The sequence below is a fragment of the Bactrocera tryoni genome, chromosome 1 (assembly GCF_016617805.1).
Source record: "Bactrocera tryoni isolate S06 chromosome 1, CSIRO_BtryS06_freeze2, whole genome shotgun sequence".
Taxonomy (NCBI): domain Eukaryota; kingdom Metazoa; phylum Arthropoda; class Insecta; order Diptera; family Tephritidae; genus Bactrocera; species Bactrocera tryoni.
The window spans coordinates 69,748,496-69,820,584 of NC_052499.1; the positions used below are offsets into that span (position 1 = coordinate 69,748,496).

The 72,089-nt window shown below is 34.1% G+C and overlaps 1 long non-coding RNA gene across 3 annotated transcripts; it reads left to right on the forward strand.

The window, feature by feature from the left end:
* Positions 1-15,454: 15,454 nt before the first annotated feature.
* On the forward strand, positions 15,455-54,081 carry LOC120774268. Of its 3 annotated transcripts, none has more exons than XR_005705229.1 (3): positions 15,455-16,510; positions 23,806-24,595; positions 53,552-54,081. It is a non-coding gene; the product is annotated as an uncharacterized LOC120774268 (long non-coding RNA). The 3 variants fall into 3 exon arrangements; XR_005705230.1 differs by having other exon boundaries at positions 23,892-24,595; positions 53,552-54,080; XR_005705231.1 differs by having other exon boundaries at positions 23,905-24,595; positions 53,552-54,080.
* The last annotated feature ends 18,008 nt before the right edge of the window (positions 54,082-72,089 follow it).

The following is a 72,089-nucleotide window of genomic DNA, read 5'->3' on the forward strand; positions in this document are numbered from 1 at the left end:
GTTCATATTTATGACAAAGACTCCAACCAGCGCGTTTGCAACAATAATTTAACTTCGAAAAGCTTATATCACCAGCATCATCAGTATGCGAATAAACGAGTATTGTAGCAAAAGATCGAACAAATAAAAACACGCAACTAAACTGTAATATTTTCTGCCAAAAGAGATAGAGCAAAGATCATTTGTCAGGGAAAATGGAAAGAATAGTGTCAAACCCTGATAACAAAACAAACACGACCATTATACTAAAAGCTGAGCTTACAAAGCCAACACTCGAAAATCGTGTCATAAAGAGTACATGACATCGTACCTCTCCGTCATGAAAACTTGCAGTGGAAGGCGATTACCGAGCGCAGATGGTGACATGCAAGTAGGTATGTGTGGGAAATGTCCATGACGACGTATTTGCAAACATCTCTAGGAAAAAAAATATTCTTTACAACATTGTCTTGCATATATAAATGCGGCAGCAGGAGTAAGTGCATATATATTTTGTTGCTAGTGTAGCAGGAAATCATATCAGGTATACCAAAATTAAATAAAGCAAAAAAAAAAGAAAAATTTCGCCAGCCAGATGACCAAAATTTCGAGAAGCAGTGGAAAAATGTACACGAAAGCATCATAGAATATTTTAGATAAGTTTGCACAGTACTAAACCTACATATAATATAAAGTCCAACAAAACATTACTTGAAATGGTTGATTGAACTTTACGGGCACACGTTCTGGTATTTTTCGTAGAGAGGCCATACAAATCTCAATGGGATATATAGGAATAAGCAACCAAAATGCATTTATATGAACTTCTTGGAAACGCTTTTATATCTATATGGGGTATACTCCTTCTAGGCATCTGATGTCTGATGAACCACTTTATATATACTCGTACGGAAGCTCTTTCAATTGATTGTATTAAATTTTCATTCATTGCTAATTTAGGTCTCTTCTTTCTACTCTTTCTACTCCTTCCTCCTGTTTTCAGCTCCAATAGCAACGATACTTACAGATTTATGCCACCAGTATGAGAATGCAATGTGTTCTCTAACAAAATATGTATGCATGTGTTCCCTAAGGAGTGTGATAGGCATCAGTAGCTTTCGGGTGAGGCACTCCTTCAAATTGCCAAAATCTAAAACCAAATTTAGATTAAAAATAACTTCTGTGTTTTTTTATGCTGAATGAGTAGGAATTCGTATGAAAATTGCAAATTAGTTAGTGAAGTTGAAACTGCCTCAGTACAAACAGAATGTCGATTATAAACAGAAATTGAATTTGAAAATTGCGCAATAGAATATGCAATATTGTTTTCACTCCCTGTCGGAAAATGAAAGAAAGTTTTGAAAATATTTTTGATAAATGAGTCCTTGATATGATTGGAGAGAAAAAATTAAATAATATAATTCGAACTAGTTGTAAAATAGATAATATTCAATTTGTGATTTGAAGACTAGGCATAACTCTTTTGCCGTTGGTTTTCTAAGTGTACAATACGATAAAAGTATAAATACAGTCCTAAATCAATTTATTCAAGCCACAGGATGAAAGCATATCTCTAAATCATCATTAATTATTATGACTACTTTTTTTTGAATCGGCTCACCATAAAGTAAAATTGTTTGCATTTTCCTCATTCTTAGCCCTGCTAAGGCTAATGAATGATAACAGTCAGTAGCTCATATGTACGCAATAAAATCGGAAGCCATAAAACAAAATGGGAAACAAAACCAAAGTGAAAACTGCTTGTTGAGAAAACAGTGACCGAAAATAAAAACGGCAAACGACATGCATGTATTCCAATCCAATTCCAGCATGACAGCAGCGTTGCTTCAACTCAACTATTCACCACTCGAATGTATGTGGGTGCTGGTACAACCGTTTCATAGCGCCATCGCTTCGTTTTGTAATGTCCTTTCGTTTTATTTTCCAAATTTCAATTTCCATTTCTATATCGAGTATATGCTTTAGTACAAGTGTTAGTTTGCTCAGTTATGGATTTCTGGTTTTGACACTTGTGGGACACAGAGCCATCGTTCAAAATCAATACACTTCAGTGCGCAACAACACCTTGTATATTTGTTGATATGTGTAAATATTTATAGCGGCTGTGAATGGCAAAACCCAGTTTTGCGATGAAACCAAAAACAAACTGAATATGTGTTTACAAATAACTAGAGCAGAATGAGTAAATACAATTTGTGGGATTTGCTTTAAAAATTCATGCTAATTTTCATGCAAATTCTTATTGTATTTTGCATTGAGAGAACATGAGTTTAGAAAAAGCTTTTGGAGAATGCTGAATGCAAGCAATATTTAAATTACGAGAACACTGTAGATTACATATAGTAAAGTTAGTTTTGGTTTCAAATAGGGTGAAAATCAAAGCTTATGTTTTCTATAAAAACGGTCGAACAAATACGTAAGGCAAACTGATATAAAGCTATAATTTGGTAAACTTATGACACTGACTGATCACTTAGTTCTCTTTATATATTAAAAAGCGTTATAATCGGCTTCAAATAGTATTTTTGCTCAATAAAAATTAGTACAACAGATAAGGATAAATATAAGAATTCACCGTGACCTAAGTCAACTCCTTCTTCCTTGCGGAGAAGCCCCTTTATGGAATAAGGACCCACCGTGAGGAATGATTAGTGGATGCTAAGGAGCGGACGAGCTCATCAGCCAATTAATTCACGGCTATACCTTTGTGACAGAGAGCCCAGAAAGGTGTGTTCCGATAAACTGTTCAGCCGTTCTCCACACTCCTGCAGTAGTTGAGATTTGATCTCATATGTAGCAATAGCTTTAATTTCCACTTGACCATAGCTAAGTATGACAGATTATACGTTCGTTAAGACAGTTGCCTATTGGTACCCTCGGACTTTTTGGTAAACGTATTCCTTTGAATGAAGACCCAATGTCATTACACCACTTACATCCTTCATCCGCTGAGATGATATTACCTTACCTCTACCAAGCCCTTCTGCTGTCATTTGAAGCGGTGTGTGTTTGGCCACGTGAGCGATTACTAGGTAAAGTGGTGTAAGTTCAAGGCATATGCCTACGACACCCAACATGCAGATGCATTCACGTCGTTGCAGCTTCGATAGTTGGAGCCCTACTGAAGAATGCGATGTTTTTCTTTTGCATACACCTATAGCTCCAAGGGTTAGATTTCTGAGACGAGTGAAACGAGTGCCGTGTTTTCTGTCCATAAATGGCAAACTGTCAGTGTAAATTATTATTCAAAAAAGAAATGTGAATGCTTATTAATTAGTGTAAATAATTTTTATAATTTTCGAACAAATAAATAGATTAGGTCCGGCAGTACCTGCTTAGAACGGTATTCAGTATACGGCACATAAAAAATTATGTACATATATTCACACACATAAAATGTCTTTAATTATTTACTTTGCAAGTATAATAGGCATCCTAAATATTTAATTTAAATACATCGTTCAACTTTCAGACTTATTACATCAAAACAAGGCACTCATATCATCAGCATTTTCGATATAACAACCGTAAACTGTTTTTAGCACCATTTCTGAAGTTCGTGAAAAAGTTTAAGAATTCATTATTAATTTAGTTTGAGCGAAAGCTTCAAGGCACTTTGAACTAAGAGCTTCTACTAGCTTCCACTTAAAAATAAGTGAATCATGAATTAATAATAATGATATAATGAATTTTAATTTACACTTTTCACAGTTTATGGCACTTTTTAACACCTTGACAAGCCTGTAGATAGCTATTGACATAGACCATCTCACATTATTTTCTTCTTCGCTATGAAACTCAAGCTGTGAGTGCAATTAGAAAAAGTTCAGCGTAAAAAGTAATCATAAAGTACTCTTCATGTTAAAAGTTTTCAAGCAAGCGCCTACTTGTATGCCTCAATTTGTTATTTAAGTACTCTCCGCACTCACACATAACCTCAAAGTTGATGCGAAAGTGCATTACGTATTCAAGAAACTGAGAGCAAATAGAGCAGAGCTAAGAATCATTGAAAGCTTTAACTTTCTACATTCAGATGTATGGGTGTGTGTATATGGCGTGAGAAAGTGGCATGCCTTTTTGCAGGTAACACACTTTTGCACTACTTTTACTTTCGCGGCAGGATCTTATGGTTTCCGCTGTGCATACTCGGTTTACTCCTATTTATTTTTCCTTATGTTAGTTTTTAAGTTTTTGCTCTTTTTGCTTGCTTCATACTCTTTGATCTTGTTCTATACAATTTTTCACTTAATTTCGGTTGTTGTTTCCTTGCTCTGCACACCGCAAAACGCAATCAAGTGGTTCCTTCGATATTGCTATGATCAGCGGAAATGCTTTGAGCAAATAAAAAAGACATTGTTTGTTAAAGAGATTTAGTTAAGATGGGATGAGACTTTATTTAAACTATTTAGAGATGCGCGCTTATGCAAACGAAGCCTGTTATCATAAATTTGTATTCGTCTTGATCTTGGATCTTGATGTGGCTGTCACTCATTCTTGTTTATTTGTATGATAGTTTTTTGCTTGAACGCCGGAGCTATAGGCAACGTTTTTAGATCCATGCTTACTATTTATTTATTTTTTTTTGACTCTGCTATGTAGTTAATCTTCAGGAGTTATTATTTAGTTCGAAAACAAAGCCACGGTTTAAAATTCTCATTAATTATTGTATCTGCTACAATACAAACTTCATACTAACTACGTATGTTTATTAGCTTCAATATGTTGGTGGGCAGTGCGTATACGTGACGACAATGCAATCGAACACTGCCTGAACTTTAATTACATATAATTCATTATACCCTGATTAGTATATAAGTTTGCCACGAACATCACAACAAAACGTCGGAAACTCTAAAAAACAAAATATATATGTATATGATCAGCAGTACGAGCTGACTCGACTTAGCCAGGTCTCTGTATATTCTCAAACTTGTCCATGTTTTAGATATGAATCTGAAATTTTCTGCAGGTCTTTTCTTTCCCATGAAGCTTGTTATTTGTCGGAACCATTTATATCGGACTACTAATGCATATAGCTGCCAGACAAACTGAAAGATCAGAATTCAATTTTGGTGTGGATAGATATTTATTTGATAAAATATCTTCGTGAAATTTCGCATGGGTTAGGCAGTACAGTTACAGTCTACGAAGAAATTAAATACATCGAATTACTATAGTATATAGCTGTTATACAAACTGAGAGATCGGAATCGAATGCTTGCAAACAATCGTTTGAATTTTATTTGAAAAAACAGAAAGCAAAGATTGCCACAATTTACAATTTTAATTTTGAAAAACAGCGTGAACAGCCTGTGGTCAATATAAAGTATTGACGAGTATTTCGTATGTTACGCAACACTACTTATAGGGGTTAAGAACTTCAGGCAGCAATTTTATCCCGGAGTAAGTATTTGTTTACTCTCTAATTGCTCTGGTTCACTGCTGTTGCATTAGGTCTGCTACTTAACTACCATCACATTCACAGAGTATATACATATACATTTTAACATTTTTGTAAAAGTGTATGATGCCTCTACTGGTTTAAGGGCGGCTATCATAGCTGACAGCAACCAAGCAAACACAGCTTAATTAGCTAGCTGGCTCAAATACACGGCTTCCTTCGTTAAGTGGTGCTGTTAGCTAAAAAGGCACTTATTTGCATAAATTGATTTTAATTAAGAGTTTTTTTCAGGTGTTCTATCCAGGCATGTACATTCTTTTTTTACAAATAGAGTTTTCAAAAAGTTAATGTAAATTTATCTCACAAATAGAAAATGTTGAATTCTTGAAGCAATGTGTAGATAAATTGAGGTATAAATATCTTCTCATAAATAGTATCTCAAGATCTTATAATTATATGAAAAACTTTTTAATTTCACTTTCACACAAAGTATCTTTGACTAGGAAATGTGTCACTTATGTTTGCTTTCACTTTTTAATTAGCTGACTGCTTTCGTGGCTCTGTCCGCCCGGCTGCTTTATGCGAAATGTAAAGCTTAGTTGGCAGCAATATACATTTACATAAATAATTAAATAGAAGCACTCACTTTAATTACAATACGCATATTCGCACATATTTGTGCGTACAGTGAAAAGTACAGGTCAAGTGAGATAAAGCTAATTCTGATATTAACATTGTATTTTATAAGACACCTTTAACGCATGTAATCCCCTTTACTCGTCTTTCAAAAGATCTGTTCAAATATTGCTCAACCTTTTTCACGCTTTTTCAACTGAGTGGTGAAAAATTTGATGACCTGAATAACTTATCCATATACTCTTATTAAAGATATTTAGTTGGTATATAACCGGTAGGCAACATAAGCAGTAGTTATTATACCTAACGTTTAAGTAAAGTTATAATAAAAACGGATAAAACTTAGAAAATGTTGATCTTCCCTACGCGCATACTAAAATGTCAACATACTCACCGGAATCGTTTTACTAAATATTTGTATTCATATGTATACACATAGTGCAATTTTATCATAGTACTGAAGCTGTAGTAGAAAATTTCATTTTACAATATACATGTTTGCAGTTTCTTGTTATTTTTGTGCTTGAGGCGTTTCCTTGACCCGTTTACTGGTCGTTTGAAGCTATGCTGCATGCAGCACCCTCACCTACGTGAACAACAAATACAAGAAACCTAAATACCGTACTTCAAAAACGATTTGTGCATTCAAGTGTAAGGTCAAGCATGTCGTTATCTGTTACTTTAGATTGTGTATTTGCACGAGTTCGGGTATTTACGTGTACTTGACCTCTCCGCCATTGAGTTTTGTTTGTATGAGAAAAGTAGCAATGTGTGCACGATGCTCAGCCCGCCCAGCTGCACACTTCTTTTAAATTCTTGAACTAAATAAAATAGCTACAATTTAAGGATGCTTTTAAAACATATAATAATATCTTTATTGTAAGGATAACTGAAATATTTCAAACTGAAGAAAATGCACAGTGTGCTTTTCGATATTTGTTGTATGATTCGACACTATCATATTTATAATATTTTTAAGTGGAAAGACTTTTCACTTACAATTTTTAATACTCTCTAGGGGATATCATATCATTGATAACAGTTTAGAAAAATACGCAACTCTTATTACACCATTTGTCATGTTACAGTAAATTGGAACATAACTTACTCTCTGAGTCTGTTCATCTGACACTCTACCTCTCATTTAATTATCACTTAATTATTTATGGACATAATTATATTTTAAAGAGGATTATCTTGGCACTCTTTTACGCCATTTCTTTTGACACTCTCCGCTACGATGTGACCTTCATATAATACAGTTTTGTGGCGAGCAGGAAATACTTTAAAGAAATTACGAAAACGGAAACAGGAATCACGAAAAAGAATCGGCTTTTGGGAAGGGACATGAGGTTAGATTATGTTCGGTAACACTGGTTAGCTTTTACGCCATCCATAGGCAAATTGCAAGATATTAAAAATATCAGAAATACTTTCTGAAAGAAGAATTATAAAAAGAAAAAATTGAATTAAATTGTGTTGAACAACTTTATTTTCGTGTTGGTAGTGTTGGCTCTCTAAATTTATTATCCATAAATTAAATAGCAGATTATGCTAGATTAGAATAGATGGCTTATACCTCAGCATGACGGGATATCACATTTAGACTATTACGTAAAATCTGTTACGAACGCCAGGAGTTAGATATAAACTATGGTCAAAGCGTTTTGAATCTATCACGAACCATCTTAGGCGGTTTGATAGTATCTCCGCTATTTCACCTGGAGATTTAAAATTCATATATGAGATATTTATCCTTAATCTTGCAAAGGCGGGATGTTCGAGAAGGAAATGTTCAGCTGATTTTATTTCATCAGCTTCAATACAGATCGAACAATGACTTGTTAGAACTCCCACAACCACTAAACACTGGACAGCTAATTTGAAGCGAATCAAGTTGTGAACTACAAGAAGACAACAGAGCAGCCACATGTTCCCTTCATGCAGTTAATGAGACTGAAGTACCTGTCCTAGCGAGCTCATCGCCAATATCGCTGCGGTCAGTCATCCAAGCCAGTCCAATCATGTAGTAACTACATGCTAGAGGTGAGGGGTATAGAAATCCCTTCACTAGTCTTAAGCGGACAGTCAGCGAACTCAAAACTAATATCGCTGCTTCTCTATCCGCATGGATAATCACCACACTGCGCTTCGCAGCAGTAGATCTGCTGTTACCTCTATGGCAGTCACTTCCGTTTCGAAGACGATTGACTATAGAGCCAAAGTGCTAAATTAAGTAGCAGCAGTAAAACAAAAAATCTTTACGATGCTATCCGAATTAAGGTAACTACAAAATATTCTTTTGTTCTAATATTTATTATTGACTGCCCCATTAAACCTCGTGTACATAAAATTTAAAATTTCTATGTTAAGTTATTTTAATATAAGTGCATATGTAAGAAAAGGATTAATTAACGTTTTATTAACCGGCAGTAAAGCGTCTACGCTTTATCAACCGTTGGCGATTTTTTAATAGCCTCGTGCTTGCGTTTAAAAAATGTCACATGCAGTTGCACAATTTAATTTTCTGCATTATTTATTTTGCAATGACATTATGGAGCCTCCAGTGAGTGAATGTGGTAAAACAGCAGAATGACGTAACGCTCCGGCTATTGCGGATGACGTCTTCCATACCCTTTGCAACAGCTCAGCTCTCTTTTCACACTGACTTCTTAATTTAGTTAAGCTATTTGACAAACTAATAGCGAATGTCCAAGGCTATGTCGGCTTCATTTGATTCTTCACTAGCTTTAGAAATATTTTCTGGTTGTTCGCTACTCCAAAAAATTTAAAATAATTACATGCAAAACAATTTGTATAGCTTGTATTCTTAAAATTTAAATATGCACCGGAGCAAGCTGCAGTACCCCAAAATCAGTTTTATATAATAATTTCACAAAAAACGTTACATCGATTGATAAATTCAGTTGCCCATCAAATCTGCTAACAATCGAACCTTCCAAGGATCATCAACAAATCAAACTTTTCACTGGTAATACCACGTTTTTGTGCTCAAATCTCTAAAATCTCATTTACTTGAGACAAATGAGCCTTTTGCCGAAAGGAAATGTGAGTCTGAAAGCGTAGTATGGAGGTCAACATGGGTGTATAAAAATTGATATATGAGTAGCTGGCTTGTTTTTGCGTCAGTTTATGTTCATATGCCAATGTACGTTGAAAGCTTTAATCAAGAAATAGCGAATTTATTTTATTTTTCTGCATTTCAGAATTTATTCCTGTTTTCCCATTTTAAGAGTATTCTCACTTACAAAGAATGGATATTCAAAAAATGTTTTCGTATTGTTAAAAATGTACCATGATATCATGTGCTGTCACTTTACCGTTATTGCTTTCATTCCTTTCAACACCTTTTCTTCGTCACGAAGGTTGAATGAACCATTCACAGCGGCACACTGTTCGAGTGAAGAATTGAAATTCGTTTTCTTAATACATATAAATATGCGCGGCGAAGCATTTTTCATGTTTTTCTTACAACAACTTAAGACTTATTTGCATTAAAAAATCTTTATTTGGCTGCATTCTGTTTGGTGAGTATTTTTATTTCCACTTTGATGCAAACTCATATACTTGTGTATTTGTGCTGCTTTTACAGGCAGTGGAGCTGGGAATGACATACAGAATACAGCAATTAAACTATAAGAACAACTGAAACGAATTATACATATAAAATGCATACCAGTGAGCATATTTGCAGATGTCTGTTTAGCATCAACTGATTGCTTTCGAAAGTGAATTGTGTGAAATAGGAAATTGAGCAATTCTAAATTTTAAGCAAATAAGCCGTTACAAATAGATCTATAGCTAGATTAAGGTGCTATTTTCCAAGTTTTTATTTTTACTGTCGGCAAAAAACATATTCCTGTGTACACAAGACTTTTTTTCAACTTAAACCATGCCTTGTTGGTGTTACTTTTTCCATGTTTACGACATGGTATTTTTTGATGTTTTGTATTAAGCAAACCAATCTACCACTCTGAAAATAGGGGTTTCCAATAGAGAACTTTTGGTGAAACACATTTTGGTGATTACATCCATAGTGTAGAAGTTTAAGTAAGTGAGGAAATTCCTATGGTCGCCATTCACTTGGGAGTGGCCAGAAACGATTCTTTTACATATGTATGGCTCAAGCAGCTCACGACTTCTGGTCTTTGAGCAAGTATCCTCTGGGTAGACAAAAAACATCCGTTTGAAGGCAAACTTAAGTGAGAAGGCCAAACATCCCCTCCGCAGGGTTAATCTTCTGTTTTTGATATTCATTTCATTATCCATTTAACTAAATAGTATACATGTTAAATGGTAGCAAAATGTGATTTTAAGGTCCCGCAGCTTTTCACTTTAATGTACTGAAGAAAGACTAATTTAATGCAAATACCGTTAAATAACAATAAGCATGCACCAAAGTGAATTGCAAAATTCAAAAGCACAAACACAAGCGCTTAAGCACTCACCTACATATGCTAATATCTTACAAATTTAAATTTAAGTAGTCATTTCACAAGACTGTCAAGAGAGAAAAAATATAAATGCGTCCATTTCTCTGGCTACAATATTTCAAGTGTGACGGCATGCAAATTTCGGTGTCCACTATCAGCGTGTCGGTATCGCGTTATCCTTCAAATTTATTTATTTGCATTCAAAGGTAACAGCGTGTGACCAGTGTTGGAAATGTATGAACGAGATGTGGAGAGAGGGTTGTATTTCAGCTGTGCGTTCTTGACGTTTGACGCCACAGTTTTGGCTACGCGGCGCTAATAAATGTGTCACGTTGTTATGCCTGCCTTGTGCAAATGTGGCAGCACGCGTCCATACACCCACACATAGAGTCATGAGAGTCACGAACATTGATACATGAATTCTCACCGAAGTGAATATATTTGAATGCTGAATGTGGTCTTGACCGCAGCTTAAGCGAGTTCTGTTCTGCTTGGTACTTTTTAGCCTTTTAACAATTTTATTCTTTTTAGCGCAGATTTTGCCACCGAAGCAATTGACTCAAATAACTCAGCCCTCTAATTTGCTGACATGAAATATAGTAAAAGATTCCCACTCTACAAGTCTGCACAAAATGGAGGATTTAAATATTTTACTCAAGCACCTTAACGACGGCCAGTGAAAATCGTCTATTTTTCTATGACTACCTCATGGTAACACTGATAATCATGTTGATTTTGGTTGAGCAAGAACTCATGTCTCACCTTGCCATTATTAAGAGGCGCTCTTAATTTTATATACGCACTTGTATGCTGGCTCGCTTTTAATTAACGCGCTCAGTGTGCCCTTCACTTTTATTTTTCTGCTTCACGGTTTTGTGTCTCTCGGCCTCTTGCCTCTAGGCTTCTGGTGTATTTTGTGCTGGCGGGAATTTAACGGTGTGCCTTCATGATAGTTATATAGAACCGTTAGTCAGCTGGGACTAATTTGCCAGTCACTGAAATCAAGACCGCATTTTATATGCCTCACTTGGACTGTGTTATGTGATTGAATGCTGCACAACACAGTTATGACAAAATGTTTCAACTATTAAAAAAATGTGAAGAACATAATCAATGTAAATAAATTTTTGCAACAACCATAATTCCAAAGTCTTAGTCGGAGGTATTTCTAACTAACTTATTAAGATAAAAGCAAATTGTAATTTCGAAAGATACTGGTGATGAAGCTCGAAATAATAGTTTTCTAAAATATTGTGAACGGGTTATAATATTGAGCTAAGCTGGTGTTTATTTACAAAAAGAGACAATGATATATGGATGTACAGCATCATGACCACTTTCAAGTAATCAAAAGAGAGTGTGATATTTTCTGATTTTAATTTACTTGAAATTTTCTAGCTTATTTTTCATATCTTATGGAACATTTTCCTATGTTAGAGTAAGGTAGCTCTTAGCTAACAAAAAGCGACTGAATACAACCAATAAAAAGCTATGATCTCCACTCAATTTCTGCAAGCAACCATAATAAGTTATATGCCCTCCACGTAATGTGCGTAGGCAGAAGCAGCAGCAATTGCCTGCTAAAATCATTTCGTACTTAGTAATGGCAGTTAATTAAAATTCTCAAGTAATCAAATATTTATCAGTATTTAAAACAAAGTTTGTGGCATGCAAGTTTTTAACTTTTGCTTATAATGCTACCTAGCCACTGGTCTTTGGAAATGTGAAGACAAACTTTTTAACTTTAACTTTTAACTTCCTAAACGAAAACCACTAATTACATAAAAAGCCAACTGCACTCTCCTTAGGGTGTTAGCAAAAGTCCGAAAGTTTGAAACACATACTTTTTCAACCATTCTAGCATTTTCATACACGAACATTTTGTGGTAATTTTTGGCAATTAAGCTCCACAAAATTTATATTGTCACCGTACAAGTTGTTCGGAATTTCCTTTACAACTGCTTTCCCGGTTACATAATATATCTTTCTTCTGAGCTCTAGTCAAACCTATTTGCCAAAGTCGGCAATATATATGCTTATACATATATGTTCTCATATGAAGCTGCCACATAAATACCGTGTCTCGTTGTAACACGAAAACGTTAGTCAAGCTTTGCGTATGCAGTGAATGTAAACGCTACTGAGTAAACTCATCTATTTCATTCAAAACTTCTTTATTTACTTTTCACATATTCCACTGACTTCCATTCTACATATCTTTCTTTTGTATATATGCATATGCTCTACAGCTGACAGTTGTATTTGTAGTTGAGACTGGGTGTCAAGAAAAACTTCCTCCTTCAGTTCTCGCTTATTTGCTTAGCTTCTTGGCACATATATGAAGGTATGTTTTCCTACGAAATCGACCCCATGTGCAAGAAAAATAAAACACAAACGCCACAGAACCGAAAAGTAAATAAAATGTTCTTCAAGTCAATGAATAATTGCTCAAAGCATAAGGCTTCAGAAAGTTGTAGTGTTTGTGGCATGTAAATTTTATATATCTGTACTACATACAACTATTATGGGCAAAAATAGTAAGTCTTTTATATTTAAATTTCGCCTGGAAACCCATTCGTCGTAATATTTTTTTTCTAGGTTGGTATGACTGTTAGTGATACCTGTGTTAAATGCCACATCAATATAATCATTAGTGTTTAGTATACGCTTGCCGTTCTAAAGACATTTAATTCATTTGACGATTTTTAAGTGGAGTAAAATAATTCAACAAAGAAGTTCCATGGAATGAAATTGAAATTTGTAAACAAACTCTTTCTATATTGAGCCCATTGGAGTGTATAGCAATAATGTATGATTGTAGAAGCTATAAAAATGCGCAAACTTTTAGAGCAAAATTGTTAATTGAAATTTTGCTCAGTTAATGATCTATTAAATTTTATTAGTAACAGCAAGATGAAGGATTTTTTAACTTTTGTTAATTAGAACGCTGCTAACAAAGAAGCTTATTTTGTTTTTAAAAGCTCATCATAATAAAAGAGAGAAATTAGGTTGTCTTAATCATGATATTCCAATGGTTGCTTATATAGATTAAAGAAAGCTTGCAAAACTACTGTATCTCTTTTTATATTACAAAGCATTTCAGAGCTGCCATGATGATCGATTTTAATGTTAGTACTACAGGCAAACATAAAAAATAATTCAAAATTTCTAATAAATATGGCTTTTATATTAATCATTAAAACACAGATGACTTATTACTACCTTATTTATATCTGCATCTCGCATATCTATTACTTAACTCAATCTGTCAATAGCTTAATATCTGCTTTTTGAAACTATATATATGTATATATACACGAGCTTTCTACAAACGTGAAATTTTGTATCTATGTCTAAACATTTATCTTTATAGGTCAATTTTAGGAGAGTGGCCACCACATGCAAAAATATACTCATTTTGAATATTATTATAACCTGATTTATACCTCAAATTTAGAAAATGAATTATAAAAATTATAAATTATAAAATTATGTTAATGAAGTTAACTCCTAAATTAAGTATTGTAAATAAGTGGCCAATCGGTATAATATTTCATTTTTATGCCTTTTTATATATTTTATGTATATACACATGCCTCAAGCAGGTCACGACTTCCGCTCTTAGACCAAATATCGCTGGGTTGAGCGCTGAGTTTGGAATCCGCCACGTAAACAAACACATCCAATGAAAACAACAAAACAACTCCTGATGAGAGACCTCCCTTTTGTTGAGGATGGGCTATAACAACGGAATCGGTGTCTGCGCTAATAAAAACATTTCCCTGAGTTGAGCATTTATCTTGATACGCATCAAATCAAATGGAATGAGTTGATAATTACGATAGACAACGGACCCTCACTGAATGCTTTATGCTTTAAGATAACTTCCCAAACACTTTTGCGGAAAGAATCCGAGCCCTGATTCAATTGAAAGCACAAAATTTCAAGCAAACTGATTTTTTAATGGTAAAAATCACCTGAAAAACGTTTCGAGGCGTAAACAAAGCTGCAAAACACATATTGGTAGTGAAAAGAAGTTCTAGGAAATTCTTTGAAGAACGTAATGTAAGCAACCAGTACCATAAAAATAGTAACCAAATGTCAAGTCCAAACATAAGAAAGAAAAGTGAAAAAATATCTTTAACCACAATTTTGTAATGCAAAATAAAAGAATGGATTTCAATATTCTTATAAAATTGAAAATATTTTTAGTCAAATTTTATCATCTTTATGTCGCATTATATACTAATTGCAGTACATGCAATTATTTTTTGTACATTTAGCGCCTACAATAACTGAAAAAGTTTCGATTTCATAATAAATAGCTTAATAAAACCACATACCTGTTTCATTTTTCATACCAAATGAAATAATCGTTTAATATGTCCCCATTTATGGCATATCAACACACCTACATAAATTTTGTTGGTGTAAGCTTGCTTTTTGTACGACAATTAAAAGCCGAATAAAAAGAAATGAGACTAACCAACAACAGCCATACACACACACCCCCACATACGTATGTATATCTGAATAAAAAAGCAGACGCAAGTTGACGTGACATGACGTATGAGCAACATTTTGCGACGCCAGCCTTGCAGGCATTTTTTTGTAAATTTTTTAGCACTTTGGGGCCAGCGCACACGTGTCGACTTGAAGATACAAAACGACATAATGCAGTTTTGTAATTAAAGTCGAGAGGTCACCGCGCCAATTTCCTCCTTTTAATGCTCATAAAATAGTCATGCGCTCAGTTAAAGAACAGAGAGTATAGAGCTACTCTTAAATGAAGCACTTTTAATGACGCAAGAGCTACATATTGTCCGAACTGAAAGAGCACAAAAGGCGGCTCTCTCGTGCGCGCTCTTGTGTTATCCGCACTGTGCGCTGCGGATAAGAATTGCAGATGAAACATAATCTAGGAAAAAAACGTGCGACGACTTCAACTCAAATTCAGTTGTACGCAGAACAAGGCAGAGAAAACAATCGAATGCAGCGCGCGTCACAAACAAACCAACACAAACGCACGCCTGCACACATTAGTCAAAATCGCGTTTATATGAAGACGGACGTGGCGAGGTGAGGGTTTCGTGGCTCTTTGTGTGCCGGTGTACGAATAAGTGCCGGTTTGTGACAGCTACTGTGACGGGTACGCTGGAATACGAAATTTGTGAATTGCAAATTAAATAGCGCAATCGAAGGCAAAGTACATAAATAAATAAATAATTGAGTGATGTGTAAAGAAGGCCAAAGTTATCAAAGTGAAGCAGATTAATTGTGGACAGGGAACGCGTTGATAGTGGTGAAATGGGCTATTCAACGCCTAATGACCGCACTTTAAGTGGCAGAGTGGAGTAATAATTAAATATTTTGCCAAAAAACCTACAACTTGGAAGCAAGGATAATAATTAGATAAGATTGCTACGCAAAACGACAAAAAAATGAGCTAAACCCGATATATATTAATACAATCATAATCTGCTTGCACCATGTTTGCGTGTATGTGCAACGCGCACAGTTATGACGTTCCGCTACGCTTCCAGCAAAAAATGTCTTAACAGCGATTTAGTGGCACAACCCATCGCAGATCGGCATAACCGAAACAGAAGGTCGTGCTGTTTTTAGCCGCCGCAAAAGCACGCACCTCAACCACTAGGTGGTTTTACGTACCCGTTGCATGACTGTCTGCTGTGCCGTCTTCAAACGGTATGTGGATTTAGCGTCACTTACGTAAGGACTTGCGATAAAAAGTAGAAAAGCAGGTGCAGTGTGTCCCGCGTGGTCATGTTGAGGCAGCCACATTGCGACTGCTCAAATTTCGTGGCGCGTCGTAAATTCAATTTGACAGTTTTTTCGGTGCGCGGCTCGAAGTGAAATGCAATATATCTGCATGATTGTAACGGTAAACATTCACAGAGGCAATTAAAGTGACGTTCATATTGGTGTTTGTGAGTTGCTACCATTGTGATGGACTATACGCACCGCTGCTCCTGAGTGCCCACGCTCAAATAAATAAATGGTAATTTCAATGCGGCTCAGATTTATACGCATTCACTAAGTGTATCATATTTGTGCGCATAAAGAGCTCTCAAGCTCATACATATTAATAAGCGCTGCACATGCATGTGTGTATGTAAAACGAGGCTATCAGGCGAGACAAGCGTTCATGCGTGCAGCTTAATATAGTCAGTGAGCATATGTGTTTGCACGTGTATGTGTGTGTAAGTGTTACCTGTAATTGCGCTGGTGAATTGTGTACTCCAAGTGGTTGTGTGGTTGTCCCTCCGGGCACTTGAGTGTGTAATGATGTGCGCAAAGTTAATAAGAGAAGCACGCCAACAAAAAAGTATACATGATAGCCAGTGGGCTCTATGCTACCAGTAAAATAACGGTAGTGAACCGCAAACCATATCATTGACCCCACAGCAGCCTTTGGCGATCTATGTGTGGAGTGTTTGAAGTGCAGCTGTTGAGACAATAAGGCCCGACTGCGTTGCGTATACGCAGTGGAGTTTTTTGATGGTGTATATTATGAGAATGTTTTCGTGTTGTATTGCATGTTAAAATAGTTGATGGTTGTGAATTTTAACGGAAAAAAGAAGACAACTTATAAAAAAATTTTATAAAATAAGGTTATTGTGATAAATGCCATCGTTTAACTATATTTCTTGAAAAGTGTAAAATTTGGGATTTGTTGATATGCAAATTTAGAGAAATCGTCTATAAAAGCCCTAAAAATAACAACAAATACTATAATAATGTAATCAATGAAATATAATAAATACATAAAACTATATGTATTATTTCAGAAATATGCAAAATAGATTTAGTGAAACGTGGAGCTAAATATGTATAGAAATATAAAACCAACAGCGGAGTATTCTAATTTTTTTCAGTATATTTTTACTTTCACTACAGGGGTTCTTGACAAAAAGTTCGGCCCTAAATTATTTATAAAAATAAATATTTATCGGAAAAAAAAAATTTCTTGTAATTACTAAAAAATATATTCATAAAGCTCGCTTTAACATTTGAAACTAATCAGTTTAGAACTTTTCGAGTAATCTTGGTCACCCAGTTTCATAAAATCGCGTTTAAAGCTTGGCTTTATACTTCCAAGCACTTTGAAACGCCTTTTCAAATTTGAGTGTAACTTCGAAACTATTCACCGGAACTATATAAAATTGTCTGTGTATATTCTTAAATATATGTACACTAAGAAAATAAAATAAAGTAAAAACGATTTTTTTGAAAATTTTAACATTATATAGATAATCCCTTGAGTTGCTTAAACGTAAGAACAATATGAGGTAAGCGTGTTTTTGAAATTTAGACGAGTGCCAACAAACAACTTTTAATAATCTTGGAAAGAAAAGCATCAAGGAAAATAACTATTGTTCGAATACTTGCCACAAGCTTTATGTAAATGTCATTTTTTATAATATTGATATAATTTTTCAATATTGAAACTAATGAAGTGCTAAACGCTGACAAATTTCAAAAACGTTTGCAAAGGTGCGTGCACAAAAAGCACATTTACTATTATGAACTTGGATACTGTACTCGAACAGCTTTTTATACTGCTAGTATCATAGTATTGAATGTGCCTTTTTATTGCTGCTATGCTATCCCAAAATAAAAGTTTATTGCCTGCACGTGTTCACGACTTGATCTCAAGAAATAGAAAAAGCAAGAAAAAATAAATAAAAATTTATGAAGTTATGAGCAAATGCCTTAAACTCAAGTATTATAGTTTTATCGATTAGAAATTGGCGTGTTATTTACCTGATGTGGCAACCGTTGAAAGCCATTGAGTGCGTGCGCGCACCAAAATAAATAGCATTTATGTCTTATAAATAATGGAAAAAGTATGAGTGAATGTTTGCAGGAGTGCTTAGTAGTGATCTGAGCAATTAATTATATCCCGTGCAGGTATGTATGTAATACATTCACCGAAATATTGCCCATCGAACTAACTATGAATACTTTGGCTAAGTTTTCATAACGAAAGGTCAATAACCGAAGTTAAAAACATGAAATGAATACCAAAATAAATATGAAATTTTTAGTCGAGTTTGAGAAACATGCGCCATTGATAATCGATATTTTATTTTAAGTGCTTGCGATGCTCTTAATCATTTTAAAGAACCGAATCGTAGTATAGAATTTTAGAGAAATTGCTCGGGTTTTAACACGTATTTTGGGCTTATTACAAAAATATGACATAAGATGTCTGTTATTATCAATAATGAAATATTATACATATATACCGTTCTGATATATTTAAGTAAGATGGTGATCTAGTGAAGTACAAGGTGGGTTCCAAAGTAGTCAGGACTTTAAAACAAAACAAGGACAAATGGTTTTTTCGGCAAAATCAATTTATTTTCTTCAAAATAATCTCCTTCTGCTTCAATACAGCCTTTTACACGGTCCGAAAGCACGTCGTGTTTCAGCTCGTTGGCCGGTATGGCCGCCAGTATGCCGGTGCAAGCCTTCTGGGAAAGGAAGAAGTCACACGGTGCCATATCAGATGAATACGAGGAGTGGGTATCAATTTTTGAAAGCATTGAAACTACTCGTGCACTCTGCTACGGGATAGTCAATGATTGCCATAAACTTGTTTCATCAATTGAAACGTTACGGTGAAATTTTTACTAATTTTGAAACTAAATTTAATGTTGGCTCTTTGTTCGAAGCTCATTTTCGCATCGATAACACAAACATACTGACACTTTAAACGCAACAACTTCACTTTCAATCTATGAATTCTCACTAGAAAATCGACAAAGATAGCAGTTTCTAACGCACTAGTCGACATAAAGATGGCATCACCAAGGGGCGCTAGATTCAAGTCCTGTTTACTTTGGAACGCACCTTGTATATAAAGGGAAACAAATTGATTCAAAATATTTAATTCATATTTAATTTTTGAACTAATTAAAGCATGAATTAGATCACGGCTTCCCGTTTCATTAGAATCATTTCTAATAACATCTACCTCTCGGTGGAAAAAGTTATAGCCAGAAATTATATTTATAGTAAAAGTAAAATTGGCTACTACTGGTTTAATGCATAAAATATATTACCACTCGTAGCATCCCCTTTCGGAATTGAATAACTTACCAAATAATCTTACTTCATTGAACTGTCTGCTCTGGCAGCTTTAAATAAGGTATTTTCGCTATTTGTGGTACAAAATTCTTTGCTCAATCGTTATGGTTCATTTATACAGATTCTTTGGGAATTATAATTATTAATGATAATTTTGTTAATTTAAATTAATTTTGTTAGTTTAAATTAATTTCTTTTTCAATAAATATTGTTTTCACTGAAAGTTTGCACTAACAAAAGCAACAAAAATTAAGCTCCCAGCAAATTACCAAAGCATAAAAATAACATGCAAGTGGTGATGTGTAAATATAGGTTGCACTCATTTTGGTGCTCAATAATAATTACCAAATCAAGCGTAAACCGTAACCAATGGAAAAAATGCGATAGGCCAACTTAGGCACTATAATTGAGACACATTTACACACATACTTACAGTTATTTTATATTTAGGTATGTAGTCGCCATAATTCGAACTCACACTCATGGATATTTCGAGACACATTAGCAAAATTGGCAAAAGTTCATCAAAGTAAAATTAACGCAAAGAATTTGCGCAATACACGTTGGATTTGTTGCGACTGTGGGTAGCACCGTTATGTAGGACAGAATTATGTTAATTATAGAAATAGCGGTGAAAGGAAAACATGAAAAAAAGAAGATTGAAATCTTATTGCCAGAAGCTCAATATGTCACGGCAAAAGTAAATTACTTATAGATAAAGTGAAAAGTTATTCAGAGCAATCACACAATATTATATAATTTATACATGAAAAGTTTTGAAACTAAATATGCATATAAAGAACATAATCAATTATTAACATATATATACCCAAGATTAAAACACCGAACTACAAGTATGTTCATCGGAAAATGTATTATTTCCGAATTACAAATTTTTGCATCAAATCGAACAAGCCAGCAAAGTCTGATATTTTACATTTACAGCAGGACTTTGAAATAATTGTTTCAATAAATCATTTCAAAATTAATAATTATCCAAGACCATGTTTATGGACGATTTCTGGCAACTTAGGCGTGACAGTATATAAATACGTCTTTATAAAATCCAAGTGTACCTTTTAATCGCTTTTAAATGAATTAATTTTAAAATTGTGGGAAGATATCAGATGTTTTGTTCACTCACAGTAAGTACCGAATGAATTGGGGCTGTGTTAAACGATTAAAATAACTAAGTTAAAATACATATGTGTGAGCAATATATTCCATAAGGACAGTTGTAATATTCATAATAAATTGTGACAGAAAAGTAAAAGGATTGTAATTTTAGTTCCCCGAGTAAAAAAAAGGAATTTTGCTAAGTTAATTACATGGACTTCTTCAACTGATTAAAATGTTTATAAAATGAAAGATATTGTATTCGAAAGTCGCCGGGCAAGGATTAGAGAGGTGTCAAGAGAGAGGGACACGAGTCGCGATCGATTGACTTTGGTGAATATTTTGAGTACGACACAGGTTCTTGCTCGACTCAGCCCGACAGAGTGCCATTTTTTTTCGAAAAGAGTACCGTAAACAGGTCTCTTTGCACATGCTTGATTGTGTGAATTCCGATCTCACATTCATGGAGAGCTTTATAATAGCCGATGAGACATAGGCTTATGAGTTGGGCATGCAAACAATGGATGGAAAAAAACGAGCCAAAACCAAAAACTCACGCCAAAACCGCTCAGAAATCAAGGTGATGCTCATTGCCTTTTTTCCATATTCGTGGTTTGGTGCACCATGATTTTGTCAATAAGGAGTTCTATTTGGTCGTGTTGAGGCATTGCCGTGAGAACGTCTGTCGAAAACGGCCTGAATTGTGGACGAACAATTCATAGATTTTAAACGATTTTAATACACCATCGCATCGGGCCACGATTGAGACCACATTTTAAACCCAAGAGCGTAATGATTTCCTTCGATTAACTACCGCATTCACCAAAATTTACTGCAGAAGCTGAATTCCTTCCTAACAAATGCTTATGAAAAGTGTTTCATAAATATTGATGAAAAATGAAATATTTTGCGTGTTACTTACAATTTCCGGGTACTATTTTGTTTGTATAAAAGATAGTTATAGATTGATAATTATGAAGTTTGCTCAAAATGTAATCCCTATTTTTTTAGAAATTTATAGCACCTTTACTATGCCCAATTAAAGTTTATAGATTATTTGAAACAACCTAATACAAAATTAAACGTGGAGGTAAACTATTTTCTGCTAACCCTAAACTGTCAAATCTAATCAATTTTTTTTTTTAATTTTTGATTAAAAATTAATATTTAATATTCTAATTCTCATTTTGGTATTAAAAATGAAAATCTAATTTGTAATTTCGAGTTTTATGTTTGGGATAAAAAATTTATTTTTAAAATTTTATTTTTTAACTGTAGTGTGTAAGTTTGCGGATCGATGCTCTAGAATATTGTGCGAGATTTAGTTTTAAATAGTAGAACACGAAGTAATCAAACGCGAAAATGTGTTAATGCTAAAACAAATTATCTTCATATTAATGAAATGTTTATTATAAAAACGTTTGTTTTTTTTAATTTTCAATCCTGTATTTTGGACTAAACTTTGCTGCTTTTATTAGATTTGGAATTAATTTGAACTATTTTCTAAGCCTATCTCTTATCCGAAATAATTATAATAAAGATTTGTTTATATAATATTTTTTAATGCAATATTTGGAACCCTAACTTGATCATATTGGACCCTAACTGACGAAAAACTATATACATTTTCTCGTATTCTTATACAAAGGTCATGTGTTTGTTAAATAAAGGACTCGCAGCTTCATCGTCAAATACAAGTGGTATTTCGACGTATAGTGTTTCCGTTACAGATACGGGTCGTTTGGTACGATACAAAACATTAACAAAACTATCACAATCATTAACCTAAATGTGTAAATGATGCCGACACAAGCGCACTTTCTTTAGTTATACCCTGAACAGGGTATATTAAGTTTGTCACGAAGTTTGTAACACCCTGAAGGAAGGGTCGGAGACCCTATAAAGTATATATATAGATGATCAGTATGTCGAGCTGAGTCGATTTAGCCATGTCCGTCTGTCTGTCCGTCCGTCTGTCTGTCTGTCTGTATATATACGAACTAGCCCCTCAGTTTTTAAGATATCGTTTTGAAATTTTGCAAACATCATTTTCTCTTCTAGAAGCTGCTCATTTGTTGGAACTGCCGATATCGGACCACTGTAACAAAGAGCTGCCATGCAAACTGAACGATCGGAATCAAGTTCTTGTATGGAAAACTTTCACATTTGACGTGGTATCTTCACGAAATTTGGTATAGATTATTTTCTAAAGCAACAATGTAATTTCCGAAGAAATTGTTCACATCGGTTAACTATAGCATATAGCTTCCATTCAAAGTGAACACATCGTTACTAACAGAAATGAACCTGTGAAAGGTATTTAGCTTTGATAAAGCCAAAGTTAACGATTTTTTTTGTTTTTTGATGCTATCTTCATTAACCGAGTTACATGGATGCCTCGCATGAGGCAAATTTTCGATGACTTTACGACCTTCAGTAAAATCTTTATGCCTCTGAACTTATACAACTTTTCCATGTAAATCAATGTAATTTAACGACTTTTTAAATATGAATGAAATATACAATTTTATATATAAAACTAATTAATTTATTTATTAAATACTTGCTTTCAGCTTTGACATAAAATCAGCGCTAAATTGTCAAGAAAATAAAATAAAGCTATGAATACCGAAAATATGTTCTTAATAGTAAAAGGTAAATGCAAAATGAGTTTATGAAATACTTGAAAAGTGCGAAAGCGATTTGCTGCAAAATTAAAAAATTAAAATTTAAAATAGTTAACGGTGCTTATTAAACAATATCCAGCAAAAAAGATTTTGATGGACTTCGAAAAAAGGGTTAAGACTGTAAAATATAAGCTCCACGTAAAACATCGTTCGCAACTTTGAGAAAAAAAAGTTGTAAAACTTTGCTTATGATTTGAAGAGTTTAAGCTACTTAAATCTAAAAAAGTCCCTCTGAATCTACATAAAGCAAAAAAAAAAACACATTTAAAAAAATGTTTACTTAAATAATAAATTAACTATATTTATCGAAACATATCAAAAGTTAGTCTGCCTTTTTGTTTTATAATTATTAAATAACAATTAAAGCCAATATACAACAAAAATCATATCTCTAAAGTCAGTGTTCTTAAAAGTATAATAACTGTACTCAAAATAAATGTATTAACTCACTTTAATTAACTCTAAATAAATCGAAAATAAAAGCAAACTATAACAGATAAATCTTTGAATTGAAATCTCCGAGCAAATTTCTTAAAACTACTCTACCACATGCAAAGGCGTGCAATCCAAAGCAAACGACTTAACTGTGGAAATTGCATTTGCCATCAATTCGCTTAAAGTTATTACGCGTTTAATCGAGTTTAGACGTATATCAGTGTAATAATCGATTCAATCTGTGTCGAGAACAATTTATCGTCGTATGCTCCACTTTTACACGACTGTGACCGATGCGTGTGAAGCACAGTTAAAGCAAAAACAGTGACTGAAACCATACATACAAATAGTCGAAAAGGAATATTGGCAGAGTGTGCAAAAACATATATATCTGTATGTGTGTTTGATACTAGCGTTGCAAGCAAGCAGCGTATGTGTTGAGCTCATCACATAAAAGGCTATGAAAGCTTAAGTCTAACGATAAGCTGCTATCGTCTCACTAACTGAAATTGGTTTATTAATAACACCACTACACCACTACAAGCGCGTTAGCTGAAAGCGACATTATCTGCAAGCAATATCAGTAAACTGAACTCACGGGATTATAACGCTTTACTAAAGTAAATAACAGCAACAACAATCAGTTTGTTGTAAAATTACGAAAATAAAAAATAGAAAAACTAATCAAGAATAGTGCAGCAGTGAATGGCGGAAACCATTGCAGGATTGTGGTTGAATTTGACTTGCAAAAAGTGAGTACAAGTCGTAGAGTTTTAAGTACATGAACTTTTATGCATTCTTTTTTCAAGCTTTTCAAAGTAACGGCGCGCTTTTGTAACCGGCAGAAATGCAGATTTTTTTCCACGTAGATTGATGCAGCGCGACTATCACCTTTTTACTTATTTTTAGTTATTTTATATCAGCAATGATGTTTATTTTGTTGTGAATACATGAATGAGATTTTGTGAAGTCGAGCTCGCCTCATTTTTTGCAATAGAAAACCGCCTTGAAAGCTTTTTGAGTTTCATCTCCCCTTTTCCAATATTTCTTAGGCTGCAGCCGATCAGCGACCATTGTAAGCAATCTGCCAATGACCTGAGTTTGCATAAACGGGGCAGTGAAATCAAGAAAGCTACAGTGTTTAGGGTTGCCAATTTAGTGGCCAAAAATTTCTCTATCTCTAAGAAACACTTTTTTGTGTCATATATTATAATATATACTATTGATTATGACATCTAATTTGTGCTCTGTTTGAGCCTTGATTTAATTTGCCTACCCACAAAGTTGGGTGTAACAACAAATAGTGCCTGAAAAGCTAGAGAAAATACTTTCTTGGAGGGGCTTAAGACAAGGCGTCTGGAGATACAGACCAAATTCCAAAATTTTGTATTTTGTACTCTAAAAGTATTTTCAGAGTGTTTATCCAATATTTTTAGTTGTTTAGTCCAGTCATCTCAGATGGTCCATCCGTTGATTCCAATTTTCGATGACTCTTTCTAGCATTTCAAGGTCTGAATCGAAGCGGGATTGTGCGCACAAACGTTAGACTTTACATATCACCACAGGAAAATGATCCTGATGGCCAATCGACAGCCTCAAAACGTGAAATTATCTACTCATCGCAGTGTTCTCTAAATAAATCCATTGATTGATGTGCCTTGTGAGAAGTGTCGCCGTGTTGTTGAAACCAAAAGTTACTGAGATCACGAGCTTCAATTTGAGGCATCAAATAGTCGGTTATCATGGCGCAGTAACAGTCGCCATTGACGGCTACGTTCGCGCCTGCATGATTTTTGAAGAAATACGGACCGATGATTTCAACGGCCCGCAAGCTACACCAAAACGTTGTTTTCCTGGTTAAAATGGCAGCTCTTGAATCACATCAGGTAACTATTCATCTTAAATGCGGCAATTTTGCTTGCCTACATAGCCATTGAGCCAGAAAACTTCGGATATTTAGTTCTTGCACAAGCTGTATTCTGTACGCTTTCAATTAAAATCTCGACGTAAAATGCGGGAAGTCGTTCCGTACGTCGTTTCGAGTTTCTACGATTATTCAATAATGAATTCTGGGTCTTAAGATAGGTGATGTTGTTATGAATAGTATGCTCAGTAGGCCGATTATGTTGACCATAAGTTGAGCGAAGCACATTTTTTGCAGATCGTGAGTTTTTGCAATAAAGTTAAATGCTTTGTAAACGTTGTTCGGGCGTAAGACTTTCCATGATGAAATGCCAAACACTACTGAACAAAAATAACATGACAGCTTGATAAAGCTCACACGTGATCTGTCAAAGAAAGGTTCTTGAAAAAAGTACCTCTATTTGGATCACCCGATTTATTTAATATAACCTTGATGCTTTGTGGTTCTTAGAAATATGTTTCCAAAATGGTCCAACAATTGTGTTGAGATAACAAGGCCGTTGATGGGTACTATTGGCAAAAGGGATATTTTCAACCGGACTGATATTAATAAAAAAAATTCTCGTCTAAAAAAATAATTGCCAGAACCTTTCTTATTAAGAAGTGACCCACAGTGCGCAGTCCACTGTTATCAGCCGAGCAGATTGTATTAGCACTCAGACATCGGCACTTATAGAATAAACAAGCGTTATAAGCAGTACAACAACAGCAGCAAAAGTCAGCAGTATAAAGCCAAACAGCGAATTGGCCATTTTTGTGAGTCAGCGCTTTTAGTATAATCAGACAGCAGACAAATCAACGGACAGGCAGATGGACAACCGGACGAGGAGTAGTCAAGCAGTCGCAGGTTTGACTTTCTCAATTTGGAAGGGCGAATACGACGTGAAATATGGCCGAAATTGTTGCAAATGATATCCTGCCACGCCAAGCCATTTCCACTTCCCTTCCATTAGCTGGCAAACGCAAAACCAACAACAAAACAAAGCAAAAGTGTTTGTGAAATTTCAGCGCCGCGCCGTTGTTTAGTATCATATGTCCGTCAGTTTGTGTTACGCCGTGGCGCTAATCAAATTTTCTGCTGTTAGCCAGTGATGTTTGCTTAACTTTGTTTTGTTTTTTTTCGGCATGTATATTAGGGTTTTTTGTTTGGTACTCTGAAAAATAGACTCCTAGGCACCTCTAAGAAAGCATCTCCGAGCATGAGTTCTTAATTGTAACGGGAAGTTCCTCCTTCTTACAGTTTTCTATTTTTTCTTATTATCAGATAGACAAATTTATATCTTGCTTCCAACTAGTTGAAAAAATATCTTGTTCTTTAGATTTTGTGGGAAATTGAATGCTCTACAAAAAAAGTCTCCTACGATTTTTTCGTTAACCCCACCGTTTAAAAGATATTAACGGTTGAACTTTGATTATTTTTGGGAAAACTTGTATTTTTATGAATTTTATAACTCAATGAAAAAAAATCATTGAATGATGAAACTCATAGGTTTTTGAAAAGGCTTTCTTAGAGGTATCTAGGAAACTTATTTTTCAGAGTACCAAACGAAAAAAAAAATATTTTTTTAATCCACCCTAATGTACATATATGTATGTGTATTTTTCTGTTTTGCGCTAAAATTATTGTGGTTACTTTCGTGGTGGTTTGATGTTTTTTTGCGTATTTGGTTGCGGCTATTATTTCGGTTTATTGAGTTGGCAGCCATTTAATTTAACGCTTCTTGGCTGTCAAACGGTTTTGTGATTTGGTTTGTCAATAATACGTTGGAGCGCATTGAATGACAAAAGAACTATTTTGGTAAAGTGGTCTTATTTTGATTTGAGACACACTTGTCTTATTATTTAGGTATTTTGAAACACAATGTAATTGTAATTAATATATATGTGTGATATTGGTTATTTTTTCATTCCAAAGATCAACGATGGTAAAATTACTAACCTACCATCTGAACAAATTTCACCGGGACTGATATCAAAAATTTATTTTGTGGTATTTTAATAGAAATTGTATTAATTTCCATCAAAATACGCTCCTTATCTGATAAGCTGAGCTATAAGCCTTAAGTGCCTTTTTCAGCGCATTTGTTTTTTTTTTGAGGGGTTTCGGCTCATACATATAATGATATTGGCAAGATTGTTGGACAATCACCAGCAATAACGACAAGCAACTCGACATCAGTTTTGCAAAATACTCATATCTTTTTTTTTATGAGTCTAGCATCTACACGCTTTACACCTAAAAAGTTAACCAAAATAAGCATTAATAAGATATGTTGAGATCACTTACTATATATATGACGCCAACATGATGAATATTAAGCATTGTTTCTTTAAATTTTTGGTGCTTTAAAAGTTCTTTAACAGTGCTTGATGGTTCATTCGCTCGAGGCATGTTCATCACTTTGTGTTACTCAATTACTTATATTGAAGATAAAGTAGAGTCCACAAAATACGTCTGCAATTTTTTATGATTCCGTAGTCGTAATTCCAATAGAAACGCAAAATTTCAATCAAAATCGTTGTTCTACTCTTTTTTTCATCTCAAAAATCGCCGACCAAAAAGTTGTTTCAATAAAAAAAAATTGTGTTATTGTTGTTGTAACGGTTATATAGTTCCAGTAAACGTGCTGTTTCGTCGGGATCGAACCATGGGGATAGAGATGTCAGATGTGTAGGGTTAGCTGGGCATACAAAGAGGTAGTTCGAGTCATGCGGAGACTTATTGCATCCTGGACATATAATTGATATGTCGAGATCGATTCTGGATGAGTAAGAGTTTAACCAACTACAGTATCCAGAAAGAAGCTCTGCTAGGATCACTCTTGATTCTCGCGGCAACTCGAACTCGTAGTCTGCACTGGATTGTGGGTTGACTCCAAGTACACCATGCACTGAAAGGGAGTTGGTGAAGGTGTTTATGGCTCCACTGTGAATGGCATTCAATGCATATCTGAAGTTATTTGCGTCCTCAGTCTAGTCGGCGTATTGTCTTATGTCGTAGACGTAGTTGAAAAAGAACCTCTTGTTGCTTCTAGGAGGCGCTTTCGCTTCATGCAAGTAGCTACAGGAATAATTTCTACGAAAACTGGAAGCATACAGACCTCACTGTGTAGATGTTCGATAGCAGACATCAAGAGAATTGGCCCGGATTTTATCCGGCCAAGGGCTGTTTTATTCGGAGATCTATCCCCGCTTGTTTCGGATCGATACGAACTCTTTTCTTGAAATGAAAAACTGTAAAACAGTGATATATCCTCCATTTCTTATTCAAATGCTGCTCACAATAGCCGTAGGGCTATTAAAAACAACTATATAAAATACATATGAGTATACTCTTGTAATTCCGTTTTTTCAAAACTATTATTTAATATACAAACTTGCATATATCATATTTTATCAACCCAAATTAATCATTTGGAAAACATTGGCTGTTCCTAATTATTTTTTAAAATGTTTATGATGTTTTTTTAAATATACTAGGGTACTATTTAAATATTTACACGCGAGCATATCGAAAGCAAACAAATCCTCAGACATGCTATGTAAATATTTGTTGTTTTAAAAATTTCGGCGCCAACGGTCATAAATGTCCACTCATGCGAGTGAAAAACAGAAAAGCAGTGAAGATAACATAGCGTGAACTTCAGCTCGAGTAGTTCTCAAAGACTATGGAAGAGTAGATATTTGTATGTATATGAATACACATATATACATATATGGTTATATGTACTATATAAGTGTATGAGTATGCGTTAGCTCGTGTTACTTTGGATTTGACACACTTTGTTTTCATGCTATTTGTTTGCTCCATTGGCATTAGAGTGGCGTTTATGCGCTGCTGGCACGCAAAGCGATAACTCTAGCCAATACAAAAAACAAAAGAAGTACAAATAGAGCGTGAAGCTATATTTTAACAATTTTGTTGAAGCAAAGTGTACAAAACGAAAAAAAGTATTTAAATATTAATCATGCTTATTATTCGTTTTATATATGTATCTAAGTGACCTATGGCATGTTTGTTTCTACATAAGCACACAACTTGCCTAAAAAATATATACCTATATCTTTTGTTTTCAATAGAGAAATGTGCGTGATTTCATTAAACTCACACTAAGGTCTTTCATATTTTCTGAAAAAACAAATTTTTATTAAAAATTGTTCATTTTATTCATCGAAACTTTTAACACTTGATTAGTACTATATAATTATGCCAGACACGGAAAAAATATACGACCATATTTTGTTAAAAATCCCAACTGACATAGCATTACGGATTTTCTCCAGCAACTAACATCCTCAAACTCTTTTACTTAGTTCGCAAATGCTTCTCTGTTTCGCTGAGTTATTTTGACTTCACAGTCTCAATGATGTGGGATGAGGAGTTCAATAAAAAAATTTAATTAAAGAAAAGAAAATGATAGGAATATAGACCACTACATAGAAAAATATATTTAGCATATTTACGATAATTTGATTATCACGACATAAATTTTTTCTTGCTATTTCTTATAATTTTAAATTGGATTAACTCACTTTTTTAATCATCTCTCTAACCTATAGTATTAGAGGAAACATTCGCTTGTCCTTTTAAAATATTTGAATATGGCAATGAAAAAAATAAAAAATTTTACCTAACTCAACCTAACTTCAATAAGTTTCCTTTTAAATCAGTAACTCTGCTCACACTTTAATTATAATGCTAACTATTCAACTCAGCAGAGTATTTACTCTCATTTACAGTAGTTTTAATATTTTTACAGAAATTAAAAATAAACCTTAAATTTTTTCCGATTACGATTACATAATGAAGGCAATATTTCCATCATTAAGCTGAAAAATCTGCATTTGTAACCTAAATTTAGACCAATTATAGTCTTGGTGTTTGCAAAACAACCGACCTAAGCTACTTTCGCTGTCCTTATTAGTGGCTAATTAAGACACAAAGCTCAGGACAAAAATTAATAAAGCCGTCTAAAAATATGCAAAACGAAATTCGCCCGCTGTGAATGACTATTCATAGCACAGTTTTAGCAGCCAACTGTGCTACTGCCGAATTAGGTCACCACCGTGGCGATTTTGACTCAAACTTATTGTTCGCAAGTTAGATTAGCTAGCTGGTTTATCGTCAACGTTGACAGCCAAATTAGCTATGTTGGCGAACTTCTGCTGGCAAAAGAGAAACAAAGATATACATATATATGCAAATAGCTGTATATTTATATATACCATATATATAGCTGTATTTATGCTTGTAAATGCCATTGTCTTTGCTTCTCCTTGTATTTACCTCTTTCGTTTTGAATCTTTGTGGCCGCAGACTACTTTTGTTGTGAAAAGCATACCTAGGCGGATGATGAGGTAGATATAAATATGAAAATACATATTATCTAAACGCAATGCAATAACATACATTTTGACTTGTTCGCTCGTATAGGTTAAGAATTTGCCTCGCACCATCGGTTTTCACAATTGCAAAAACATACATACTTAGTGATAGTATAATATAAGACTGATATGATAGCTTTAGATAATCGGTGATATGACTATACGTTTTACAAGTTATCAAACCCGTTTTCCATTCAATAGAGAAACAATGTCGAGCAACCAGCACATTCACTGAAAAGTCTTTCCGCACCGATCGCTTCTGCCTGTCTGAATGCCCGGATATGAGACTGACACAGGAAACTCGAAATATAATACGAAAGCAAGCCGATAATAAGGGGTCAGCTTAAAAAATGCGTAAGATGTGTTAAAAGTTAAAACTATAACAACGTTTGGTGAAGAAAATGTTTTTGTAAGTCATCCTATCCGATTTCAGTAGAATGTAGAGACACTCATTACAAATACAAGTTTCTCTACAAAAAGTCATGTGCTAACAGCTAAAAGTATTACGTAAACCGAAAGACCGCATCAACTTCCAAACAGCACATGATTTTATATATTCCGAATAAAAAATTATTTATTTGTTTTTCGCTTCATTATTTGAACAAAAATATACAATATACAATATGCAAAGATGTAACCGCAAATATATTTGAGGCGAACGAAATTATGTTTTCCTATGGAAAAACCCCTCTCTACTAAGGCACTGTACTCATGCTTATACCGACCACATCGTTAGTCATTACATAAATAAGTATATATGTATGTTATGTTAGAATTGTCTGCGGTTTGCAAAACCAGCATAACAACTAACGATTCAATTCAACCCATTTCACTGCCACACTAAATAACCGCACAAAAGCACCGCACAACTGTGCCACACACAAAGATCCTTCAACTCTCCGTTCAATAGAAACCATGAATGATAGTGTGGAACTGTGTCGGCAACACCCGCAGCTAAAATGAAAGATTACGTGAAATAAACAGCCACAACAACAACAGTTGCATCTACAGCCAAATCACAACAGAAGTGCGCGCGTAACTCGGTTCTGTCTTCGCCGCTCATCTTCGGTGTGATGGATGCGAAACCTACATACATATATCCGTCCGTCACGTGCCCAACACTACCGCTATGCGAAATCATTAACTCGGTGAAAAGTTTTCTTAATTGAGTAAACTTGGGGTGTCGGCGCGCATTTGGTTTCTTGGCAAACTGCGGTTACTTTTGTTGTTTTTCTTGGTATGCTGGAAATTGTGGAATTGAAAGTTTAAGGTTTCGGAAGCGTCGCTTGGTGGATGAATTCGGGTAACGCATTACATTGGCAGGTTCTAATTAGGTATATTGGCGTTTTAAATTATTTCGTTTGATAAATTTTTGAAAATGAAGAGGAACCTTTAAAGTTAAAGGAAAAGATGTTAGACTCACAAGTTATTATACCCTGAGCAAGGTATATTCAATTTGTCTCGATGTTTGTAATACCCAAAGGGAATATCTATATATATATATACCTATGTAAATAATCTGTCAACCTGAATGATAGGTTTCTTTGGAAGTTTGAAAATTTCATGGTTAGGAAAATCAAGTGGTGGACGAATGAGTTAACGCCGAAGAGGACGATCAGGCGATTAAAGCGAAAGTTTCAACACGCTCGACGGTCCAATTATGACAGGCTGTCCGTGCTTAGATATGAATTTAGTTGTGTGATAAGTGAATTTAAGAAAATGTTGGCAAAAATTTAAGAAAAGGTGTGGAGAAGTTTTGTCAGGAAAAATAGTAACATAATAATAGTAGTAGAGTCGTATGAGGGAGGATATCACCTCTCTTTGCGTCGGTGAAACTCCGTTATCGTCCTGAAAGGAGTGTGCGAGGGTTATGTTAGGTCAGTTCTTTTATAGGTCTCAGGTGCAGGCACCTCAAGCACAAGAGCTACCTGTCGCTCCGAGTTGGGGTATACATTGGGCCTGGTTAGGTCTAAACGGTCACCAGCTGGAAGTTCATTGCGGAATACTTGGAGACCATTTATAATAAGTGCGTCTTGGGGGGATATCTTCCACGCGAGTGGAAAAGTACTAGGGGTTTTCCTCTCCTGAAGTCCCTTGACAAGATCAGGAGCAATTCGTGGTTTATCGTGGCATCAGTCTCCATCCAGTACTTGGAAAGAGTTATGGTGGGCCGGTTTCAGGAGCTAATTTAGAGTATGGGGTCGGATAGGCAGTGTGGGTTCAGGAAAGGACGCAGTATTGAGAATGCACGGTTTTCTGTTCAGAATGTTATTAGGGAAAAGAAAAAAAACTGATAAGTTTAGGTCAAAACCAACACCCTGTGGAGTAATGCGTTGAACATTTAACTTCTTTCCTACATTAACTAAAAGAACTCGCCTTTTATGTCAACCAATAATGACAACAGGTTTAATAATCATTTGCATAATTTCGAAAAAGCAGTGCACTACTTTCAAGCTGATAGTTGCAATAGCAAATTCACTTGAAATTCCACAAAAGCGAAATGCCTTCCGAGTAACGTTCTTAAGGCATTCACTCTGCAGTCCTTGCTGTGCACATAGTGAAAGGAAATGCAGCAAACGAGGAACTACTTTGCCACTTCTGCGGGTTTACGCGTCACAAAATGTGCCGCAATGCGACGCTTCCAGGCATTAACCTCGCAGGGAATTGAGGAAGCGTGCGCTGCGCCGCCAGCTGATGACTGCCTGTGCGAGCGCAAACGTATGCATGCGGAAAGCCACAGACATTTATATATACATATAAATGTTTTGGCCAACTTCGAGTCGCATCACAGCCGGCGCGCGTAAGTCTCTTTGTATGTGCGCAACGTTCGTGTCGGTGTGTGCGCTGAGGTGTCGTGAAATATGAGCACAATAAGAATGACTAAGAATAATATTATTCTTAAGAAAGTGCCCGCTGCGTTGGTGCACATCACTATTACCGCTGTTTGATTTATGTGCGACCATTTGCTGAATTACCCCACTGAATGGGCGTGCCGCATTTAGACGATATGATTGCGAGCGTGCGCGCGCTTACACTGTGTGTGTGTGTGAGTGTGTTTGCGGATTGTGAATTGCTCGCTGTCAACTTGTCAGCTCGATGATTATAAATGTTATATGTTGCTTATGAGTTATTTATGTTACGCTGCGGCAGGCAAGCTGTTATTGTTGGCGTTTCTCCTTAGCCACGATTTTTATTAGCTGCAATATTGAGCATAAAATCGTTGGGCTTGCAAGAAGGACAGGCAATAAATTTGCGAATATTGGAAATTGACTAAATGGAGTGCCAGCTGCGCTTTTCACAACTCAACAGACTTGCAAAAATATGAATAAATTTTGTCATTGTCGTTTTTGGTTAAAGAGTCGACTCAAAAGTTTAAGACATTAGAATTACTTCTGGATTTTTATTACCGAAATCTTAGATAGAAAAAACGAAAAATATACCTACAAATATGCCAAAATATGCCTCCCAGATGGAAGACTAGATAAAAATTTGTTTCGTGGAACAAAAAGAACAAAGTGTTGGAAAGTTAAATGACCTACCAATTAAAGAAAATTGTATAAAATACCACACTCTGTACAAGCTCCCAACCATGACGACGATTTAAAGCACACTTGTTGAAAATCTTCACACACATACATATCTCTCTTCCTTCAAAAGTAAAGAAATAAAGTAAAGTAGATTTAATGCTCAGGGAGATAAGAAATTGCGCATCTTACTTAGAAAGAATTTTACTACGCAACATTAACTTAATGGGCTAATAAATATAAAGCTTTAGTATATACACAACAACAATTTCATCAAGGAGCAACATTTTGTTTGCGTAATTTGCCAAAAAAAATAAAGGAAGCGCAAGTAAAGAAGGCTTCTAAGGTAATGTGAAATGGAAATGAAGAGAAGGTAAATGTTACGTGCGATAAGTATCTATAAGATAATGTTGTACTACTATACATATATGGTGCAAAAATAATCTAAAAAAAAATATTTTTGGTTTATATCAATTTTCGATGTAGGAAAACACCCATTTAAGCCAGAAAAGTGCCTTCAGGTACATAAGGTTTCTTAGCTATATTGGGTACCGAGTTTTCACCCGATTTTATTCATACTAAGCGCAAATATGCATTTTAATAATATCACTCAAATATTGGCTGATATATCCAGACTTTATAGTCACACGGAAGTTCGAAAATCTTTATATTAGATATATAGGAGCTCAGGGAAGAATTGGCCCGATTTGTAATATTCAGACGTACTATCATCAGAAAAAGATTAATTCTGAATTTCAGTTATAAATCTCACACATTAACCGATATTTTTGGTAAAAGTTTTTTAAGAAAATGGCGGCTTCCCGAAAAAGTCGATCATTCCTAAGAAATTCAAGAAAAGAATGTGTTTGTTACCGACCCTAAAAACAGCGTTTTGACAAAAATGCAATTTCGAAAGTCGATGACACTTACAGCCTTTTCGCATAGGAGTTAATTGACAAGTTGACCGCCCTTTGCTTGATTAAATATTGAGCGATTTGCCAAAAAAATAAAAAAAATTTTCCTAATAGAATTCAAATCGAATTGAAAATGGTATACTACTGCGTTGCTTGTTGATGTCAACACTGAAAATTTTTCTACTGATTGTTGTCCCGACTGTAAATTTGGTTATGTCCATTGATGAAATAGCAAATAGCTAATGAACTTTAATCGCTACAAAATATTCCAATTCAGAATATATACAAGCATAACAGCAGATCGGTATTCGAGTCTATCGTTTTTCCGGAACAAATTCAAATTTTCAGAAAATTATTTTAAAAAATGTTTGAAATTCATAAGCGGATATAACCCCGAAAAATCTTGTGGCGTTTGGAAATGGGGTGAACAAATGTTCCACATCTTCTGTGCTTAAGCATTTGAACTACAGAACATCGATCATTTTTAAAAAAAATATTGATTATATTATACAAAAAATTTAAACTAGCATATTTTTGTATTAAGAACTATGCATTGTGGAAAATCGAATTATTTATTGCCCACTACTTGATAATATCAACAACATAATCGATTAGTAAATTAAATGTTACCACTAAATGAATATTTATACGCTATTCAGCCAACTGTTATTTGATTTTATCTAAATTATTTTTCCCCTAAGCTTTTAATTAATTCATGCTCATTAAATCGAGCATTTTTCCACAAAAGTTTGTTGCATTAAATTCTTAAAATATTATCTTTAATAAAGGATAACTATACCAACCACAAAACAACCTCCATCTTTTTCGACAATAAGTCCATCAGTTTATGTGTGCGCCCATATTTACGTATTCGCATAAAAGTAAATCATGAGCAAATCTACAAATGGCAGCGCAACAATCTTAATGTGTATGTAAATAGTATAGCATGCACGCATACATTTGCATTTTTTGTTGCCAGCGATTCGTTCATTCAGCTCTCAGACACTCAATGCGCGTTACGCCATTTTGCTGCCACGCAAATATACAAAGGTATACTTGAGGCATGAATTGCCAGTAAACGAGCTTGAGCAAGTACGAATCGAGTGCAATTGAATGCGCGCAAACAAAAATACTCGCATGCGTATGTTTGTGTAACGTTACTTTGTATGCTCGGAGTCAGTCATTTACCCACACCAGAGCGTTTTTATATTCCTTCATTCAATTTGCGTGAAAACACGCAGCAAAACAAGACAATTGCGCACAAATGCAAACATATTCAGATATATTTACACATATGTACCTGAACCGCCAACCATTTGCATTGTTGCGAGAATTGACGAGACATGACGTAGTTTATACACGAAGCGTGTGGGTTTCAGGATGTTGCAAGCAACGCGTGCGGTAGCGGCGTGTGAAACGTGTTTAGCATTACAAGTGCTATAAAGAGAGTAAAACCCTCAAACGACAGCGAAGCATGCCGGGTAGCACATCGGGCTAAAGCTATTAGGGGTCTGCAGCAGTGGCTGCGGCAGAATTGTTGCCAGCAACATTGTTGTGGAATCGACAATCAGCTGAAGTTCAAGCGATTATCTAGCGGAAATATGCTTTGCATACACGTATAGCTATGCATGAGGTCTTTCCACAGCGTACAAGTGAAACACGTTGTGTTTAGAAGCTCAAAGCAAAAAAATCTTAGAATGCTGTGATATAAACGCACGTGGATGTATATCACGTATGTTATCAGATAATTGTATTTATTCCACTCTGCTTCACTTGGTTGACTGATTATTTGATGTCCACAACACAAGTTTGACATGGCGTATGAGCAATATTTTAGATTTTACAAAAAGTTGGCTAATTTTGATGGAATTTACGATTTTTTTTTGGAAAAAATTTGGTTAACTTAGTAGCACACACTTTCGTTATTCACGTTTCAAATAGTTTTTAGAAGTGAAACATTTTTTAAAAATTTTATTTAAGATGATACTCAAAACTTCAATTCAATGATTTTGTGCTATATTGATTTAAATATATCAGCAGTTTTAAAATTATTTAAAATTTTTAGTCAGAAAACGTTTGCTATGTGTGGTGGAATTGAAAGGAAATCATCTCGTTTAGCTACTCCTTTACGGTCAAACCCTTAATACCAACCAGTACTGTTAGCAGTTAGACTGTTTGCTGGAAGAAGCACCCAGCTTTGGCCAAAAGAGTTGAGGAATTGCGTTCCACAGCGACACCGCTTAGCCATGCATATCGATAATGACTCACCAGAAGACCAAAGAGTTTGTGTAGAAGGATTTTTGAATACATTCCATAGTTCGAAGCTTGACAATACTGACGACTGCATGTCATGGCGATTTTGTGAAAAAAGAGAAGTTTGTGAAAATCGACTGTTTTAGTGGTTTGCTAATAGGAAGGATGTTTCATTTAGAGGAAGATTATGAAATTACTTTATAGAACAAAATAGTGCACATATGGCATAAATCTGATCATTTTGACTATGATGAGTAAACTGTTCATTTAGTGCAAAAGAAATGGTCTTCTTTTTACTAAATATTGAAAAACAAAAATAGTCAAATAAGAAACGAATTAAGCTTTATCTATTACTAGTAACTAACAACAGACATTGAAAGATATAAAAACACACTACTTTTTACACAAATAAATACGTAAAATCGCTTTAAGTACTTAACCCCATATAAGTATGTGTTATGTAATTGAGCGTCCCACTTGACCGAGTTTAGAAGGGTTTATATATCAAAGTTCAACAATTTTACTCATCCCGGCACATATATGTAAAGAAATATTTCAGTTCAAAGGTATCCCAACATATGTATAGAACCAGCAACTGCTTAGGCACACATTTGCCTTAAAAACATATTGAAAAACCACTTTTGTGAGTTAGCCATAGTCAAAGCGTCGGCGTCTCAGCCGCAGCTGCCAACATTTATGCCGTTATAAACCACACCTCAATTACCTGCAAATTTCAATCAAATGCAAATAGGGCAAGAACACACTAGCACAGCTACAAACAAGCATACAAGCACAAGTGTGTAAATGAAGGCAAGCTACTGGTGTTTTCTTATATGTAAATAAGTCCCACGTGATGCATTGCTAGGCAGCTCATTTTGAACTTAGCTTTTTAGTCTTTTTTCTTCTCTAAACTTTTTTTCTTTTTTGCTTAATATTATTTTGTCGTTGCATGGCGCAATTTGGAGTCATCAAGTAGACCGAAAGTACCGACAAACCCCACAGCATGACTTCAAAGGCATCACAAACTCACGCATTGATGCGTTACACACAGCAGCCTTCGCACAGATACACACACAGTGCACGTCATAACTTACCGCTCAACCTATGAAGATTTATGCGATAAGGCCAAAAGCATATAAATGAATGCAAGCTACCAAAAGTGTGCTAATAGGTGAGGGGGTCTACTTCTATGCATATGTTGGGAAGTATATAGAAACAAGAAAGGAAAATTTGTGATTCTATATACTCGTACGGATATATATACCTATAAATGTGTTATAAATTCTGGTTAGTTAAAAATGACAAACTGAATTTCATTGAAATCGGTCTAGTAGCTCCTGAGATATGCTTCTTGGTCCATAAGTGGGCGAGGCCACGCCCATTTTCAATTTTTAAAAAAAGCCTGGGTGCAGCTTCCTTCTGCAATTTCTTCCGTAAAATTTAGTGTTTCTGACGTTTTTTGTTGGTCGGTTAACGCACTTTTAGTGATTTTGAACATAACCTTGTATGGGAGGTGGGCGTGGTTATTATCCGATTTCTTCCATTTTTGAACTGTATATGGAAATACCTGAAGAAAACGACTCTGTAGAGTTTGGTTGACATAGCTATAATAGTTACCCAGATATGTACAAAAAACTTAGTAGGGGGCGGGGCCACGCCCACTTTTCCAAAAAAATTACTTCCAAATATGTCCCTCCCTAATGCGATCCTTTGTGCCAAATTTCACTTTAATATCTTTATTTATGGCTTAGTTATGACACTTTATAGGTTTTCGGTTTCCGCCATTTTGTAGGCGTGGCAGTGGGCCGATTTTGCCCATCTTCGAACTTAACCTTCTTATGGAGCCAAGGAATACGTGTACCAAGTTTCATCATGATATCTCAACTTTTACTCAAGTTACAGCTTGCACGGACGAACGGACGGACAGACGGACGGACGGACAGACGGACGGACAGACGGACGGACAGACAGACATCCGGATTTCGACTCTACTCGTCGCCCTGTTCACTTTGGTATATATAACCCTATATCTGACTCTTTTAGTTTTAGGACTTACAAACAACCGTTATGTGAACAAAACTATCTATAATACTCTCGTTAGCAACATTGTTGCGAGAGTATAAAAATTTGTGATTCTATATATTCGTATATATACATGTAAATGTGTTATAAATTCTGGTTAGTTAAAAATGATAAACTGTACTCTTTAAAGCTCAAGTTGAAATTGAAAAATGTCACCAAATAACGCTTTAACTCTGTTACTAGGTCAAATTTCAGATATGTGTTTATGCATATCTATTTATATACCAGCATACATCTTCATTTGTACGTTACGTATACGCCAGGTGTGATCTAAAAGTCGTGTGTTTTCAGACAAATACAGTGCTATGAATGAAAGCACTATATTACGTAAGTAGAGTGACGACGCATTTAGGCCTTTAGGAGGTTCATTATGGAACCAACGTGACTACAATCGCCTCACTTTATTATTTTTGCTCTAAAGTTCATCAATGAAAAAGTTTTATACAAGTATGTGCAATTTTCGAGACATTGCTAAGAAGCACTCAACATCGACATCGATTGATGCGATGATTTTACTTTTTTTAACAGTCTCTTCTTTTTCTACTTCTTGGCACCCTCTACGGTAATCGTTGCTTGACATACCCAGTCTGTTGGTATGTCTACCAATAAAACAGGCTCCTTTTAGCACTCCTACTACAGGACTGACATGTCCTTTTGACTTACAGCAGTCGGCATGTGCCGAAAAAACCCATAAATTCAATAAACCGCACTGCAGGGTTTGTCCGGAAAGTAATAGGGCTGAGTCGATTAAAACAAAATAATTGAACGAATCGTTAAAATTCTTTAAACAATTTCAAACTAGGCTCCTTCTGCATCGATGCAGCGCTGCCAGAGCGATTTCCAAGCATTGAAAGCATTACGGAAGGCATTCTTCGGAAGAGCATTGAGAGCAGAGGTGCATGCTGCTTGGATGCCCTTTCATTGCCCTTTTCATGCAAGAATACACGGGAAATCACAGGAAAGACAGTGTGAGCCTTCACGCCCGAAATGACCAGTGTCTTCCTTCTATCTTATGCAAAGTGCATTGTATAACACCTTTGGGTACACATTAATCACGATCAAACATTTACATTTTATTCACTTCAACATTATTTAACCCTTGACTTGTGGTGCTTTTATGTTCTATCTTTATTTATGTTGTTAGATCCGCTTTTTAACTTCCGGAATGTGCCTTCCGCGGTGCGACGACACTTCACACATCTCTCTACATTTACTCAATTCTATTTCATCAGCCACATCCGCTGCTTATTCAAAAGACTCAGCAGCATTTCAACAGCTCCTACTGTTTATAACAACAAATTTAAGTACATTTTTACTGTAAATCCTACTTACACCCACACACGCATTAACGGTTACATGCATTGAGGCATTCGGCAATCTACAAAATCAGTTGTTGTTTGTATTGCTTTTATTACGCCTTCAAAGAAACATATCCGTACACTTTCGTATGCATCCGTTTGTTTTCCCATGACCATTCTCCTCATTTATACTCATTCGGTCATGCTGTTGTTGAGGTTATGTCAGAACTGCCTTGTAACCAGCTCAAGTGCGAGTTGATTGCGGCAAGCCTCTTGTTTTGTTGTTCGCACAACACAACAGCAAACACTCACCGCCACTTAACACACTTCAAATAAGCATTACACATAGACCCACACACTCGTGCATGTGTGGGTGCGTGTGTGTTTGTGTGAAATGTGAAATAATAAAAGCGTCAACGTCAACAAGTCAGCTAACCAACCAGCACACCGACTTTCAGTTAAGGAGCAGCTCTGGTAGCACACTTTTTCAAGAACTTTTTTGTTTTTGGTCCACAATTGTTGTTGTTGTTGTCGCCCTGCTTTTTATTTCGCTTAAAATTGTTACCAGAACTGCTGCAGCTGCTACTGTTAACCTGTTTTGTTTCTTCGTCGACTTGGTTAGTTAGTTGGAAGTTTTTGATGATTATATTCATAGTCACCTAAAAAAAAAAGAAAACGACAAAATATATGAAGTGTTGGTGGCTATTTAGTGTGCTTGAATTTGAGCAACAACACTCGCGTGAAACTTTGCCTAATTTTCATGCGCTCTCAGAGACACTGTCTGACTTGGTCAAAGTGTAATTTGATGGTGTGAGATCCTTTGTGTTGAAGTGGGTATGTGATGAGCTTTGTTGAGCTCTGAATGATTTATATTGAAAAATAATTTAATATGAAATTTATTATTATTATTTTATAAGTAAGGCAGCATGTAAAGTTTTCAAAATACTCATTTAGATTTTGTGTGGGTGCACAATTTTAAATATAATAAAAACAGAATAGTACAGATTAAAATAGTAACGGAAAGTGATAGTGCGGTAAGAAAATTTTTAACCATCTTTTAATTGGGGTACTCACACCCCGTCGTAAAGCGTCGTAAAATCGTAAAATTATAAATTTTTACACTTGTTTAAAAAAATTGTTGTTGGATTTCATACAAAAATGAGTTTACACATTTACAATTCTCAATGCTATGTTTTCGAATCGTTATAACTTATAACTTTATGAGACTTGTGAAAACCCTAAACTTATACATATGTATATTGTGTTCAAAATTTAAATATACTTATCCCTTATAATAATATTCAAAACAACCATTAGCCCAAAAATCGTTCAATGGCGAGTAGACAAATTTGACAGCAAATTTAGGTCATAATATGTTGCACCATATGAAAAGCTTACAATAGTTTTTTAAAGTTCGCAGAGTACTAAATCTTTGACCATAGTTCAAAAGACACATATCGTCACCTAAAATGCAAAATAACGTACAAACATTTTCGGAAATTTAGAGTGGCATGAATGAAACACGAAATAAAATGGAACATGAGTGAAACAAAATTTTAATATTTATATTTGATCGGAGAACCGGAAAATGTTGAGCATATGTAATATTATGTATGTAATTTGAAGTAGTGAAGCGTAATCTATAAGGCATTAAATTTTGAATTTTTTGATGATACGTTATTTTGCATTTCAGGTGACGATATATTGACGCTCTAAGTCAAAAATATTTAATTATGAAAACTAAGAAAATTGTCTGCAATAATGTATGCCAATCTCTCATTTCATCTTAGAAGCAACATTTTTAGCTTAAAGATACTCACGGCTTCTTCAAAAAAAACGAATAGTGCATCAATACAAAAAAAAAGGAAAATTCGTAGGCACCAAACCACAGCCGCATTTCATATAGCATAAGAGGCTTACCGTTTTATTTTGATCGGCGTTATTATACACTGTTGAATATGTTTAGAAAAAATTATGCAGCATCTCATAACTCCTACTCTTGTTATATAACATAAACCCAATTAGCTGTATAAAGAAAAGCTAATAGATGGCACTACTGCTCATCCTTGAGAAAATATTTTCTGAAATTAACATGTGACATTGTGACAAAAGAGCACACCGAAATAATAATTTTTACTCCCCGGATAAATTTTATTTCAAAAACTCTATTTTTCTGAGTTGGTAGCACTGTCCTTAATTACCATGCACAATATGAGCGCGATATGTCTACAAACCAGTTTTTTTTACAGCAGCTTTTTATGTCGGTACACCTCGGTAATAAATAAAATCATCGTACAAAGAATTTGTCTTAAATTTTGTATTTATAATCAAATTTCGTGTGCGAAATTGTTGCGAATGTTGGAAAAGGCTTCTCAAAAATATACGCCTTGCAATGGTACAAAGCTTCCAAAGACGGTCAAGGGATCGTTGAATAAAAGACCCGTTCTGGACAACCCTCGACTTATTCAAGTAATGAAAATATTACAAAGGTGAAGGATATGGTACTTAAAAATAGTCAAGAAAGTATTTGAGAGATGGCCAGAAAGCTCCACATATCTTTCGAGATATTTTGGGTATTAAATCGACTCCACCCGATAAAGCTGATTTCTTTTCGAAAATAGTACAGTTAACAGGTCTCTTTGGACATGCTTGATTGCGCGAATGTCGATCCCACATTCTTGGGGATCATTATAACTGCCAATGAGACATAGATTTATGAGTTTAACATGCAAAAAAGTCAACAATCGTCGGATTGGAGAGAAAAAAGATCCGAAACAAAACAACCACGCCAAAGACGCTCAAAAATAAATGTGATGCTCAAGTTTTTTTTTTTTTTTTTGATATTCGTGGTTTGGTGCATTATGAGTTTGTTCCAAAGAGACATACGGTCAATATGGGGTTCTATCTGGCCATACCGAGGCGTTTGCGTGAGAACATCCGTCGAAAAGGGCCGGCATTGTGGAAGACCAATTAATAGATTTTACACAATGATAATCCACCATCGTATCGAGCCACAATTTTTGCTGAATTTAAAGCCAAAAATGCAACAAATACCATCGATTAGCCATCGTATTTATCAGATTAGTCTCCGTGTAATCTTTTCTTGTTCCCTAAGTTAAAATTGCTGCTCCGTGGATCCCATTTGCCGTGGATCTAAGAGATATAACATAAATCGATGAATAAACTGAAGGCCATCCCAAAAAGTGCTTATGAAAAGTGCTCGAAAGCTCGTTAATGAATAATTAGATATTTTACGTCTGCACATATAAGATTTTTTCAAAGAAAATTTTAGAAATGTGTAAGTTGTCGGTTAGCTTTTTCAATTTCACCTTTAATATTTTTATCAGAAAAATTGTAACTAAATAAAAATTAAAAATTGATTTTCTAGTGCTCAGAGACGTTTATTATGGATGAGGTTGGAAACTGTTTTGCTTTAAAGTATTATAGATATTCTTTATCTTCAGTCATCTTATTTTGTTCTATCAGTTAAACGAGCATTCAGCAATACGTTTAAAATACTGCTAGCATAACAACAATTTAGAACAAATATCAATCCATAGAATTCTTATCATGATTGTGAAGTGCAATGATTTATGGCTTGTTGCTAAATTTTATGAAAGAATATCAAGAGTGGCAATGAAAGCATAGCGAGCTATACGAATATTAATGGTATTCCATAAAAGAGGGACTTGTAGATTCCTAACTGCCTTAACTGGGTTAAAAACACTACTTTTTTCTCAAATATAAAATCAACCACTACTTGAAGCAAACCGAATCGATAAACATATTTTCCTAGATTGGTACAAAGTTTTTTACGGTTTCGTGGAGTTTGATCTTCATATGGCAATATGGTCGTCTGTCTGTCTGTGCATACGTAAAATAGTTCCTCAGGTTTTGAGATATATTTCTAAATCCTTATACACATCTTTTTTTCCTCAAGAAGCTTCTCATTTATTTGAACTGCCGATATCGGATGACTATAGCTTATAGCTACCACACAAACTAAGCGATCGGAATCGAAAGTTTGTGTGGAAAATTTTTTCATTGGACGAGGTATTTTCAAGGTATTTGGCATGAGTTTGGATAATCAGAGCAGCGGTACGATCTCGATACTAAAGCTTCGGTTCAAAGCAAGTAACATTTTTTTTTTTTTAATATTCTTAAAATAAAAATTTCAAGTTTTACTGAAATGGTTTAATAATATTATAACATAAGCTACTTACTTCTAAGCAAACACTCTAACTAAATTTAAAATTATAGCACGAAGTATTCTACTTTATATTCAAATTTAATACCTTATACAAACAAGCCGACTTTTTTTTGTTCTATTTATATAAATTCCAACAAAATTGCAATCGGAATTTTACTTCAAATCAAACATGAAAACAATAACAACTTATTTAGAAGAATGAGAGCGCAAAGCTGAGATTTCGTAACCTGCAAGAATATTGCTGAAATCTTTTAACACACACGCATACATAAAAATGCACCAAACTATTATGAAGCACAAAAAGATTTAACAATGATTGCTTCGACACAATTTTCCCACATCACTTTAACAATCTGCCAATCTCTAAGCATTGAGAATATGAAGTGAAAAGTCAAGTTGAATTGCTGTCAAATCCGAAGTGGCAAAAGGACACATCTGTCACGAGACATAAATTTATATTTATATGTATATATTGAAGTACATATATTTATGAAGACACATGTCACTGACGTGCGAGCCATAAAATATACAATTACTTTAAGAGTGATGTCTAGCAGAATTTCCATGTCAACAAAGTCATAAACAATAGGATCAAAGCATATCACTTTTCATTCAAAATGCACGAACTTGTCGCAAGCCTGACTCGAGTTACGCATAAACGGACACTTGTGTATTTGAGTTTGAACACAGCAAAGTGTGTACGCTTGTATGGCTGTGTGTGTTCTGAAAAGCAATTGGCAAATCAACAGGATTTATAACATGTCGTAAAGTGAAAAGAATAAAATAAAGTTGAGAAAAACATAAAAATCGTCACCAGCTGCCTGCAGTGCTTGCCGTGTCCAAGTGACCAATTTGTTTTTAGCCGAGACTTTGCGTTTGCAAATGGTATGCAATATTTTCCTTTTTGGGGGATGGTGTGTCAATGACGTCAATATACTACTAAGTCGTATATTGTCGGAATGCCGGAATCGGTGACCATAAATAATTTTCAATTTCTACACGAAAACGTGTTTAATATTGGGTTATTTATGGTGAAAGTAAGGAAGTGAAAGTTAGGTGAAATCAGGTAATAATCAGCTCTACCTCCTATAAAAGGTATTTTTACACCCTGTTTAGGGTATATTATGTTTCCATAAAGTTTGTATTAGCGAGAAGGAAGTGTGGCAACTATTTCATATATGTATAAATTATCACACGAGTTGAGTCCATTAGGGTATGTCTGTCTATCTGCCTGTATATACTTGAAGTACACCCATAGATTTTAGATATCAATCCGAAATTTTACACTCGCCATTTTCTTTCCAAAAAAGAAATGTTGGCAATGGATGACTATAGCATATAGCTGCCATACAAACTAAACAATCAAAATCAAGTCCTTGCATGGATAACTTTTTTACTTTGCATTAGGAGCTAGGTAGGTATGTATGTAGATAAGAGTGCAGCCTCTTCAGGCTCAGTGAGTGATAGATGCGCCATTTTGTTACACTATCGTAAGACCTTTTAGTATTATTATCTCGTTTCATCGTTGCGTTCAAAATATTTCCCTTTGAGTTTTTAGAAGAAGCAGATATTGTTATAGGTCATTCCCACTTTTAATTTTTAATATTCTGTTATGGTAGCTCTAGATCTAAATATTCTTTTCTGGACCTATGTAATAAGATCTTAGTTTTTTTCTTGTTATATTTTAACCATATCTGGTTTGCTATCTTGTATTTAATTATAGATTTTCATCTATTATCAGCTGCACTCTGTAATTGTGTATTGAGCTCTTTCTTGATCACTCCTAGAGGCCACGGTTTTGTCTTTGCCTCGGATTAGTTTAGAGAGTATCCTGAGTTGTTCAACTAATTCGCTTATTCGTTGACGAAATGTTGTTGTGATTTGCCAAAGAGCTTAATGGCTTGCTGGCATTTGTTGACTACAATGAAATTAATTTATGGGGATGACAACGCTGGCAATGCCGCATTGCAATCTGTATATGGTAGCTTTCTGAATCCTCCCGAAGTTATTTAATAGAACTCCCAGTCCAATCTGAGTTTGGTAGATTGATAGAGAGAGAGGGAGAGATCTTAAAATTTTGGGAGTATGGCTTCGTCCTTACACTGCAATCAATTTGGATCCGTCGCTATAGATTAAGATTGAGATCGATTCAGTTAGTATCCTCCTCCCCCACTAGAAATTTTCGCCATTTAGTTCTAGAGGGCACTTTCACCTATCAGTAACTATACATAGAAACCCAACCTTAGGAGGATATAGTAATTAACTGATTTTTGAGCTGCTTAAGAGTAGGGACAACAAGCAAAACGTTTTCCGTTTGAGACAAACCGTTGGTCATTTACGTTTTCAGGCCTAATTGTGAGTATAGTTGATACTATAATAAATCAATCTTGGCATGTTATTATATCTTCTACACAGTCAACGTTTTTGGTATACAACAACCCAAAGCTATACCTACCCAAAAGCTAAATTTGAATATTACCAAAATTACGAGAAGACCACAACCACTTACCGTTAAAAAGTATTTTCAAGCCCATCAGCTTTTTTAATTCTAAAACATATTACTATATGTATCAAATTCCGCACAGATAGAGAAACATAACATACGTACCCTATTTCATCCTGTTACTAAGTGTTTTACATATTTTTTATTAAAACATCGTTTAACATTTTCACCACCAAATTACAAACAAATTTTATGCCATTTAAAAGCAATTTTCGGGTTTTCGAAATTTGAGCTCAAAGAGCGCAAAAGCTAACGGCGCGAAACGGCGTACCAAGGTAGCTCATCTGTGTGCCATAATCCCCACAAGCACAGGCTATATTCGTACATATAAACACGCCATAAATCCCTGTTGCTTGCACACCTCTCTAAGCAAACATGCACAAGCAAGTGCGTTTGTGTATGTAAATATTTGTATGTGCGCATGTGTAAGTGTGGCACTGCTACCGACCAAGCCACCTTCACTGCCAACGGCTGCGTGCAAAAATTTAAGCGCCATTATATCTAAGCGAAGTGAAGGGCAGCGCCAAACTTTAAGGAAGACCAGCAATTGGTAAATAAGGACACCAAAAAGCGCTGTGATTGCGTCGATGTAGACTTTGCCGTGTCCATAGCAATGACACGCTTAGCCTTTGGCCATTTTCTTGTTGGCATATTAGTGAGCTGCAAGTTCCCTGTCAAAGCAAGTAGAGCAGTAACAATAACTATCACACATACACTTATACAACGTATACGCAGTCTGAGCATTCCAGCTGCCATTGTTCGACGTGTGCTTAGCAGAAAATGGCGCAGTGGCAGCCACTTACAAGCACTCAATATTTGGCAGGTATTTACGAGCACTGGACTCACAGGCACACTACATAAATACTTGTAAGTACACGTGTTCTTATGGCTGCCTGAATGGCTTCTCCATATTCGATACGCACGACTGCTGCGACGTCGGCATTATCGTTTGTGTTTAACCATTGTTTGTTGCTCTTGACCGGCGACCATCTCCGCAATCAATGCAATTGCAATAGTCGTTGCTACTTTTGGGCGCTAAACAGCCCCTAGTCTCCTCGTGTTGTTGTTATTTGCAAATCGGCAAATTTATGTTGGTCGCATTCTGACTTTATTTGTCGTCTCAAATTGGCCAAAACGCCAGAGCACAATATTTTCCATCAGCCACAAGGCCACTCGCATATGCTGTTGTTGTAAGATTTTGGTACAAAAGCGGTTAGTTTGTGTTTGTTGAAATAATTTAGGTATGTATATGTGTGTGTTTGTGGTAGTGGTCGAAAAGAAGTTACTTCGTGCTATCAAAGGTAAAGTTATAGGCTGATTTGGAGAACTTATTCAAGTTTTACTAAACAAGTTTTCAGCAAATAAATATAACATAGAAGTAGAAATAAAATTGACTCCATAAATAATTGTCACATCCACTTGTATTCAATTACAATAGTTAGTAACATATTATCTTTTATCTTTCAATTATGTATAATACCTTTATCATTTCCTACTGGGAACCTCACAACCGCAATTCTGTATATATGTATAATTTCGCTTTTCGCCATGAGTATATAGCATATTTGCTCTGGCGTAATCACTTTGCTGCCACTTCTATATTTCGGTCAATTGGTTGGTTGACCGTGCAAATGCTGTCTGCCGGCTGAGTGCACTTCAAGATTCGAATGGAAATCGCTCAATTTTCTGGCCATTTGAAACTAAAATACCCGCAATTGCAAACTCACAGGAGCTGAGTGGTGAATAAACTTTTTTGTTGGGTGTTAAGTGATTGAATGAAAATATGTCAAATTTAATTTTATTCGTGAGTTTGTAAAGCTTATTTGCACTCACACAACAGGGTAACACCAAGTTTGCTTATATAATGTAAGTGTAATTTTTCTAGCTCTTGAAATGCCGAATAATGTGAAAAGAAGTAACAGTGTTAACTTCAGTTACTCCGCAGCTAGAAAACACTTGACAAATAAAGAAATTGTTAAACAAGAACTTTATTAGAATCGGTTAGTTTCTTTGGCAGCTATATGCTATATTGCTTCGATCTGTAAAATTTCTGCAGAGATTATACGAATATCTCAAATTATACTTCTTGTTAAATTTCATGAAGATGGCTGATCAAATAAAAAAGTTTTCCGTACAAGCACTTGATGGGAAGCGTTCAATTTGTATGACAGCTATATGCTATAGAAGTCGGATACAAAAAAATTTCTTCGGATATTGTACTACTGGTGTGGGCAATAATATATGTAAAACTTAGTAAACCCATTTAGACCTACCGTCTCATATACGATACACCAAAAGTAATAAATTGTTTTGAAGTACCCTTGATAAGAAATTGTTTTTTGTTGTATTATTGCATATATATGTACATATGTATATGAGCCTACTGTATCACATACGATACGACCTTTCCTACCTAACCTGTAGAAATGTAATTTTTTTGAAATTATTTTTTATATTCTGTGATACCCTAGGACTAATAAAAACAGACAAAAACACTTCAGTTAAAAAAAATAGTTTCAGGTCTAAATGGGTTAAGATATTTCAACAAATAATAAAATATTTCATGATTCTATTTGTATGGCAGCTACTGTGCGTCTAAAATAAGTAAACCCTCCTCAGACCCCAGATATTAATAATATCAAGCATCTGTAGGAGCACCTTGACCCAAAAATCAGGCAGAAGGACATTTAAAGCAAGGACGACCTAAATAAGGCTTTGATTGAAGAATGGAGCAAAATCTCCCCAGAATTTACAAAAAAAAATTTGCAGAATACATGCCCAGAAGAGTAAGTGATGTCCAGAAGTCCAAAGGAAAGTAAACAAAATACTAGAATAAATATTAATTTAGTTTGCGTACATAGATTTTAACTTTACAGAACTCTGTTTACTTTTTTTTGACGCGAAAAAATGAGAGTATTTTTAGTGCATGTGAATTATTTTTGGCTGTGTTTAATTTTTGTTTATTATTTATACTAAGTTAAACTCTTATAATATAAGCGTTGAATTCTGCAATACAACTTTTTATTGTTGCATTAAACACTGCGTTGTTAAAAACACTTTAATATTGATAGAACTGCTGTTTACTTATTTTTGACGCTCACAGTATATGGTATACATAGTGCTCCGAAAAAATATAAAATAAAAAATAAAAGATTTTGATGGTTCAGCTTGTATGGCAGCTATGTATATGCTGAAATCGGTTCCGACAAATACGTAGCCTAAAGCCTAAAGCATAGCCTAAATTTCAGAGCGATATCTCAAAATCTGAAGTACTATTTTGGAAATATTTCATAAGGTCTCTGACGTTTCTTTCTGGGAGTTACAAACTACGTGAAATACGAGAGGGTGTATATAGGGTATGCAGGGTATAATTGTGATAATGAATTAAAAAAGGAGATATTTCCAAAATATGCTATATAAACTGGATTTATTTCAGTTTTGCCGGATACAGATACAGGTTCCCTTCTGTCCCCTACACCCGACTAACGTTTTATAATTTTTTTTTAAACATATTTAAGTATTTCATTATCCAAAAATTTTAAAAATAATATATTTATACCAGAAAGAAAAGCTTTTTTGGGTTTCAGCTTTTGTGTTTGATTTAGCCGGAAGAATATTACTTATACTTTTTGATTTGGAGAAAACGTTAAAGACACTTAATAGGATTTTACAAGAACTCTAGAGCACAATGTTAGACCTACATATATTTTGTACTCAGTCGCACTCATGGCAAACGCGACTTAATAGCTACTTAGCCTAAGACAGACAAAAAGTTCCTAAGAGAAGAAATATCAAACAATACTTAAAAAAATTGTTATCCCTCCGTGTATAGGGTATAAAAATTACTCATGAAATTAAGAGTAAATGAAATTCCAACTCATCATATTATTTCAACATGGTAACTATGCAAAAGTAAATATAAACAAAGAGTTGCTAGCATATTGTATAAAAATAATGAATATATGTATATATTTTAATTTGCACTCGGATTTCCATTTTTAAGCTATTATGCGGCATGTTTAGCTTTGTTCATTTGCGCACGTGATGCATTTTTACCTCTTGGCGTTTATTGCCACCGTTTAATTGAAATTAAAAATAACTCAATGCCAAAAACACATATATGTATTTATTTATGGATGTATGTATATATATATACTTGTATGTACTAAATTGTTGAGGACTTATTACTGTTATACCAACTGTTAGGCATTTGTGCAAACAGAGAAAATATTTACATACGTACATACATACTATTATTATACTTATTCGAGCACACAGACTTAGTTGAAATTCAATTAAAATTGCTCAATTATTTAGGATGCCTTTCGCTTTCATTTGCATATGCAATTATCGATGGAATCTCAAATTGTTTTCACAAAACTGCATGTAGTGCCTGCATATGCGCATGTTGTTTTACATTTGGAACCAAGTACAAGCGGTATAATTAAAAAAAAAACAAATCAATTTTAAATAAATATAGCAGAAGGTCAAATGCAAGTAGAATTAATTGAAATTGATTTGATATTGCACAAAATTCTATTTAAATTTTACTCAACATATGCTTATAATCTTCTGCATACAAACCCACGGAAACACTTTATTATTTTTTATACTGAGTGTAGTATATTAATCAACTAATATAAATAAGATAAATTGAGTTGCTGCTTCTAATCTTCAAACTAGAATGATGCTTTCTTTTCAATAACGGTTTGCCGAAACTGGTTTTCCAAGAACCATTACGGATTTTTCTTAGAGCTATGACAGGGTTGCATTTTAAACGCCAGAGCACAACCTACACATTCAATTAAACAAATTTTCAATTTCTAAACCCAAACATGTTGGATTAATTATTAAAAATTCATTCCAAAATTTTTGAATTCAAAATTCTTCTGCAACCAGTAGACGCCGCGCCGATTTTGCAGCCCTGATAGAGGAAATGCCAATTTATCTAAATTATATAAATCCAAATCCATTTGAATTGAATGATGTTACAGTTGAATCGAGTACAGGATCAAGGGCCTATGAGCATTGGCCAAAAATATAAAAATTGAAGATCCTAATACCGAGTTATGTAGAAAAAGTTTAAACGTTGACTGAATGCAAATAAGTTCGGTTGATGGAATACACTAAATTGCGAGCAGAATTTAAATGTCAGCCAAATTGTTTGCGGTTGATAAGAGAAGAATCGACGTTAAAAAAATATTATTATGCTTTATAAACAATGCGGAAATGCATTCAGTTATTGCAATTTTTGCTTTCTTTTTTATACCGTTGTTCCAAATTTACAAAATGGCAAAAACTTTTATATAGTACACAGTGAAAAACAACTGATTATAATAACACTTTTCGAGGTCTCCTACTTTTTAAAGGAAAAACCCTGGAACTTCAAATTTAATGGGGAATGTTTATTATCATATGAAGGAATATTCTTCGGCTTTTATTTTTTTTTTTTGAAGATTATCGTTTTCAAATGTTGGCCGTGGCTCCACCTCAGATGGCTCATCCATTGTGTTCAATTTTCCATAGACGGTAATTGTCCGTATTGACCTTACACTTTATATATCCATTATTACATTATTCTATTCTAATAATTTTTTTTTTTTTTTTTTATTTCAGGTTGCTACAATGGCTGAGTTGAAGATATCTACCTGTTGGGTCCAGTGATAAATAGGTCAATACGTGGCTGTGTATTCAGAAATAAATGAAGAGTTAGCAAATATTTTAAAAATAGAATTAAAAAACATAACTACTAATTTTTTTAATCCTATATCCCATAATTTATTACGAAAATTCTTAATATTGTAAATAATTTTTGTTTTAATTAGCAAATGAGTTTTCTGAGCACTTTATAATTTAAGCTAAATAATGTGCCATAAGAGTATGAAAAAAGTGTCACAACCTGCTTAATACATGGATTTACAATAAGAGTGATATAACTAAAAAAAAAACACCAATTGTGAAGCAAATTCAAAAGTTTTTAATAGATGTAAAGTACAAACGAAACAAATTACAAATAAAAGTTGGCTAATGTTCACAAAAAAAAGCAATAATTTACATATACATTTACACATAAATATACATGATTATCTACTTATATACTGTAACAAATTAATAATAATAAAGTAGTATTTTGAATATAATATTAAAATAAAAAGAGCTTTCTAAAAGCTGTTCTTATAGACTATTTTTCCATTATGTTGTTTCTTCTCCATATTTTAATGGCTTACGTGCAATGCTCATTAAATATTCGGTAAGTTTCTTTTTCATAAACAAAGAAATGCGTCACACCTTGTAATTATGTATATACAGGAAGTATGTAGTCTAATAATATTTCTCGATTTAAGGATTGTGGAAATGGTTTTAGATTGGCTTATATGGAAATTTTTTAGTTAACGAAAATGTCTATAGCTTTTGTTTACAGATTTTCTTCATACAACCTCAAAAATATTTAGAAAATTAAAATAACCAAGATTTTATTTTTTTGTACAAAAAAATTGTTACTTTCACAAAATTAGGTGAAAACTTATTTCCTTACCCTGCATTTTTTTTGCTTATTTAAGATATTTATTATTCCTCTTGATATCGACCTAATATCGGAAAAATTCTAATTTTTAATAAAAAAAAATTATTTAAATTAACTTTATGTTTTATTAAAAGTTTATTTTCATTAGATCTATACTTCTCACCATCACTGTATGCGCCTGTATGCACTGTAATTAAGGTGAGTGCTGCTCTCAATTTAATTATTTAATTGGACACACATTGTTGCCCACAGAGTCTCATATTTCACTGAAGAAAGGCGGGGGTTAGGCATGGTGAATGAAAGCTATGAGCTAATTAAAAAGTGAAAGTAAAATGAATATGAGCGACACATTTCACAACCAAAGCTAATTTGCTTGAAGCTGATTTATATCCATATATTTACAATTGTATCCAATTGTTTGTTGAAGATAAAAAAGTCGTATCATATTGAATAATTAGCTATATTTACATATATTTAAATAATTATTTTCAGCTTGAGATGCGAATAATGTATTAGTGTGTATACAAATTAACCGCTAGCTGACAACCTGCCCTGCTTATGTGTTTAACTGGTAGCGGTAGTAGGGCGTAAACCACCTATGTAAATGTCAGTCGAGACGCTTTAAATTTCGTCTTTTGTTTATGTGTTATGGATGTCTATATGGAGATAGCAAAGTAGTTAAGGTAGTAGATCTCTGATTTGCCGCAGGCAATTGTTAGAGGGTAAAGTATCACTTGTTCTCCATACCCAGTGCTTAAAGGTTGTTGGGTCAAATAGAAGTATAGTTTCTGTTTTTGTTTTGTCTGCAGGCTGTTGTTGTTCGAAAGTTGTTCATAAAATTGTGGCTAGCAGAGTGCTGGGAAAAGCACAGCAAGCATTGCAGTTATGTGTGTTAAAATAAAAAGCTTAGCTGTATATTTTTCACCAGCGCTTAGTTTTCAACAAAAGCTACTAATTAAGACATCAAAATATTTTCTTGTTATATTATATATTATAATTAGAAAAAGCAAATAATTTGAAATGGTGCAAGTAGTTAGAAATCCTCGTGTAAAAGTTTACAGGAGAGATACCCAATGTTAAAAGAACCTTGCAACTATTTTTATGTTAAATGTTAACTTTTAAGTGAATTATTCAAAAAAGGAAAGAGAGATATAAAGGGTAACAGCTTAAGATATTTGAACAATTTTAATTTATTTTATAGTTCTGTGTGGCTGTGTTATTGACGTTGGTAAAATTTTCATTAATCATCAGTAAAAACCTAGTAAAAAGTTATGACTTTATTTAATCGTCATTTAGAAAAGTTTATTATACTAATTGATAGCCATTAGCTTGACCTTCACATATATGTAGTCTAATCATTTTACGCAGCTTAACACACACACAAATGCAAATACTCACAGAAATTCTCTTGTCAATGGGTTTCCTTTTATTAAGGGAGGTGTTTATTAAAATGAGTTTGAGAGGAAATGTAATTGACACGGGCTGTGAATTTGCACAAGGCGCAAATAATAATTAAATTAAATACGAAAACAAGGTCAGTGGTGCAGGACTCTGTAGGAGGATGAAAATATAAAATACACGTGTCAATTTTTGTTATTGTGCCTCTAGTTGTTATCATCTGGACTATTAAAAATTTATCAGCCGGAGTTTTTGGTGTGGCATTTTGGTAATTTTGTGCCGGAATTAATTAAAGTTATGGTGTGTTATGGTGTGCGTTTAAACTAACGAAAAACTAAGTAAAAACAGGGATTAAGCAACTAACTTTGCTGACAATTTTAAAGTTTAATAACGTATATCTAAATATAAATACACCAAGTGTTTGCTGAAGTAAAAGAGTAAGTATTCAGGCGCTACCTTCAAAATATGGGGATTTTCGTGTGAACGGATACTCATGTTTAAAATAAATCTGAAAATATTTGATTATTCTGTCTGTAATCTCTGTTTTACCGTTAAAAGTGATTTCTTATTAGCTTTGTTTTGTTTTACGCCAGAACTAGGTAGTTATGATGCAAAGTCATCCATAAATATCTGGACTTTTAAACAAACTTGTTATCGTTGCTCTATAAGAAGGTGTATTTTATTTTAACGATGGCACTGTGTCGCATTAATTTCAAAACTATATATGTATCTCTAACGACAACATGCTAACTGAGCAACAAAAAACATTACTGCTGTTACTCTGGAATTGAATTCAATTGGATTTGGATTTGGATTTGCCATTTTTACTTTCGAAATAGTGAATTTTTACGAGCACTTTTCATTTCTTGCCCTCTCTTTAATATTTCATTAGGTATTATCGATTGAGATATTATGGCATACTTATGAGCAACTTACAATAACTGACTACCACTCGTGGTGACGTTGTGCTGCACTAAAATGGCAATGACACCCCAATAGCTTAATCTATATAAAAAGCATTCACCTGTTCGAGTTAAAATTTCATAAATTTTTTTTTCGTGACAGAAAAGCACAAGGAGGCTTAGCGAGGCATTTTGACGAGCGAGCAGTAGTATTTTTTTATTATTTTAAGTCTTTTTGAAAACTACTGTTTACTTGAAAGCATATCGAGGAGGTGTCATCTAATAAATTTCTAAAGCCCTTACAACAATTTTGGGTAAAAGCCTCAGATTTATCAGATTTCCTCTGCGAAAATATCCCAAGAGCATAATTGTTCAGTCAAATTATGCGTTTTTTTTTGTAGAACCATCGACATCGCCTGCTATCCTCAAAGCCTCAAAGAATTTCATAAGAGTAAGAGCAAGTTGTCATATGCGAAAGAGCGCAGACGCTTACTCTCTCGTACGCTCTTTGCTGCTTTTCTGCTCGGATAAAAGTTGTTGATGGAACTAACCTAGGTAAACACATACGATAAAGCTAACTCAAATTCACGCCGAATAGTCCAAAACAATCGAATACAGCACGTGCTTCATTTCAAAGTTATTTGGATGTTTTATATGAACGCGACCTTCACATCACGTGTTGTCGGTTTCGTGGTTGTTTTGGTTGAATACATTTACAAACACTTACAGTTGTGTGAGATATATATTCCATTAAATATTTGCTTTAAGCGTTACTAAATTATGGAGTTATTATGGAAATCTCCTACCAACTGCAATGCGTCAGTAATTTTCAAAATTTAATTCAATGCTGTATTAAACCTGACAGCGCCCCGAAGGCGTGTCAGTAAAAGAGGGAACAAACCAAGAGCCAAAAGTGAAACGATGTTGAAAGTAGTGTAGATAGAGAAAAGAAGTCGAATGGTAAAAATATTGCTATTTTTATTTTATTTTAATCTAAGATATCAGAAATATTAAAAACTCATACACTGGTCTGTTATGCCCTGTGTCTGTTATTTGGATTATCTCGAAATATCAGCATAGTCTTTTCAGACATACTGCTTTTTCAGACTTAACTGATATTAGAGACTTTGAATGAAATCCTTCTAATGATTCCTTGAGTTTGATGGGTGCTCAACTGATATTAGCAAAAACTACAAGGTCTGACCGTAAACTTAACTCTGGTACCATGGCGAGCAGTTAGCCCTTGCAATTTGCTACAATCTGCTCATCGGTTTTGGTCTTTTGGGAACATTCGTGGTGACTGTGGTTTAAATCTAAAGCCAGATAGAATTTAAAATTCAATTCTGTGTGGAGTCACACTGCGGCCCAGTGAAAAGCCCACAGCACGGAAAAAGTTTTAGGTCCGCTTCCATCCCAAAAGGTGGATAAAATGTTCCTTCCATCTGACCAATTTAAATCAAATAATACTTGCTAAAAGTTTCTATTATGTGGGGTATTGATCGACGCATTTGTATGATATATGTGCTTTTAAACACCATTGGGTAAGGCCGTCGAAGGCTCACGTAAAAATAAAACTAAAGTTATAGTTATTCACTTAATATTTGCTTATATACCTCAGAAAAATGCTTAATGTATAAACACTTTGAAGATTTCCTTTTCTACATAACTACAAAGTAGTTTAATGTTGTTTCTTGCCTCCTCATCTAGTTTGTTTGTCAAAATTTTTTTTTGCATTTTGGGACTCATGCATTAGCAATTATGCCACTCTGTCAGTTAAGAGAAAATATAACATTTTGCGCTGAAAAGGTAATTTTTTGCTTTTTTCTCTTTTATGTGTTGTTAGACACGAAACTGTATAAATCTCTTTAACATTTTATTTCAACAAATCGGCATAAATCGGCCAAAAAACTTCCAAAATTAAAACGAAACTTCACAGCCTGATAAACCTCTTACATACATCCAGAAATACTCATTCACTTATTTCTCTTTGAGTTTAAACAAATGTGCAACTCAACGATGCCCAGCCACTCACAAATGTTTGCTAAAATCAGTTTTGAATTTTTATTGCATAACGATATGAAATTCCAAACCGCAATGCAGTATGCAGTTCCGCGACCAAGTTATATCACAACCAATAATCTGCGTGACTAAAATCGAATTATCGCTGCGGTAAAGCGGGTCCATCACTCGTCCGAATGAAAACGCTGGCGGTTTATAAGCTCTGCTGCAATTCGAGAGATTACGCTGAGTGCTTTTGGGAAATGCAATAACACACATTTCAGTTCAACATTTCATTGATTCATTTATACATTTTGCACTTTGGCAACTAACAAAGTGCAAACAATCGTGAAAATCGCAATGTACTACTGAGTTGAACCTAACTCAGCAGCTACTATACACAAACTTCATATTTAGTAATTTAGGATAGTCCTACAAACTTAGTAAAATGCATTTGATTTTTTAAATACCATTCAATGTACACATATGTACATATGTTGGACAATCATCTGTCTTTCTTTCCGAAAAATTTGGGTGCTGTGAGTCATTATCTTTGTTTATAGGCTTTAATACATTTAAAATTGAAATTGTTTTACACAGTGTTACTTAAGTTGTAATTGAAAGTTAATAAGTTTTGAACATAATTGCTCTTATATGAATTCATACTTATACCACCAAAATACACAATAACAAATACAAAAGCAAATAATGTTATTCAGATTGTCTCAGACGTTAATGTTTCTGTTGGGGACAAAAACAGAACTGAATTTTTTATGTGTCATAAAAGAGACAATTTTTACCATAAAATCGTTGATCCGTAATAATGGAAAATGAAGCATTAAAATTACAACAACAACATTGAAAGCTATAAAAATATAAAATATAACTGCCGGAGAATAACGCCACAAAGAAGATAAGATTAAAATGAAATCAATTTTAACAACAGCAACTAATTACCCAGAGCGTTTGAGTAATCACGTAAGCGTTCACATAGTACTCATGTTCTCTTCATTTGTTTATGTTCAGCTGTGTGTTTTCCAACTCCATTATACACGTGGTTGCGACAAATGAGCTGTACTCGAACTTAAACTGAGCTGAGCGCGACTAAGCTGACTTAACTGGCGTATTTGGTGAGTGACCGTAATTGCAGTTGCTATAATACTGGAAATCGCAGTTGCATGCTGTAATTGCGTAAGCTCTCCGTCACGCCACACGCAATATCTGTTAAGTAATTGGGCACACATAAACATGCGTAGACTTGCGCTTTTGGTAACCGTAGCGTGTGCCTAAAATATAACCAGGACATTAATGTTATCAATTTGCATGATAGCTAAATGCTATAGTCTGATCAATTTTTACGCAGATTTCAAAACTGCTTTAACAATATTTTACGCCAAATATGGTGAAAATATCTTTTGACATGAAAAAGCTATCCATAAAAACACTTGAATCCGATCGTTCAGTTTGTGTGGCAGCTATATGCTGCAGTGGTGCGATCTGAGTAATTTTTTTGGAAATTATATCGATATTTTGTGTGATAATTCCTGCCAAAGTCAATTTATCTAGTAAAATGAAAAATTTTTCTTTACAGGGACATAATTCCAATAGAAACTAAAGGACTACTACTTGTAGTTCGCTTATATAGAGACGGCGGACGGTCGGACGGTCGGACGGATAGTCAGACGTATACGGCTTAGCGGCAAAGTTTGTCGTGGTTACCATTTATATTCATATTTCATAAGATCTCCGATGTTTCCGTTTGGATGTTGAAAACTTTGTGCAAACTTAATATACCCTGTTAAAAGTATATGTTAATATACCAACATACAGGTACAACACTACTATTTCAAAGGTTTAAAGTTTTTGTAGCTCCAGCCGGACGGTGGACTCTTCCACTAAAGTGATCAAAGCCTGAAAACACCATGACACGCCATGTTGGTAACATATGTGAACCGTTTGGCACTGACACCGGGCGTTTGACCGGCTATTGTGCCCAAAAGAGAAGAAGCTGCCACCGACGCAGTACAAAGAGTGCCGTTAAACTGCAATATCAAAGAGCAAAAAAGACAGAATGCATTTCCAGAAATGAGTAAAAACAATTGAAATGAGTAAATGCCTACGCTTATGTTTGTGTGAGCAAATGGTACATCTATATATGCAAGAACAGAGTACAGTTGGAAAAAACTTGTTTCCATTGTGCGCTTTTGTATGGAAACGTTTAAATTCGGTTAATGTTTGTGTGCGGGGAAGAACTCTTTGCAATGATTTCATGATTGGTGGCTTGTTGCAATTTATTTGCAGAGAAAGTTTTATTGTCTCAAAATCTTTACATATGAAATCTATATGTACCCTTATATACACGAAAACATTAATATCACGAAAAATTTAAGGGGTTATAAACAGTTAGGAGGTCGAAAAAAAGGCATTTTTCAAGAATTTTTTCCAAGCAAACTATTTGGTTTATTGATTTGAAACTTGGCAGGTGTATTACGACAACCTTAAGCTATATTCACATATTTTTTATTGTCAAAAATAATTATCGGGAGCGTTGATATTGCCAATTTTGCAAAGGACCGCCTCTTGCGGTGAGCACGATATCTCTGAACAGGATCATCTAAAAATGCAAAACCAAATAAATTTCATTAATATCTATAATAAATAATCTAGTGATTGATCGAAGGAATTAGCAAAAAAAAAATTTTTGGAAAAATGGCTGCTATTCAAAGCAAAAAGGTTCGATTTTCGACCAAAATTTGGTCTTTAATTGTTTATAAAAAAAAGAAATTTTTATCGGATGGGGAAATCCTTAGATAAATTACTAAAAAATATAGTTAAGAAGAAAATTTCAGACCGATCGGTTAAGCCGCTTCTGAGAAATCTTGCTCACCGACTTTGAAAACACCGTTTCGAGAAAAACGAGTTTAAAGTTTTGAAAGCACTTTACATGTAGTCGGCGCGCCTTCACTAATGTGTCTATAACTTCGAAAACATTCATCGGTTCGACTTGAAATTTTGTGTGTGTATACTTAGATATATATATATTAAGAAAACGCAAAAAAATCGATTTTTTTGAAAATCCTAACTGTATATATATTTTTATTGGAGAATGCAGAGAGGCAATAGTAGAAATAATAACAGGTGTTCCGATGTTTTTTGCAAAATTAAAAACTTTTTTAAAAAATGGAAAACGTTGATTCTGCTTGGGAATTATTTTCATTTGGTCTTCTACACTTTTTTACACCAAGTTGAGAATATGATATCATGTAAATGGCCGCCGCCACAGTTTATTGTCATTTGAGCCCTTTTTATGGCATTTTCCATCACTTTGGCCAGAACTTCAAGCGATAGGTCCTCACATTCTTGACAGATATTGTCTTTAAGAGCTGCAAGAGTCTGAGGCTTGTTGACATTAACCCGCGACTTCAAAAAACCACTCAAAAAGAAGTATCTTGCTGGCCAATGCAAAACGGGAGATTAGGCGTCCGGGAAATGCATCTTTCAACATATAGGTTGTGGCACGAAGTGTAGCGTACTATTGTTTATTTACGTGTATTTCGCATGTGTTTACTACACAAATGTCAAAACAGAACTGACATTAAGGTCAATTGCAATATTTATAGCATCTTCTGACTTTTGCGCCACCCTGTATAACTTACTACTTACGAGATGTGCAAATGAGTTTTAAAAACGTATGTATTGTAATTGTAAAATGGCAATTCGATGTATAATGGTTCATGAATGTATCCAAAATCTATTCTATCAAGTGTACTTTCCGTTAAAAAAAGTTTGAAAAAAAACAATGTTTTGCCCAAAATAAAAGCTTCACCTAATGAACTGTGAAGGAGAAATTACTAAATTTCCTCAAAAAGTATGTATATTATAGAATATTAAATAAATACATTGCAATTAAATATTTATTTTGATTATCTCGAGTTTTCATTATTAATTTTCGACCATGTAAGTAAAGTAGATAGAGAATATGTTTTAATCAGCTACATGCGGTTTGAGACATTATGCCATTCTTTATGAGACCAATTAGCTGTAAGTGTATGCCACTATGCCTTTTAACGCATACCCATCTAATTTTGCTCGTTTGCGTGTATTTCATAACAGATTTACCATAGGTACTTATGTTTTTCACAGTTCGCCTTTCATCATCTCTGATTTCCAACATTCAACCGCAAAACAATTCCATTCATCACATCCACATTCACATAAAACACTATGAAAGAAGGCTATTTCTCACAGTGAACACATAAAGTGATGACACCAATCGTCCCGACCTAGGCAATATAAAAGACGAAATGGTGGAGTTGAAGCCAATAACAACTGTGGTTGTGCTGATGACGTTTAAGCTGGGCTCAACGTAGTCGTCAAGAATTGCTTTGTTGACATTTCATTTCGTTCAACTTGGTCTCCCTTAAAATCATGAACAAGAAAAAACTGAAGATAAATATAGAATGCTTTCAAAAGAGCTGCAAAATGAAAAGAAAACAAAAATGAATTTAAAGACACTCTGAAAGCTATCACAACGTAAGTTGAAAGTTACAACAGAGCTCTTAAGAATATTCCAACATCAGATATAATTCATGTCTGGTAACTAAATTAACAATAAGAGATTATACGCTTCAGCTACGCAAAAAAAGGCATACCGAAGTAGAAAGAAAGCAGTGCTAAATATCATAAAGCAAAATGAATGCAAGATTCAAAAAAATCAGCAAAAAAGCCTTTATCTTTGGTTTTTATCTTTTCTTAATTTTTTTACTTTCAACTTTTTCCTTCCTTCTCCACCGTGATGGTATTTGCGAGAATAGTAAATAAAACACTAGTGGAATTCCAGTAAAATAAAATGAAAAACACAGGGGATATTCTTCAAGGTGTGTGTGTGTATGTGAAGAGACAGAATATGTAAACGTGTAAGTGTAAAATACTGAGGAACTTTTATGTTCGTGATACGTAATGCAGAAGGAACTGCATTTGGTTGCAGATGCAGGAAGTTAATTAAATTTGTATAAAGTGTTAGGATGCATACGCGGACCAAGGATAATATTCGGTTTTTTAAGATTGTGGTGATAAACAAGTTTGAAAACGAACACTTTTTGTCAGCATTAAATCTTGATCTGGAGTCCGAAAAAATTGCAATTCAATTTCCAAAATTATTGAATATTTTTTTAGTCTTTCCAACGTCATTAACTCTAGGAGTCGGAACTCAACATTGACAACAGCTATAAAAGCAGCAACAAAAGTATCCCTTCGTCAACTTGTTACTGTGTGGTAGACTGTGTCACCATTTGCATTGGCGTAATAAGAAAAACATATTCTCAAATGTAAATGAAAAAATCGAAGCAGAAATTCGCAGTTTTGCTATCCAGATTTATGTAAAAGAAAATCATTATGAATTTTCTAAGTACTTTGACACATAGAGGAATGTTTATGTGTGAGGTCCAGATATATATTGGAAAGGAAAAAAAATATTAACATATACAAAAATTGGATAAAGATGGCGGATAGTTTATGAAAAAGTTATACTGAATGGTTCAATTTCAACACATAATTGTCAAGGTGCTTACTCATTCACAGGCCGGCAGCAATCAAGAAAATCAACTAGAGAAGAATAATCAGAATGAGTACAGGCGGGATCACCACATTCAACCGGCTCGGGATAATTAACCCTCTGAACTTTGCTACACACTTCTTCTGTTGAATGGCTTCGAGCGAATTATGACTTGGCGTAAAATCAAAAATATTCTTCATAAAACTAAGCTAATATTTACAGTAAACCTGTGAAAAAATAATAAGAACATATTTCTTATGCAAAGCCCACAGTTGCGATCAGAAAGCAAACACGAAATTAAGGTCTCTTCTATTTTGTAGCAACAATCTTTTATATAGCTAGAGTGTCTTTTGCATATCATACAGTGAAGTGTTGAATAGAAGAATAATGAAAAAGGCAACGAAAAATGTAGCAGCTGGCGGCTAGGGGAAGCGAAATGAACGAAAAGTTAAAGAGAGATTAAGTTAATGTAATTATTTGCAACAATGTGCTAATTGCTGTTAAATGAGGGTGCTTAAATTTTTTTCAGAAGCCGTTAAATGCGGCTTCTAAGTTCTTGTTTCCTTTTGCTTTTGTCAAATGGAAAATATTGGCATTAAATTTGAAAGACCAAACGTTAAAGAACTACAGAATAGAACCTTCTAAAAGAAGAACTTTAATCTATGAGCAAGGTTGAAGTCTCGCAAATTTTTCAAATTTTTTCCGACAAAAAATAAAATAAATATAAAAGTGTCGTCAGTATGGAGCTGCTATTTTCAGTATTTAGAATTAATTTTCATTTCAGGCCTAATTTGTTTATCTATTAATTTATTTTCTACTCTATTATTCATTTCAGCCTTAATTGCAATTAGGCCATACTGAAATCAATTTGTTGTAATCCAACTTATGAATGAGAGCTCAAGGATTACACTTTCCTTAGCACAAGCAATTATATCGTGTGTTGTAAATAAAAATCTCTTTACATCAGATTGCTTCTGCAATATGAAATAACATACTATTGTTTTTTCGTTTATTCTCTCTTTTTTAGTTTCACAGCTACTTAACTATTAACTCAATTATTAAACGCCACGACCTTTTAGTTCATTTCATTGAAATAGTGAAGAGGAATGTTACTGGTGGCTAGTGTTTTTAGTAAATAAAAAACGAGCTCAAGTAATTATTTAACATTGTATAAAGAATATTAATGTTAAGCCAGTATATCGTGTGTAGCAAAACATCCATTGACCGTCAGTGTTTATTATGCCTTTTGAATTTATTACGCACATTTTATTATGAAATATTCCTTTAGACAAAGAGGCACACTTGAATTAATAAGTAATTCGTGCCATACCTTTCTACATATAACTTTCACTTCACCAATATTAGCACCTTAAATCGCTTTTTTCATCTCATTGTCTCTAATTAAAATGTATCCTGTTGTAATTCTGCCTTTTGTGCAGAAAGTGATTAACATGAATCCGGCGTATTCGGAAAAGGGGATTTTTTTACGATGAGTTTTCTCTGCGATAGTCAATTAATTAACTACACTTTATGTATTAATTTGAACTCTAAAGAATAAATGACTATTTTCATAGGAAACTTTTACACTAAGGCTGGACTAATCTTAAAGTTCCATTTTGGTATACACAATTTTTTATAAATTAAACTACTTTTCTGTGCTTCCAAAAACATATGTATTTTAATATAATACGAACTAAACAGTTACAACAGTTACATACATTCAACCATCAATTGGTAACAAAAGCCAGTCAAAACCCCACTTAACACAAAACGGATAACACACGTCTCTTTCCGATTCAAAAGTGCTCCACTTTTATTGAATTTCCGTCTTCTCAATCGTTATATTACTTATATATATTGCATAATAACGTGGATATATACGTATATAAGTGTGCAAAGTGCTCGCTTAGCGTGTATAGTATATTGCACAAAAGTCTATTCTCAACTCTCTTAAGAAATAAAAAAAAAACAAAAACATGAATAACGAAACCGTATTTGTAAACTACGATACAAAATCTGACTTTTTGGAGACCTTTTGTGCCGCACTTCTCACAAATTGCTGTTAGTAGCAAAGAGTTTGCTAACAAAAGCCGAAAATTGTGCAAAAGCAATTGAACAAAAATGTAACAAATATGCAAAAAAAAAAAAATAAATAAAATAAGTTTATCCCAGAACTCCACAAAAATGCTCAAGTGATATTGAAAGCAAGATTTGGCAATTTGCTTTTTGTGCGCGTAGGAAAGCAAACGGGCGGGTAATAAAATATGTATACATACATACTTGTTAATTATGTGCAGAAGATCTATTGTCGCTAAAAAGCATTTAATATGCAATGTTGAAAGAAAAAAAAATGTATTAATTTCTTTGATGAAACCAATACCATAAATTTAATTACTTAATTATAAAACACAGTTTTTTATAATAATAATAATTGAAAGAAAAAGACAATAAATAAAGTAAAAAGTTTACTGAACATAATATTTTGAAATTTGAAAGCATTTTTCTGGGATTTTATGCAGCAACTGTAATTTCAACACATTTAAATGAATATAAAACTTGCATTATTTGTAATGAGTTTACTTTGAACCAATTCTATTGGCTTATTAATGTAATTCAAAAGTAAATAAGAAATTTTTCTCTTACAACATGAAATGTGTTTATACAAAGAAAGTTCCATGCGCTAGTGAATTGTGGATTTTTATAGACCTTTTCGTGCTTAATTATTTGGCTAACCGCATAACTAATTTGAATTTTGTATAACCTATTTGCCTAGCCAGCTTAACAGTTAATTTAATAATTAATTTTCAACCCAAGTTTTGTGGTGGTGATAGTGCCGCTAATATACCAAATAATTATATAATTATGATAAATGTATATGTACGTATTTATTGTTATTTATTGTTAGTTTAATTTCATCTATAATAAATACATATATTATTATCCAACCGATAAATATCTACTTCATAACTTGAGCAAGAACTACTAATACATTTTCCTATTTGATAAAAGACCTACTCCAAATATTCTGTTAACAGCCATATTGTCTTCAGAAAGAAAAAGATAAAAACATAACAACGCTATCAAATTTTAAAGCATTCTGTTTTTTTTCCTAAATTACCAAACTTCTACATATTAAAACCAAAGTCAAGCTCATTACCTCGTCCTAGTAGTTTCTACCTCACGGTATTGCATAAAAACTACGAAACGACTGTAGCAATTTAGACAACTGAATTGCCCATTCCTGTTCGATGTACACTTTTAAATTAAATAACTACATCTAACCGCCAATTCGCTAAAATCATAACGTAATGGATATATTGTGTAAGTTCACATAAAGCTTTTGGGCGCTAAATAAAACACAAATCAAAGCGTAAAGTATGCTCAGCAAACAGTTAAATTCAACAGCAAATCCTAGCATGGATAAATGCCAATTAAAATACCAACGATGGAATATAAGAGCAACAACGCAAATCTATAGTAACTCACAAACAATGAAATTGCACAATTGCACATTTAGTCAAAAGTGTACACTTTTGTATTTAGTTAATTTACCGTGTGTCTTACCGTTTGCGCCACTACCACTATTTTAATTTTACAGCTAGTGCCAGCTGGTTGCACAATTGTTAAAACTAAGTAATATTGAAATGCACACATACTTTGTTGGTGTAAAAAAGAAATGGCTCTGCGGCAAAGTTTATTGACTGCTCCGTCGAATAATAATCGATAACCTGGCTAAGTATACGTCATAACAATTTAATATGTATATAATAGGCATTATAGGCAGCACATTGATTGAAGTTTAAGGCTACAGTTGCGGGAATATATATTTGGTTTAATTTGACAAATTTTTTACATTTGTTTTACAACGCTCTGCAATATCTGCTAATTGGAAATTATCTGCTTGGGGAATTTGAAGTAAAGGAGTTTGTTATTTATGGTGATATTTTGGAAGAATAAATGTGACTCTAAAAGTGAATATCAATTCAAATAAGAATCTCTATTTATGTTTGACATTTATTTAAGAATAAATAAATAAGTGAGGAAGAGCTAGATTATATTATAAAATTGCTTGTTGATTTGTGTATTGGAAAGTGAGAAAATCAAATTTAATTCAAAATTATGCTATATGGTAAGTTGGCGTGGCATAAAATGTTCGGTTATACCCGAATTTAGCTCTTCTTTACTTGTTTAAAATATATTGAAAGAATATAAACATCATATGCTATGCGATTCAGCAAACGACATGAAAAAGGCGGTGCTCAATACTCGTCAACGTTTCAACTCACACAAGTGCTAGAAAAAGCCTCACGCCATCATTTTTCCACTCAATCGCATTTTTCTTTTCAACGAGACCATACGGAATTCGAGTCATAAAAATATTGTTGGCTTTTTTAGATCTCCGCTCGAAGAATGCTTTGATCCGCTTTTGTCTTTAAGAGAGTAGATGAAAGAAGAGTATAATTTCATGATCATCCGTTCGAATGGAACAGCACATTTCTTGGCAAGGTTTTAAAATAAAATTTAATAAATACATATTTAGTTGCACGCAAATTATCAAAACTTATTTCCATTCAACATGGAAAATAAAGGAAAAAAAAATGAAAATATCTTTGATTGAAAATAAATAATAAAAGAAGGCTTTGTTTGCCGCTATAAACCAACAGCAATTGCTATTGTTTATTATTGTATATATACAATACTATTATTTTTTTTTTTGTCTTACCTTCTGCACATAATTTGTAAAGTATGAAAAATAATTTGGAAACTAGTGAAAACAGCGCTAATGTCAGTATATTGTCGTAGAGCACAGCTCTTTTGTTTTATATAACCTTGAATCGCAGAAGAAACAGTTTTCTTCTGATGGCCAAGTTCCACAATAGCTGAGGTCCGCTAGAAACTTAATATTTTTTTCAAATGTACGTTTGGTCATACATTTTTCTAAACAATTTGAGAGAAAATAGTGTAAACATTTGTCAGGTTGTCTGTCCACAGTTTTGCATAGTACTACCTACGAGTCAACTTTTTCACATAGTTTCGCACGCTTTGATACTTTCTTAGTTAAAAGGCTGTTTAAATGAGTTAAGCCTCCGCCTACTCTACCCGGGAATAACTGACACACCCTGGCTAAACACGGCCCAGTACACCACAGCCGATGACACCACAACACAATAACATCACAATTCACCACACCTGTACCCACTCAACAAAAAGGATGGAGATCGATATGGCAGAGGCAATTCGTTCTACACGAAAATTGTTCAAAGCGTGTACTCTAACTGCAGTCTCACCACAGCGATCATGAGTCACTCATACGCAAAACCGTACATGCTTCTCTTCGGATGGTCGTAACGACAGTTTTAGTAATACATGCATTATTATTGTCATCAGTTTTCTATGTTATGCTCTAATGTCTTTTTTGACTATTTAAATATTATCGCTTTTCTGCCATTTACTTTCTCTTTCGTATTATATTAGAAATCATTATAAATATACTTATGTATTTTTGAAATGGCACTAAAATATTGAGTCTTTATGGCAGACTTATTTATGCTTTCGTGCTTCCTTTCTTATTTGAGTTAACGCTTTTCCCATTAGCTTCCTAAGTACCGCAAGAGTCCCATCAAAAGTCAACTGGCAGTTAACTCTTTATTTTATTTTATGAACTGAGTGTCGCTCGAAAGCAACCGTTTTCACATTTTTGTTTTGTTTATATTTTCTCTTTAACGTTCTTTTAGTAGTTAATAAATATGTAGTAATGGACCAGTAATCGCACATTTTATATCAAGTTATGAGGGATTCTTGGATGAGAATGATATAAGAATTAAATGCAGAGGTATCAATCGGCAAATAAATAGATAAATTCTTTTGTTTTTTTAATAAATTTACCGTGACAAATACGCACACGTTACGTTATAATACAACTTTTGAAAGAAAAATGCTGTATTAGCGAAATAGGTATAATATAACATATGTAGGTAGGGATCATCAGCTACAGCTTACTAAAACTATCTCTCTATGAACATAACTGCTGACTACTCACATTTTTCACCCACATTCTTTTGTCCCACTGAAGCTACTTATTGGATCCCTATTCCATATATGTATGTAGCTGTCATACAACGATCGGAGTCAAGTTCTTGATTTCTTTATTCAATTAAGCACGAAGTAATGTGTTTAAAGGGGTATTATAGCATAGGAGACTATAATTGCAGTTAATTTAAAATAAACTGCAGCAATGGCTCTTAGCAAAAGCAAACTGCAACTCGGAGCATATTAAAGTTATGCAAAGAGTCGTACGCATTCGTCTTGTGCATATGAGTAATTTATATAAATTTTATGACTTTTATGCAGACATCACAGCAACAAAAAATAAAAAGCTCTAACCCTTAATGGCTTTACAAAACATCCTTACATTGCTTTATGTTACACTACCGAGAGCCGTGCACAGTGGTAACGGAGGTACAGAGGTTGTGTTTCATAAACACATTCATACAGTTACCTCCTAGTTAAAAAAATCACAAGCATGCAAAAGTTCCGAGAGGATCTTATTATTGGGCACAAATTTCATAGAAATTTTAATGAGTGAATGAGTTGTAGGTAATGTGAGTGAAGTTGAAAAGTGTTTGCAAATAAAAAAGTTCTCTATGAAGTTTCACTTCAAAAATCTCTTTTATAAATTTATAAATTTGTGACACTCTTGAATTAATTTATTAGTTGAGTTGTACTTTTCACGATTTCTGAATAAAGCCTTACTTTTATTAGATTATTGTATTCGCCAATATTCCAGTAACTTCGTTTTTATAATCACAATGATAATGTGCCTGTAATCACCTGATCATATGCTTGAAACTGTTTGGTGGTAGAACCGAATTTGTAAAGTATCTGCCATTCTCTCGCCATTTCCCTTAACATTATTTTCTTTTATTTTTAAATAATAGAAAGGAGTGAGAAAAGAAAGAAAACCGAAAAAATAATAATATTATATATATGTATGTATATAGGCATATATGTATGTGATAACTAAACAATAGGTGAAACATTCTTAAACCGTCTTAATTTATAGATGTTTATAAAAATTTTAGCTACAATTCCTAGAATTAATGGACTTAGAAATAGCTCGCAGACGAAAACTTGTTCCATTTTATATAAATAACAAGTATTATGTGGTCTATTTTTACCAAGCTAATAATATCACTATACTTTTACTTGCAACGCTTAAAACTGTACGTAAATAGCACAAGGTCATCAACGCTTAAAAACACAACTAAATATACAATAATGGCCTGAAAGTACTCTGCTTTTAATGACACGCTTAGAGCGTTAATCAGTTAGGTTAGTGTTACGGGCAATAGTAGCAATAGTGACAAGGTGTAGGAGTAGCAAACAAGGTAGCAGTAGAACTAAAAAATTAACGTGATCAATAAATATTTGCGTGAAAAGCACTACATGAAAGAAAACAAAGTTTTTATGTTTCCAACTTTAAATTATTTAAAATTTTTTTATCAAGTTTATCGTGATTAAAGTTTATTTCCATTTGCTCAATCGCTGAAGTAAATGAAATACAGCTCAACCTAAGCGGGTATTCTAGTCTAGAAATGCTATTTAACGGCATTTTTTTAAGTTTTTACTACCCAATTTTTTATCAGATATTTATTGATATTTTAAGAATATAAAAAATTGCGGCGTGGTGGGGCTTGAAAATAAGGGCGCGCCCTTCCTGACACGATTTCAACACTTTGGGTGATCTGCAAAAAAATCGATTTTTTCAAAATTCTAGAC